This window comes from Anas platyrhynchos, chromosome 14 (assembly GCF_047663525.1).
Source record: "Anas platyrhynchos isolate ZD024472 breed Pekin duck chromosome 14, IASCAAS_PekinDuck_T2T, whole genome shotgun sequence".
In the NCBI taxonomy this organism is placed as follows: Eukaryota; Metazoa; Chordata; class Aves; order Anseriformes; family Anatidae; genus Anas; species Anas platyrhynchos.
This window is the reverse complement of record NC_092600.1, coordinates 10,677,724-10,749,121: the sequence shown is the minus strand read 5'-3', so window position 1 is coordinate 10,749,121 and position 71,398 is coordinate 10,677,724. Positions and strand designations below refer to the sequence as shown.

Sequence of the window (71,398 nt, the reverse complement as noted above, 5' to 3'; positions counted from 1 at the left end):
CTGCTGCTGCCTTGGGTCTTGACTCTGGACCCTCTGCTTCAACAGAAAAATTTCTATTGAAGCTGGTCACATGCAAAAGCAGATGTGCTCCTTAGTGGTAACTTTTTTTTTTCAGATGTGCAGAAGAGGAGAAAATAAATGCTAAGTTTCACTGTGTTACCTGGGCATCAAATTTTCCAGCGTTGTGCAGGAAAGTCATGCAGATCTCATGTAAGCCTCGGATCTCGCAAGAATTGTTTTCAAAGCATTCAAACACGCCGCATCCCACATCGCCGGCATTAACCAGGCAGTGCTGGATTTCAGCTAAAATGAGCATTGATTACAGTTAATTTGAAGAACTGTTCATAGGAGCTGCTGGTGGTGGGTAGGGGGGAAGGGAAAGAGACATTTTGCTAACATCATCAGTTCGAAAGAAAAAACACATGTGACAACGGTTATTGTACCCGCAGCATGCCCACTTTCTGCAGAAATTAGGCCAAAACTTGGGTGCATTATGCTATGAAAGTGATATCCAAGAAGCAAATGCCAAATCCACTACGCTTACGTCAAGCTCTTTCACTTGAGAACTGTCTAATGCTTTCGCATTCCTCAGGAGCAGAGGACAGGCATGATTTTTGCTGTCTGACTTGTACAAAGACCCCATCAAATTCAAGTGCCAAAACGAAAAGCCCATGAGGAGCTGGTCCCAGCCAGCTAGAATTGGATGTTTCTGGTACTTGGAGCTAGTTTCTGGTGCTACAGCACAATGCTCTGTGCAGGCTACCGGGTGTCCCCTGTCCCGATGTCGAGGAAGTTAATGGCAAAACTCCCACTGATAAACAAAGTCCTTTGCACCGATTGTTGCATAAAGCTGAGACTCTGTCCTCACCTATGCAGGAATCAATCTGAAATGGGTATTTTTATATACAGCACATAAAAGAGATACACCGGACCTAGCACACGTGTTTATTCTGCCCGAACAGATGTTATGTAATGCTGTGAAAAAAAAATGCTGTCTAATACCTACGTACAACCCCTCCTTTCCAAGTTCTAACTCTCACTAAGACGGCTTCTGGTCCTTTAAAAAAAAAAAAAAAAAAGGGACATCGTAACACTGCCAGAGGGAAGGTGGTTGCTGAAAAAGCCCGGGGATAAAGTTAAACAGGGGCAGCTTTTAGACCAGGACTGAGGATGCTAAGAACGCCTGCGCTCCGTGCCCTAGTGGTACCTTTAATTAAAGCTCGCTCTTGGGAGCCAGCCTAATCCCCCTGCGGACCGCAGCACATTTCAGCCCCCCCCTTTGCCGTTCGGGGCATTTTGCAAGTCTTTGCAGCAACTTTCCCATTTCAGCCCGCTGCAAGGCAGAGGGGCACGGAGCCGGGATGTTCAGGCTGAGTCCGACAGGGCTCGTGTGACCCCCCTAGGAGGGCAGCAGCTCTCCCCACCACCCCTTCTCCTTCCTACCTGCCCCGGAGGGGGTCCAGGGGAATCCGGGGGGGGTCTGTCCCCGGTGCTGGGGCTGCTCCTGCATTGTGTCGGGCAGGGGTGGGGAGCTGAGCGAAGCCACACGCACCGGGGAGAGGGGGGGGGAAAAATGGAGCTCTTTGTGGAGCGCTGCAGAAGCGAGGAGCCGGGCTTTTTTTGGGGCCGGGAGCTCAGCTGTAGTGCTTGTGTTGGCATCCGGATGCAAACCCTCGCCGGGATCACATGTCCTGGCTCCGAGCGTGCTGAGAACTGCACAGTGCCGTGATTCACATGTGGCAGTCCCTAATGGGGCATTCGTGCATTCCTGCGAGTGTGTGTGTGTGTGAGTGTGTGTGTGTGTGTGTTTAAACACGTCGCGCAGCAGCGAGAGTGTTAAAAGGGAGAAAAAAAAAATAATATAATAAAAGGTGGTGGGGGGGAGAGGAGAAAAGAAGGAGGGGGGGGAAGGGAAGCGCCTGGATCCCGCGCTCTCCGTGCACGGCCGGGCAGCGATCCAGCCAAGTGCACGCCTCGGCTGCCTCTTTCTAGGCAGAGACACCGAGGGGAAGGAGAAAGGGACAGGCGGGGACCCCCCCGAGCCCCCCGCATCACCTCCCGGCTGGAGCAGCTTTTAGACACCCCTCCAAAAAAAAAACAAAAAAACTTTCTCCGTGCTGAGCCCGGGGGCCACGTGCACGGGGCAGAGCCGGCTGCAGGCTGCAAGCAAAGCCCCGAGCTTTGCTTTCCCCCCCCCCCCCCCCTTCTCCCTTCCCCTCCGTACCTGTGTTCTGCAGCGACAGCCGCCCCTTCTGCGGCGGGGTCCTATCGGGCGGCCCCTCCGGAGGGTGCGTGGCTTCAGCACCGGCTGCTGCGGGGCCGGGCAGCACCAACACCACCAGCACCAGCACCAGCAGCAGCAATAGCAGGGCCGGGAGGTGCCCGCGGAGCCCCTCGCACATGGTGGCGCCTTGCCGCCCTCCTCCTCCTCCACCTCCTCCTCCTGGCCTCCACCACCTCCTCCTCCCGGCCCCAGCGCGCTGCCCGCCGCGGCCCCGCGCCCCGCATGTGCCCGGCGCGGCGGCGAGCGCGGAGTGGCGGCTGCGGAGGAGCCCGAGGGTGCCTCAAATATCCCCGCCGAGCCCCGCTGGCGCTCGCATGAGGGAGCCGAGCAGGTGTCGCTCCGCGCCGCGGCCAATGGCAGCCGCCGAGCGCTCCGCCCGCCCGCCGGGGGGCCGGCCCCGGCCCGGCGGCAGGTTGCAGCCTCCCGCCCCCCTATGGCCCCCCCCGGTTCCCCTCAGCCTCCCTCAGCCCCCCCCCGGCCTCCCTCAGTTTCCCTCAGCCCCCCCTCAGCCTCCTTCAGTCCCCCCCGATCCCCTCCCCGCTGTTGGGGAGGTGCCCCCCTACCCCCCCCCCCCCAAACCCACCCGCAGGGGGTGGTGGTGGCATTGAGAGATTATTATTTTTTTTATATTTTTGGGGGTTCTTTTTATGAAGGTGACAAAAAGTCACCGAGTTTGGGGACCCGGGGGTGTGTGTATGTGGGGGGGGGTGACTTGGGTTTGTTGGCACCGAAGGGCCGGAGCCGGCCGTCCTGCGGCGCTTGAGGCCTCAGTTGTAAGAGTTTAAAAAAAAAAAAAAAAGAGGAAAAAAAAATAATAAATGAAATCCCTCTCCAAAGCGGCTGTTGCACGGAGTTTCTTGGAAATCCTCTCCTCCCTTTTTTCCTGGGATTTTTGTACCCTGCGAGCTCTGCGGGGAACTGGGATAAATCCGGCACCTGGGGGGAGGCCAGGGGGGCACACCTATGGGGGGCCGCCTGTCCCAGCACCCCATGTCCCCGACACCCCATGTCCCTGACACCCCATGTCCCTGACACCCTACACACAGTGGGGGGGGACATCTCCCCTGCAGCCTCCCCCCGCTGCATCCCCTCGGCCTCCCCAAGCTGCTGCCTTGGTAGCCGGGGCTGGGGGAGCAGGGCAATGTGGAGCAGGTGATGGGAAGCGTCCCGCTTTTGGGACGGAGGCGTGCAGGCCTCCCCTCGCCCCGCTGTAAGGCTCATCAGATGTTTCATCAGACCCTGCAGGCCCCGAAGGGCCGGGGGTCCCGCCGGGGGGGGGGGGGGCGCAGCCAGGAATGTCTCCAGCTGCCGCTGCCGCTGCCGCCGCTTCCTCACAGCTGTCAAAATGCACTTGAGGAAATCCACTCACACCTCCCCGAGCAAGGGTCTCCTCGGCGGGACGTGACACCGCGCCGCAGGACCATGGCTGAGCACCAGCAGGCACGTTTCGACCCCCCCCAGCCTCCTCCTGGCAGCCCCCAAAGCATCCCCCCCCCCCCAACCCCCGCCAGCACCGCCAGCCCGGGCCTTGGCCGGTTGTGGCCGGGAGGTTTTTTAGCTGGGTCTGAGCTGTGCAGAGTTTGTTTACCCCTCTTTAGGGTCTGGCTTCTAAACATCTTTTTGAGGCTGAAATTACGAAGAGGCGTGCCAAGCGCGCGTGGAAATTCCCTGTTATCAATAGGCGACGCGCAGCTCTCCGGGGAGCTGGCTGTGCCCATGCCCCTGGGACAGGCTCTGCCCTTTTTGTCGGGGCTGTTAATGGAACAGAGAGGGGTTTTGTTGGCTTGTTTCTTTGTTTGTTTTCATTTCTACCTCGCCCGAGTGCCTCTTGGCCCTTCTTTTGTCCTTGCTCTCTTGCTGTTTGTACTGCTGAAGAATTTTGCTCCTTAATTGCCTTTGCTAGGTCCAACTAACTCGGCTTTAACAATTCTCATCTCCAGCTTTCGAAGACCAGGGGCTGAATGAACTCCGGAGCAGCACAGATGGAGTACAGGCAGGAGGATTCGAGGGACAGCAGCTTCTCTCTGCCAGAGGAGGTAACAGCCAATGTCACTGTTCCTACCCGGAAAGTTTGTATTATATAAGATACCACATATTTTTACTTTTTTTTCCTCATGCCTCACAAATTGTGCTCTCTTCTGTCTTCTCACTGATGTGTTAGGTCTGATGCCCTCTTGCAGCCATCCCCCGCAAATCCTTTCTCCCATTTTTAAAGATACAGTTTTGGATGGGCTTTGCCCTTTTGACTCGAAGGAATTCCACACATCCTCCATCCACCAGACCCCGGGTTCCTCCCTCTGGTTGCCTTCTCTAGTCAGGGCTCATCATTTCTCAAAGTCTGTCCTTTGAACCGAGCAGCCCTGCTGCCTGTAGCGCGTCTTGTCCTCCCCTTCAGCCCACGTTGTATTAATTGCTCCATCCAAGGTTATTTTCACATCTCTCCTCCTTACCAAAACCGTGCCTAAAATAGCACCCCCTCGTGTCACTATTTGGTGCAGAAATCTGCCGGCTGTCAGCAAGTTGAGCGTTTCCCATCTCTTTCTGCTCAGCAGACGTTGCTGCTCGGCGGGTGGCACTGGGAGCTGTGCGATTTCTCCCTGCCTTTCTTTCCCGAGGTCACCCCTCGGGGTGCTCCTGGGGTTAGAGGATCTGTTCCCAGCCGGCCCTTCCTTAGCAAGGCGAGGTGCTGTGAGTGCATTTTAAAAGCGAGAGCTGTCAGAAAATTTGCGCGTGCGACACAATTCATGCTCCAGCAATTTTGTCATCTTCTGGAGAGCAGTGCGACTCGCTCCCCGGCAGCACGATCGACTGCCAGTAGGAGTGCCAGATAATTTTATAGGATAGTTATCAATCCCAGCGACGTCAGGGCTGGTTTCCAGGACACTTGGGATGCCCGAATCCTGAGGCACCAAGGCACCGAGCCTGCAGATTTGCACCAGCAGCAGGAAGCTTGTGTGGATGCAGGCATCTGACTGCGGAGCGGTGTCCGGTTGCGAGGCGTTGGATGACGTTTGAGGAGTGACACTTCAGAGAGGATGGCCAGGCATTCCAGCAGTTTTGAACGCCCGTTCGCTTTTGGAAATACACTTGTGAGTTCCCTTTGACTAACGCATGTGGGCATTGCTTTACAATAGCATTTCATGCTTTGATCGAAACATGATGTGACCGAGCACAAGCATTTTGCAACTACCTTTAAATGGGAAGCATTTAATTGTTTGGGGTTTTTAGGGAGAAGAGGTGCTTTCATGATTATTATCAGGGCTGTGTCCCTGCAAGGCCTTCTCAGACCGGCGAAGGTTGAGAAATGCTGTGTGTGAGAGGCCCTGGCACACGGCGAGAGAGTGAGCACACCCTGTTACAAAGGACGGAGAGGCCGATGACTTAAAAAGGGAAGAGGATGCTGTGGGGAAGGTGTGCCGAGGTCTGGATTCTGGGATTTTATCTGTGACTAAAAGCATTTCACAGTAGAGTTAGAGTAAGCTGTGCTGTGCAGCCCAAGCAGCGCAGCGTGATTTCATCAGACTTGAGAAAATAAGCAAGACAGGGAAATTTATTGTTGCCTCTTCTCCTGGGTAATTTCCCCACCTCGGGGCTTAGCGCAAGGTGCTGACTTGCAAATGACACATCATTACGAAGCCAGCCCAGAGCTGCAAAGCATCGCTGGGAAAGTGGTCGGGAGAGCGGAGGAAGCTGCCTTTTAGACCTCGTTCATCCTGGTGCGGGACCTGCTCTGGGAATGTGTTGATTTAATTCCCACAAGCTGGTTCTCGGATGGTGCGAATAAAGCTGCTGACAGTGACTGAAACGGGATTTGACACTGGAGAACCTGTTAGGCTCAGTAAACGTAGGCCTGTTGGGAAGCTTCAAAGGGTTGTACTTTAAGCCACTTTCCCCCCATCTATCACTGATTTAGTATTTTTGAATCTCTGGCAACTGGAGTTTTTATGATGAATGAGCAGAAGTTGACAATAAAGCCACAGAAAATGAAATGCAAGAAAAATCGAGAGCTAAGCATATTAAAAAGTATACAGACTTGTTTTCCCGTTTGTTTGTGTAAAAATCGAGTATTTGAGAAATGGTCTCAGTGAGTTATGCAGCAGGTTTGAAGACGGTCTGGCTTCTTTGATAAAATATGAACTATTTGAAAGATTTATAAGGGTCAGAAATCCTGCCGAACGTTTTAGTATTTAGAGCAGCAGGAAACCACTCTGCGATATTTTTAAAACAGGTATTTACTCAAGTAATTGGTTACTTTTTATGTGGAATAAGAAAACCTGGTGTAGCTATATTGGACTTGACATAAAAGAGAGGTATGTAATTTGTGAGCAAAACAGGGTGGAATGTACACATTGTACCTGGGGAGGTATTTCGAGAAAGACAACTCCTTGAGACAAAAAGCCAAAACAACAGACAAGCTAGGTTGCATGCCAGGATTGTTTATTCCTTAGTTAATCAGCTGTGTAATAGGTGTCCAGAAACAATCCCTTCTGCCCAGGTAGTTTAAGTTTCAACCTTTGCAAGCTTTGTGGCCTTCATAAAATGGATTACATGGAAGCTGGATGAAAAACACGTTTCTGAGAACATTTTGATTCAAATAATAATAATAAAAAAAAAGTGGCAATGTTGGTGCCAACAATTTACTACAGAATATACGAACCAGATGCTGTTAAACTATAATTCCAAACAATTTGCCAGAATTATGTATTTATTTTATTCTTCAAGTCAAACTAAAGATATGCATGTTTTTTATTACTTGTGGATATAAACAAAAATGTGATGTGATTACAGCTAATATGAGGCAGATAATGCCAAACAGTCGTGATTTCTGTGACTACTGCACTAGCTCAAGAAAAATGGGAGCTCTGTTGGTAATTATGTGCGAAAGGGTCATCAAAATGTGGCTGCTCAGACTGACGCGTATCAGGCTGCAGGCTGCTTAGTCACCAGATAAAGAGCATTGGCCAAAAGCATCTATTTCTCCCCTTTTCTCACAGTAGCACTTTTTTTTTCTTTCCTTTTTTTTTTTTTTTTTTCTTTCTTAAGAGAATGGGGAAGAGATCTGTAAGGCATGCTGAGTTACTTATGTTCTTAAGTAATATAATACAGGGAAGGGATTCTTGTTATGTGATTCTTGTAGGCAATCTCGGACTTGCCAGTTCTTACCCAGCTGAGCTGCTTTGTGATGGTTAAAGGGACAGACATTGACGTCAGGACTGCCATCTTGAAAGGACAGAGTGAGTTCTAGGAAGAGTTTTTATGCCATTACATGTCATTCAGGTTATAAAGGGTTCTAGCTGGCACTCCCACAAGCTGAAACAGTCTTTACCTACTGTCAAGAGGCTCTCAGAAAACCTCAAATAATTTCCTCCAGTGAAGTGGCTACCTCAGTCATCTGTGGCTTGACGCAAAGAAGTGCTGAACATCCTGTAACACCCATCTTCTCAGGTCCGACTCCAAGTCGGCTGGGAGAAAAATACACCAGAAACTAGAGAAAACAGTTTCGAGAAGAAGCTTGGATTCAGAGAATTGCTTGGTGAAGTCACCAAAACCGAATTCCCCTGTGTGTTACAAAGAAAAGAAGAGTCTGCAAAAGATTTGTCACGGAGTCCTCGGTCTCATCCAGACAACGGGCTGCTGGGACACAGCGAGCTGTTTCCTGACCGAGTGCTGCAGTGTCAGATCCTGCTCAGAAAAGCATGGAAACTCATCACGTCTTTTCTGCAGAAATCATGTTTGAGTTTGAGGAAAACAACTTCTTTTTTTTTTTTACTTAAATAAAACAAGAAGAGTTCTCTGGGTCCCCATCAGAAGACCACCCGTTATATGAAGTGCATCTTGGTTTTACATCCTCTAAGGTTAACGTGCTTCACTGTGGGCAGGATCAAAACCTAGAGCTGAACCTCCACCTGCAGTACAAGATTTTGCATTTTTGAACCCACCAAGCCCTGAAGCAATAGCTATAGAAGAATTAGCACTGCAATATTAATGCCAAAGCCTAGCGCAATGACTTACTGAAGTGTCACAGCTGATGTATCTACCAGACACACCCAAATTATGTGTGCTTATGATGCAGTTATATGAGGCAGAAGTTAAAGATGAGGGAGATTTGCTCATCCCAGGGTGTCCTTCTCCTTGGCAGTGCCAGATTCTTCCTATTTTTTGGTTCCTTGGGCTTTCTCCACACAATGAAGACCCAGCTTCATCAGTGGCATTTCCACGTTTTTCACTGGATTGAGTGTCCTGATACAGTTTTTCTTGCCCCTTTTCTTCCATTCACCTTCCTGACCCTGCTAACACCTTACCTCCTGAAGGAGCCACAAGTGAGAGTGCCGGGAAACATTCGAACAGCACCACGTAGTTGCAATTGAAGTGGACATTGACCACATTTTTTTTTTTTCTCTGGAAAAAAAACTGTTTTGGCATTTCTGTCCTTCCAACTCATATTACCCCTACCAACTTGCAGCCAGGCCAAAAAAAATAAAGTAAAATGCTGCTGTCCATCGTGTTAGGACTATCAGAAACTCAGGTCAGGTAACGGGACTATAATTCCATGGGGCTCGCCAAGAAGGAAACATGCCAGTGTAATTATAGTGGTAATTATAGCACCGTAGTCACCGCCCACAAAGTACGACTCTCTGCAGAGCACAATGATTCCAGAATCAGAGTCCAAACAATATAATGCTCGTGAATTTCCCGACCCGCCAATCCTGGCTCTCGCTCTGATTGACCTCAGATTGAAAGCGAATCCGCCTCTGCCGTGAATGGCCGTGCGGCTGCCAGCAAACACAAGCTGAATGGATGCTTCGCCTGCCTCCCCTCAGCTTTTTCTCCGCTGATTCCCTTCAGCCAGCAGCTGATGCTGAAGCTAAGGGCCGGTTTTTGTTTTTGTGCTGGACCTGACAAATTGAATTCAATTCTGCAGAGCGAGTGAGCGTACACGGGGCAAAAATGCACCTCCCCAGTCCCACCTTGGGCTCCCAATGGCTTTGCATAACCCCATTTCTCCTTGTACATGTAGGGGGTCTTCCCCCAGCCTGGGGGCTTCCTAGCACAGTTCAGAGAAGAACTAAACCGTATCTTGGTAGCCATTCCTGTGGCCTAACAACCTCTCATGTCCCTCTTACAGGATCTGACACACGGCACACAGCCTGTAAACGTAGTTGGGTTGGAGGTATTGTGTGTGATGGTCCATTTGGGACCACCCTACACGTTTTCTTCCCATCAAATTATAACTACATTGGATTGAAATTCACATTACAATAAGTAATTACATCATGGTTCAGTGAATGTCAAACATGGGCAGCCAGGTCTAAAACCACTCCCCAAATGTTATCAGTTCTGTGCAGGACTTGCTGACAGCCCCCAGTAAAGCCAGGGCTCCCTGCAGTGGGCAGTCATGGTGCTGGTGGCTCTCAGAAGAGCAGTTACTGAAATGGGAGTGGGTGACTTTCAAAGCACAAGGGAAAGTCCTGCTGGGCCATGGGGTCTGCTGCTTCCACCGGGACCTGTTTGAGGCCAGCCTTTCGCAGGGCTGATGCTAGGCATTGATCTTTGAAGCATCTTAAATTATTACTTCCCACAAATAACTTGCAGTTTGCCACCGTGGTGTGCATGTTGCCAGCATCTTCTGTATCTGTATTTATTCTGAGCATCGTTAAATGAGTTTTTATTGTGATTAATTAGCGTTAGATTTTGCTTTCTATGTAAACCTTTTATTTTGCTGGGCTGTGGTGGCAGGAGCTCTGTGCTGTTGTTTATCCATCACCATGTGCAAGCTCCGGGTACATCGTGCCCCGTGTATCCACAAGCACGCACGCCTGCTTCCAGTGGGATCCCACACCAGCGGAAACACGTTCTTCAAAGAGATAGCTAATTACTGAAGACTTTGTCTAAAGTTATAACAGGACCAATAGACTCTTTGAACCGGTTTAGTATTCATAATAATACATGGTTCGGAGCTGAATAAAAGGCTATAATTCTTTTGAGGGGTTCCACTGACATAATCAACCACGAGAGCTCAGCTAGTCAGCAGAAAGCAAAGACTGGATTATAGCTGGGCTCATCGGCGTGGTACCCTACGCGGCGGTTTCTCGTGTCTGCAGAGGAATTATTTCAGAAGGTTTTTAATTCATATTTGAAGTTACTTTAAATCTATACCCCAAAATAGAGGAACTGCCGGATGTTGTTTTCCCTAAGAAAACTCTGAGAGATAATATTTGCTTTCTTCTCTACTTTAGTGTAATCAGATTTTATTCTGGACACGTGTCCGGGAATGGGATTCAGTCCTTTCGCCCATCCAACCCCAAATAAGCCGTGGTGCTGCAGAACAACAGCACCTGCAGGTCCGGCTGGAGCATAGATGCCCCTCAGCGCTGCCCTTCAGGTGGCTCTTCTCCCACCTGCTTAGCAGTTTTGCTGCTCTACGGATGAAGTCTGGAACCTATAATTATTTAAATGCATTCTGTACATATACTGGGTGGGTCCTTTTCTGTGGCTGTTTGAGCTACACCCGTTTTCATAGCCAGTAGAGGGTCCCATGTGCCAAATATGCTTTGACTTTAGGTTGATGTCATATTGCATTTGTAAGTAGTTAGAGACCATGTCAAAATAGAGATGTGTTTATATAAATATTTATATATTTTTTTTGATCGCCTCAGGAAACCAACTCAATGACTGAGGAAATAAATAGGCATGGAAAAAATCATAAGGGTATTGTTTATGAGCAGATTATAGTCAGATGATAATAACAAGCAGAATGAATAAATTGGAGAGACAGAACTGACATGATGGATACTAGCTTTAATACCATGTACTAAGCTTTCAGTACATCTTGTTTTAGGATTCATATTTCTTGAAAATCCACAGGAAATAAATTGGACTCTGGGTAAATGGCTCAGCCAGAGCTGACTGGAGGCTGGAATGTGCAGAATGAGACCACAAACAGCATGTCCATGGTCTTCTGCTGTCTCCCAGGACTCCTCTTTTCTCTGCCTTTTCAAATCCCTGTGTTCAGTCAAGTTTGTGTTGGGATAATTTATGCACACGGGAGGAGGTAAATGCTGTCTGCTCCTTTGTGTCTTCCTCCACCAGCAGCTTTGCAGGGCTCCCTGAGAGCATCTGCTGGGGCTCCTCGGTGCATTTAATGTCCCCAGCTGGCAGGTGGGGGCTGGTCCTCCCCAGCCCCTGTGACACACGGGGTGTTTTGTCCCTGGTGGGAAGGACACAGGCTGCCTCTGGCTGGAACACGGGGTGGCCGTGGAGCAGCCCCCGCTCCTGGGGAGCAGAGCACTAGCAGCCTGGAGGAGGGCACAGCTCCCAGTGCCATGTGCTGGTGACACAGCTCTTTGTCAACCTGTCTCACCCTCGGGCTGGGGAATACGCTGGAGAACGGGCACAGCAGCGTTAATGCTGAGTGCCTCTAGCTGCCAGAGTCTTTTTGGGAAACTGTTTGCTGGGCACAGTTTAGAACAGACTCGAGACTGGTATAAATTGCGCTGAGGTCAGCCTCGGCTTGGATGGCACTAGGATTAGATTGCCAGAAGGTTTTTCAATAATAACAGCAACCATCCTAACTAGTGACACAGTAATACTCATTTATATGATTTATGGGAACACTGTACGTAATGATTCCAGCATATACAAGCAGGACTGAACTTCTTTTTAGCCTCCTGAATAGAGGCAGCCGTGTAATGCACACAGGAGCTTAGTGCTCGTAGGAATATCCAGCACTGCCTGTGGCTGGAGGAGCTGTTTACATCCATCATTTCTACTGGCCCCATTAGGAGTTTTCGAAAACAGTAAGGAAATTTCCCCGGTCTTGAAACCAGGAGACCAGGTAGCCTCCTATCTGCTTTATGTTTCCATGTGTAGCACATCAGGCACAGGGACGTTGTTTGTATTTGGGTCTCGATTATCAGTGAGCATAGAGCTTGTATTGTCTTGGCTGGGCCCCTCATTGTGGGCAGACTGTCTGACTGCAGTGGGTTGAGTCCTGAGATCATACCAGCAATTCTTCCTCCACAGCCAGTCTCCCATTATAGGCTGTTGGAACACACTGGGGTATTTCCAAATTCTTTTCTGCATCTGTCTGGGAGGGTTACGGAGTTCCCTCAGCATTTGCCTTTCTTTCAATGAACGTGTGTGGCAGTCTTGATGTACTGAACAGGCCAAAATCTTGGGTTTTGCGCTTGAAAAAAAAATAAAAAAAAAGGCTGTTCAGCTCCTTCACTGCTGGGTAAGATTCGTTAGGTACAGAAGCCACAGTGTACCCACAGCAGAGCGCTCCTTGCACAGTGCAATCCAGGGCACCCTTGGAGATGCAGGGGGAAACATGGCTATATATACTGTGTGTGTATACATTCCTCACCGTGTGCCTGGAAAGCAACATTCAGTACAGATGTCCTCAGCTGGCTACGGAACAGTGAGAACAGACTCACACTGGCCTTGTGACAGTGTTATGCAAGATCGAGTGCGGGAGCCTGACGTGTGTTTTGTGCATCTACGGCCCGAAAAAAAGCAACTCCGGAGGCTCAACGCAGCTGAGCTCGTGCGTATTAGCCACCCTGCAAGAAATGAGGGGAAAAGAGGAAATGGATCCCATCCCAGGGAACTCCAGACTTCCTCCTGGTCTTGACATAGAGCATCTTGGCATTATAATGTCCCTCACTCATTGCCCCTGCTAGGTATTTTGTGTGGGACGTGTTTATGAGGCGGTGTGTGGCTGCTGAAATCTAGCAGGGCTCCTGTATCTGCACGGCATCCTGCATCTGCATGGACCCAGAAGCGAGCAAGTGAAGAAGTTGGATGCTGTGAAGGGGGGAAATACTGCGGTGACACAGGGAATAGCAGCACAGAAAGGAAAAAAAAAGAAAAAATATGTATACAGATATGCTGCTTGCTGATTAGAGCTTCAGGGACTCACCAGTAACCGCAGGCTCCTGGTGAGCAGTGGAATACTGATTTTGCTCTCAAAAACTGTATAAATTCCTCAAGTGGTACAATCACTGCCTACCAAGTACCTCAACTGGTTCAAATGCAGATCAGCATCATCTTCAAGGTGTTTTAGGGGAGATGAGATGGATTAGTGATTGGAGATCAGCTTGGTTTTAGATTTTTTTTTGGTAATTTTGTCTAAAACGCATTGAGTATTCCCCTTTTTCCAGACAAAATCTCAATTAATTAGCTGACATAATAGTTCTGTGCCTATTTTGTGAAGTTTTGAGCAAATCTGTATGATTTCCTGAAGCCTGCTAACAGCTGCATCACTTTAGTGTGCCAAAGCGTCTCCTAAAATAATCAGATGATTAAATGTCCCACCAGGAGGATATGATTTCTCTCAAATTGATGTCTGCTCCCTGCAAATTTAAACTTTATCCCATGAAAATGATTAGGAGTTCCTTACTCTCCTACCAAATATTCCCTCCGTGTTTTAGGGATCCAAATGACATAATCTAAGTGAAGATATTTCCATTTCTCACATCTTGGGTTAGGTCGTGTATCATTCCCTGCCATCTATCTTGAACATTTATGGGTTTTGAATGACATTCAGCAGGCTAGGGTACCTGGGCACTGCTGATGGTGTTGGAGGCACCATATCTAAACTATGAATGTATTGCACTCTTGGTTGGAATTCCTTTCTGCTATATGGGGATAATGGTAGATTTGTCTGCAAATGAAAGCTTCAATAGCCAATGCATTGTCCAAATCTCTTTTGGCATTTCTTACTGCTGCCGTTGGGTCTTCCGAGGGCAATTTAGGCAGATGCCCCTGGCTGTGCGCCAGGATGTGACTTTGTCTCTCTCTCATTGCCATCTGACCAGTGCTGTGATGACGGAGCTCTTGGAGAGCTCCCTCTGGTTTAAAAGTGCCGTCTGATGTTGGCTGAAGGGCAAGGGTCCTCCCTTCTTCCTCCCTGGAGAGCGGGCTCGTGTTTCTTCTTATCACATTCTTTCCTCCTGTCACGTCTGCCAGCCTTTAATTCACCGAGCTGTTTCGGAGCCAACCTCATCTCTTGTGACACCAGGTACAATGACCTCTGTCCCGGCGATGTGATTTTCCACCAGGCACACCTGCTGCTCACTCGTGTCATTCTCCTGCAGAATCTGGGCTTTGCTCAGTGCAGACTGGTCCAGCTCGGGACAGCTGCTTCCCACCAGCTCGTAGAAATGGGGAATCCTTTGGGACGTCACCGCATCACAAGCTGATTTCATCACAGTTTTTCTCAGAGGCTGTACGGGGAGCACTTCATCTCTGTCACCCTGGAGGAATGGCTGGGGAAGTGTGATTTGCCCCCAGAGGCAGCACTTCTTCCAGTCCCATCCGCTGGATGTGTCTGAAAAATGCCCAGGAGAAAATATATTAGCACAGTTAACAGATGGATGAACTCACCCCAAAACAGCACCTTATGGAGTTAATTCGGCTACATTTCACAGGTAGCACAACACGTAGCTGAAGCGGAGGTCCCTCGAAGCCCAGCAGCACCAGAGATAGCGATCATTTCATCAGAAATCCACTCAAGTTATAAATGTGAACTTCTCTAAGAGCTGGGTTTCTCATGTAGTCTGATGGAGCTGATAATTACAGCTTATTTAATTTTTGCAGTTTCCATGGGCTTCAGCAGCGCCCGTTTTCCATGGCTCAGAAATGTTTCTGGCTTTCAGGCTGTCAGCATCATACCTTCACCGGCAGCTGTGTGGCCAGTGCTTTACATGGGCCTTGGGAAGGGAGGCTGATGGTGACTCTGCTGCTTCAGCAACTTCTGTTTTTCCCTGATGTGGTTTCCCTACACTTGGGCAATCCTGTCACTGGCGACCTTTGCCTCTATTCTGCCTAAAAATTCATCTAGCCTCAAACCCACGTGGGAAACAGACGGTCTCCTCCGAGCCGTGGGACACCTACCACAAGCTCGCACTTGGGCCACCTCCAATTTTTAGCCAGTTCACTAACGATCCTTTTCTGAAGGGCTTCATTCTGTACAGATGATAGGACTGGAAATTACTTACAGATGGGAATTAACAGCTGGTGCCTTAACAAGATCCCTATTTCTGCTTCCCTGGGGGAGTCTGTCTAATTTAGGCTCATTCAGTACCTTCTTTTTCTTCATCAGTGCAGATTTGGAAGTTCCTTCATTGGGTTGTTTATGACCTGACTTTTCACTAGAGCTATTTTATGGAACCCTTGTGAGAACAAGCATCTTTTCACATCACGAGTTCTGCATTCAGCTCAGTACAAGCTGCCTTGCAAATCCACCTCCTGGCTGGAGTGCTCCATCAGGCCCTACCACAGCAGTCTCCTCATTGCCCATGATGTGCCAGGTTCAGCTCCTGCCTCCGTCTGGTATTTCAAAAGGTTCTCATCATAAACTATCTGCAAAACTGGAGCAGGGAGCAATAGTAATAAAAATAAAAAAAAAAACTAACAGCTATTGGTACAGGCTTAAGGACTAAAATCCATCATAAATACTGCAGTGGCTTCTCAGCAGCCCTCCAGCCTGCACAGAGGAGCAGCCTGATGTGCTCTTGCACTCTCCAGTCCATCTGCACCCTTCTGCATCTCTTCAGCCATCAAGTCACTCCTTCCCAGCTGGAAGACCTTGCCGGCTGTGCTAGTTCTCACTTGTGAACTTGCTTACAGAGATTTCACAATCCCAGCAGGCAGGACTTTAATCTTAGCCCCTGCTTCAAGTGCAGGCTGAAATCCTGAGCTTGACCCTTTTGGAGAAGTAATTTCTTTCCCTCTACAGGCACACCACAGTGACTGTGCATTCTCCATTTGGCCAAGTAAACCAGGCAGTCTTCTATGACTTTCAGCTAAAAGATTCATAGATTGTGTTCTTTGCAGGGAAATTAAAAAGAAAAAAGTCCTTCACAACATATTTCCACCTTATTGAAAGATCTTATTTTTGCACCAATTTAAATTTTGGGGTTAAGGCTATGATGTTGGGCAAAGTTTGATAATGGGTGCAGATGTTATATGGGTGACCCTGATGGATCCTCACCAACGAGGTGGCTGTCACTTCCTTAATGTCTTTTCCAACCATTTTCCTTTGAAGGCTCTGTCTGAAACAGAAGATTGGAAACCTCCATTAGGCAAACTTGAGTTACTGCTTGCATGGGCTGTATTCTCAGCGCAACAGCAAGTGCTGCTGAAGTACTGCATTGGGTGAGAAGCTAAGATCTCTGTCAGAAACAGATGCAACACAGCAAGCATCTGTTGAGGGAAGTGTCCTGGAGAGGGTAAGCGTGTTCCTGCTCACTGCACCCACTCCTGGGACAGTCCCCAGGGGTCTTTCAGACCTCGCTGACACCTACAAACTGTCTGTTCTGTCTCTGCCTCTTCAGGGCTAGTACTTTTTCCATATTAATAGGAAAATGTACATTTTTTTTCCCTCTGCTGTTGAAGCCCTGATTTCACAAAAAGGGAAAATGATCTTGGATTTAGGCCCCTGCTTGTGTCTCTGTGAGCATATTCCCAAGATCAGGTTCTCTTGCCCACTCATTCATTTGGATCCTCAGCCCAGCAGGGATCACTGCCATAATGATTAATACCCAGTCTTTCTCTTTCATTATTGTTTACCTTTTTATTTTAAATTGGAAGTTTGGGTATCTCAGTCCATCGTTTGCAGAAGGATTTTGTTGTTGTCAGCTTGATTTTTCAGTTGAGATAGGGTTTATTGCCGTGTTAGTATTGTGACTGTAAAGGCACAGTACGTTTTCATCCATGGTGTTCCTTTCCTAAGCAGATCAATCCCAATGAACTCTTACTCAGCAAATGATGTGAGCCTTACCAAACATTTGCTCAGAAAATACATTCTGTGGTTAGGTATACTGGCATGTTTGCTGATACGGCCATGCTTCAACAGTACACGATTGGAGCTGGCCTGTGATTTATGATCGTGGGGTTGATTGCAAAACAAGGGTTTGTTGCTTCTTTATTTTAAAACGTATTGGGTATAGCATAAGGGTAAAAACCAAATCTTCTCTAAAAGCATCTGAAATTTAAGAAGAAAAGACAAAAATTTTGATTCCAGTTCTGCGAATCGTGACAACATCCTTGTGAGTGCTCTGTGCCAAACAAACAAACCCAAGTGATTCTCAGGGTGTTTAAAAGGAACTGAGACTCAGCCTTTCATGAGGTTCTGCCAAAGCCCCAAGTAGACGCAGACACTGATGTCAGAAGAGGGCTGCTGCAATTGTCTTGTTTGCTGTGTGAATGACAATACGTGTGACCGAATCCCAGTGCCCAGCGCATCTCAGTTGGAGTTTTTCCATTGGCTTTGGTGAGAATTGGCTCAAATCCTACATTTGTGTAATGTGTTAATGTGTTAACTGTGTCAAAAAACTTTGCGACACCATTGACTATTGTGCAGCTGATGATCTATGGGATGATAGCTGTATCTGAAGAGGACAGACGACCACAGGAATTTCCCGCAGCGTCTGTTGCATTGTTATTAAAGACAGAATGATCGTATGGTTCTGACAGTGCAATTTCATTATAAAACCAGTCGATTTTCCAGGAAGTTAAGTTATGGGTTGCCACCTAATCACCAAACCAACAAGCAGCTGTTAGACTGAACTGAGAACAGTTTGCTTTTGACTGGATGATTATTATTTTTAACCATCGCATCGTTCGGTGTTATTATCTTTGGTTAAGAACGAAAAACAAGGCTCTGCTTTGTGTCCAAGCAATAAATAAATAATATCACAGCAGAAAGTATGGGAGAAAAGCCCTGTATGCCCTCCCTGATATTCCTGTTAAGGGTTGTGTGTGTGTAACCGAATGGCTGAAGCACCTATTTTGTAGCTGTAGTATTTAATTGGCACTAAATGATGAATTTGTTCAGCATTTGCATCTGTTCTTGGTACCCCAGCAAGAGAGTACCCTCGGTCAGGTCTGTCTTATCATTCCAGCACATTATTAGGACAAACAGTCTCTGTAAGTTCAAAAATGAAGCAATGCTTCACCCCTCAGCTTTGTTGATTGAGCCTGGAACCTGTGCCTTTTCTTTTCTCTGTGCAAAGCAAAGCATGCTTTTTCCTTTTTTTTTCTTTTCTTTTTTTTTCTTTCTTTCTTTTTTTTTTTCCCTTTCTGTTGGTGGTGGTGATGAACTTTCCCTGCTCACACAATTTGTGCTGTAAAGCGAGAGCTCTTCATATTCAACAGTTGCAGTCTCTCAAACTCCTTGTAGTGGCCATGGCCAAACCCTGAGGTCCTTCCTTTGGTTTGACTCTGCCTCGTGATCCTGCTGAGCTCCAGTTGATTTAAATGGGAGTTTTGATTGAGGAAGAAGAGGGAACTCAGGATTTGGTGCAGCATGTTCTGGGAAAGGACGTTCACCCATAACCTATATTGCCTTGACTTGGCAGTATTGTTTTATCTTGCATATCTGACAATCTCCCTTTCACTGCTTACGTAAGAAAATCGTTTGTACTGTCAACAGCTCTGTTTAACCTTTAATAATAAAATTAGTAACTAAAACCAAGAGGCCCAAGTCCTGAGGCCCACTTTTGGGTAGTGTTTCCATTGAAGCCTATGAGAGTTTTGCCAGGGCCAGCTCTGGGTAAGCCCTGAATATTGAACTCAGCTTTTACCCCAGCAAGTTTTTGCAGTAGTCTCTTGTTTCTGCTCTACAAAGAGCAAGTAGGGCTACAGTGGCAGGGAAGGGAGCGCTAGGAGAACCTTGCTGTACTTTCCATTTAATGACTTTATTGGATGAGACGTCTGATGATACCAGGTTTTTCTAATTCTTATTTTTATAAGCTATCTGTTGCGCAGAAATGTCAGTTCTGGGCATATGTTCCTGTCCCTGGAGTCTTGTTCAGACATTAGAGAAACATTTTCTAACTCAAAAGATAAACACTTCTGCTAGAGTTCAGGGACGGAAATTGTTTTCATCGCAGCAGGTGTTGCCTATTAGTTCTACTAGAACTAAAACCCGAAGCTGGGCTTTAAGCGAGATGCATAATCAAACTCTTACATCATTGTGAGATGTACCGTACTTGAACCTTTTGCTTGCTGAGACTGTATTTCCTCCAAGAAACATCCTGTTTTGCAATCCCCCAAATTCCCCATGTGCCATACAGCATTAGGGATTTCATCACCTCCTGGGCACACAGGCTGTGCTTTCTGCAAAAGACCCGAAGGGAGGGAGAGACAGAAAGCCAGACAAGTCAGAGGTTTCCGTGTTTCCTGGTGGGACCATGTGATCTGTGAAAGATAGCTTTATTTTTATTTCACACCCCCCTTCTTTGCTTCATGCTGTTTCCATTCTAGACCTGAGTCTGCCTAGCAGGCTGCTGAAGACTGCTGGTTGCATCATTTCAGGGCAAGGATCGGGCTCTGCTCACTCCTGCTCAGCTGTTCCAGGTCCTCTCTGACTTTGAACAGCCTCGTCTGCCTTACTTCTGTCCTTCACCTTGCTGCCATGCGAGTGACCAGTGATGCACGGGTGTGCATGCTGTCATGCATGTTAGACCACTAAAAGGCACTCTTTGTAGGTTCGGTTCTTTACCTCTTCAGAGTTTATGCCTAAAGACCGCATTTATTTGCAAGTTCCAGCTTTGTATTTGTGGACATAATAAAGAAATAAATATACAAACAGTTTTTAACTTTGCAAGATTAAGTCCTTAGCTTATTTCTTTTGGACTTAATTCGACTCACCTGAATTCCCTGGGCTTGTTACTCTGGGTTTATAAAGATGTTTGCCAGGCTGCTAATGAGCTCTGATGGGTGCCCTAAGCTGCTTCACCTGAGTCCCTCATCCCCAGAGGTCCCCCTGGGAGCTGTGTCTCCTGCTCTTGGCTTCATTTGGACTTGCCTCGGAAACTGGGCTGTTGCTGACCCTGGCTGTGACTCCCAGACCTGTTCAACATTTGCCCAGGTACTGGGGGCTGCGTTCCTGGCTGGTGGAGGGGTCACCCTTGGTCCTATTTGTCCCCCTCTTGCAGGACAGCTTGCTGTGTCTCTTGCCTGGCAGGGCTGTGGGAAGCCAGAGCTGGCTTTCAGTCGCTGTGAATACTTTCAAGACTGGTTTGTTCCAAGCATGGCTCCCTTGTAATGTTTTGTGCAGTTGACCTGGGTCATGGTTTGTGACTTGTCTGCAGCTCTGCTGCCTTTTTGCAGCTTTTACCACAGCTGCAGCGCTTGTTGGTTAGCAGCAAAAGCCTACATCCCTGGTTCTGCAGTCAAGGATATTTGTCTATCTAACAGATAAAGGAAAGTGGTCTGGATATACTTTTTCTTGAGGGGTGGGCTGGAGGGAGTTTGCTTGTTTGTTGTTCTTGTGTATTTTTTTTCCCTTTGTAGTAAAAGAAATGTATGTTGCTACAGCCACTGGTTCCCTGTGTTAATAAGTCAGCTATGAAATTGTGGTTAAAATGGTGCCAAACTCTGAAGAGTGCAAGGAAGACTAGAAGGAAGAGCTTGTCTCTAAGTTTTTTTGGTGAAATTCATTAGGGCCATAACTGTGTTTTAGAGCTCACGTGTCTTATTAATGCATATCTTGTGTGTGATGTGTGGTGGGTAGAGGCAGGCAAAAAGAGAAAAATCTTAGCATGTCTATCCTATGTACAAGCTCTTTGAGTAATATAACAAATTGTGCTGTGTTGGGAGACAATGTATAAATAGGAGAGCAGCCTGGAGAAGCACTTTTTCCTCATCCCACTAGAGGGTGGGTGCAGTTTGGACAAAGCAAGGCTTTGGCTGCCTGAAGTCTGCCTGCTTGGCAAGGCACACAATGGGAGCGTGAGCAGCAGCTCATCCCCTACCGGGGTGGTGGGGCTGTCAGAGATGCCAGTTCAGAAAATATTGAGCTCAGGGATGGATGCAAGCGTTTTCCCTCAGTAGTTCAAGCTCTGTAATCAGAAGATGCTGTGAGTGCTAATTATATATAAATAATTGAGTGAGACAAATGTTCTGATTTTCAGTAGCTCAAAACAAAAGTGTCTATACACTCTTTTCCACTATGGTTTTAGAAGTCCATCATGTTGACACATTCTGCCAGGCTCACAGACACAGCATTTAAAAACACTTATTTCAAAGAGATAGGAAAAATATAAGAAATAATATTCCAGGCTGTATTTTCTTTTACTTTAATATTTGCAATTTTTTTTTTTTGTTTTGCAATAGAAAACATGCAAGTAAAAGTTCCTGATTGCAATTTCCATTCTGGAAATGAAACAGCTCATGCAGAAAGCAAATAGCTGCAGTTTAGAAAGAACTTCAGTGCATCATCATCGGTATGGTGTTTTCCCTAAACTCTAGTTCATATACAACAGCCTAAAAGATATTGTCTCAGTCTATCTTTACTTTTTTTTCCCCCTTATCTGTTGGTTTGTATAGTGGGGACTGAGAATTCAATGTTGGTTTAGGGTAGAGTAAAGTATTTCTGTAGCTGAACTTAAAAGAACTTGTCCAGAGTAATGTGGAATAAAAGCTTATAAAGTCAGGGGTTAGAGGACCTCAAAAGAGACAGCAAATCGACCACCATTAATTTGGTAAGGGAAGGAAAGGGTTTAGAGCCCTGAAACAGGGTGAGGGTCAAGAGAATGCCATGGAACTTCTCCTACTACAAGAAAAATCATTAACATACTTAAGAAAAATGTCACCCTTTGACACCAAGTTGAACTCGTCTGTAGAGTCTAGTTGTGCAGACTGTAGTGAGAGGCCAAAGATTTGATCCTCTTGCAGAGGACTTGCAGTTACATTAAGTGAAAATGATAAGGAAGAAGAAATGATGGTCCTGTGACTTGACCAGCGGGTGCTGTCATAAAGAAATATATCTGGGGTACTACAGTGTGGCATGCCCCAGTTGTGGGTAAAAGTAGCACAGCCCTGTCCTGGGTTAAGGAGGGATATTGCACAACTGACCCAGGTGCCTTGCAGGCTCTGTGTATCCACTTCTAATTTTCCATTAAAGCATCGGCGTTGGCCTCTGCCGGAGACAGAAGACAAGGAGAAGATGGATCACTGAGTCTGTTCTGGCATGATAGTTCCTATGTTTTGTTCCACAGAAAGGGTTGTGATCAACAAAAACACTGCCAACCTAGGTCACTTGCCAGTTTATGAGCAATGGGATTGCTTTGCTGGTTTGTGCAGCCCCAGTTATTTTTGCTGTTATTGAAATGTGACATTGGCTGACAGCTCTGTGGGATCTCACATATGGAGACGTTGTTCCGCAGGGATGGGAGAAACTGGACAAATTGTAGTGGGTTTTCACATATGGGGCCAATTCATGCCTGACGAACTCCTGTGGAAGATGCTGGCATTGCACCAGCCAAGAGGCTGTTTGTCATGATTAAAGCGCCTGAAATTTTCCCCCTAATGGGGGACCATGCTGGGTTTCAGCGTGTACTGCCCTGCTGCCGCCTGTTTCTGTTGTTGCTAGCTCTTCTGTAGTTGTTTGTGTTTGTTTAAAAGGAGAGCGGTGAGCTAAGCTGGTGGATGAAGCTGCAAGTGGGGTCTAGCTGGCTTTAAAAGTGTCTGACATTGTCACCTTCAACACGTGATGTGAGAAGGGGCAACGTGGATTAAGAAGAATCGGATCATGGACATGAGACCAGAGTGGTGGAAAGCAGAAGAGAATGGAAATACTGTGGTGATTTGCTCAAGGACAGTCTTGGTCCGGCATCCAAGTGGTTTGGGAGAAGACAGTCCTGCTGCAGCTGTGCCACATGTGTCTGCGGAAGATGGAGCCTGAAGATGACCAGGGATGGAGGGGAGAGGAGCGTGGTGGGATTCCTGGAACTGGGAAGGGATTGGGTTGAAGAATGGGTATAGGAGCAGAGCTGGGGGAAGCCTGACTGCAGCCTGCAGTGCCTGATCTGTGCAACGTGCACGGCTGGACTTGGCTGGTGGATGTAATGGGCCACCCTAGCAATATATTAGAGAAGGTGATGAGGGCGTAGAGATGAAGATACAACTGCTGTGCTGTTTCCCAGCAACTTATGGCCATGGTTCAGAAAGCTAAGAAGTGAAGATGTCAGTGTGAGTGATTTTTGGTACAAAACCAAGCTCAAGTCTATTGTTTTAAGAAGTCTCTCAGGGCATACATAATATGGGGCTCACTTCCACTGCTTGCAGTGTGTCGTGGAGGAGGGGGCTGGAGGAAGAGAAGTAAAAACCCAAGAGAAATGAGCGTGAGGCTTGAAAACAGTAGCAGGGCTGTAGTCTTGAAGAGAACCAGAGAGGCATCTTGTCTAAATAATTTAAGATGGTTCAGCTGGCCTGAAAGGGTAAATAATGATCTGGCAAGTGGGAAAAGATTAATTTTAAAGAGCTGACAGTAACACAGCCTACTAGGAAGGGCAGCAGTAGCTAGACTGAGACTGATGTGGGCAGGAAGGAGAGGGTGTCTCAGGCTGGTGGGGAGAACTGGAGGCATCTTCCTTTGTAGGAGGTGGAGGCATGCTGAAACACCGATGCCTAGACCTCGTTTCATGATCTTTCAGAGCACTTGTTCTGTTCTCATATGCAGTTAACTTTGGGCAGTGGAAGTAACATTACAAAAAAAGAAAAAGAGGGAGTAACTGTGGCCTCTGAGCTGTTGCTGTGTTGCTAAACCACCGCCATCCAGTGCTGGCTTAAACCGGAGCAGGAGGCTGTGACTGGACAGGGACAAATATGAAGATAAGTTAAGGAGATCAAATAATGTGTCCCGTAAGATGCCAAGGGTGTTCTCTTACGCAAAAGTGCTTAAATTCTAGCAAGCTGTAGTCAATAGTCATTGCTCTTGCAATATGCTTAAACTCGTGTGTAAGCTCTGCTTTAAATTAAGTTGTTAGCATGGGAATTGTGTATAAATGAGCACAGCAGTCATAGAAAAATCAAGCGTGGTAATGGAGAACCCTGAAGTTCCAGAATAAATTCTGATTTATTTGTGTATTTTCTGAAAGCCAGCAAAACTTGTGAGCATTGTATGTGAAAGCAATGAAAGCACTGTCTAATACGAAAAATTTCTGCTTTAGAGGAACTCTATTTTGCATGTTTTAGGGGAGGGACTTTGAGAGGTAACAGGTCTTTCTCCATTCAGATTTTGAGGCAGTGGCTGGTGAGGTTTCTGGAATCCGAAGGACATGAGGGTGAGCCAGGGAGGTCATACAGGTGTCTGTGGATGGTCCATGAGAAAAGAGAAGAGGTATTTGAGTAAGGGTGAGGACAAGTGGAGCCAGAGGATACAGCTGTGAGATAAAGGTACAAGGAGGGTGCAAATACTTGTTATACCTAGGGATGGATATTTTGGGCATGTACTTAAGAGTATATGCATTCATTGTGTAAGCTGGGAGTAGTAAAAAATACTGTTATTGCCTCCTGCATGCATGCAGAATCTCAGGCAAGTCCTCTCCCAGTCTGGAGGTAGCTTTGGTTTCACATGTATGGTTTTCGAAGGGCCACCTCTGTCAACCACAATGTGGTATTGCTGTAAAATACGAAATAATAATCTTGCTCCCTGAAAGCCAAATCAAACCACAGGACAGATCTGACAGCTGTCCAAGCAACTGAAAACAATCAGTCATAAAACAAATGCCTAAGTCAACAAATAGAGAACCAAAGAAATATCGAGTGAGATTAATCACTATCAGTTGTTCCAAGATTTTATAACAAAGGGGGCAGGAGGAGGGATTAGTCTTGCAGACTTCACACACTTTTTTTTTCTTAAGGGCAGCAGTTATCCAAGTCAGTAAAAATGAGGTAATTATATTGCAAAATTCTTTGGATGAGAATGAGACTTATGTTCTAAAATCCGAAGCTACACTTACCCACAGCAGAAAATTGCTGGAAATCAGGAGAATAGCAGCTTGCATGTTTATTTTTCCTAGAAGAAAACAATTGACTCTTCAGAACTCATTTTGGAGTGACTGAAAACAGATGGTGGTGGAGATGCTTTGCAACCCAGAAGCATCAGGGTGGTTATGGATTCCTGGGGGCTCGTCGTGCTTGCCTGCCTCAGGCTTAAACTAATTCAGACTGGACTGGGAAGCAAAAGCCTTTTCAGGAGGCAGGAATTCTCAATTGCTGATTTCTCATAGTGAAAGAGCAGGAACGCAGCTTTGTTCTTTCTTCTGCTGTGACTGTTAATTAGACTGTAACGTGCTAGGTGCTGGCAGAGCTGACCTTGCCTTTCCCAAGTCCTGCAAAATTCTTATTTAAATTCTGTAGCAGGAAAAAAAGGGGGGGCGTAAAAGCTCTGGACAGAAGCTTGAAAAAGCAGGGTTCCCAAAGACCTGTTGATACAGTTCAGTGGCAGCAGATCGTGCTGGGAAATGTATGCCAAAGTTAAATGTATGTCAAAGTTAACCTGTGACGCAGTAATTCTAGGTGTACGTATACTTGTAATAGCTCTACACAAACAATGAGAAATCCCTCCGTACGCAAAGGCTCTGTGGGGCTCCAGTGTTTCTGGGGCTCCCCTGCTCAGGAGGGGTACAATGAGGAAAGACAGGCTTGTGCTGTGGAGATGGCTTTCTTCATCAGAATAAAGGTGGTTGTTCTGTGTTTGAGGAAAGCACCTTTTCCTGTGATGCTTTTTCGATGTTAGTACACCAAGAACTTGAATTCTGTCCAAGCCAACAAGTATATGCATTAAACGACGGTCGCCCTGTGTTTCTACTTGCCAGAACATCCAAACGAGGCTTGCTATTTTTATATCAACCAGTCAGGACAGACACCCATACAATATCTCTTCCCGTACACTGTAGTCCAAAGACATGGGGATCCAGTTTTGTGTATTAGTCCTCAGAGTTCCTACATCTGTGCCTTGCTGCACGACTTCTACCTTTGTCAGTATTATTTCATTGCCCTTTCCAGAACTGGGTGCTGCTGCAGCTAGTTGTGCAGCTAGAGGATACTCATGACATGCTCTGATCAAGGTTAGTATTTAAATAAATGCTTAATAATTTCAGGCTGTGAGTAGTCACGCTGGGTTAACAGGAGCTCCTGTATTTTGAGCCCAGCTTGTGCATCTGTGCTTTGTGTCAGGGAGCAGGTGCACATTTTCAGTGCTCTCTTACAAAAATTAAAGCGATGCTGTGGAGAGATTCCAGATCAAACTTGGTTTTCAGGCTAGACCTATAGCATAGCAAACTCTGCCTGGGATCTGGAGGTGGAACTGTCGCTCTTCTGTTGCTTTCTTCATCCTTCAAAGGACGGAGATGGGTCAGACCTGCCTGTCACTTGCAGCTTTGCCCATGCTGCAATCACTTGGGGCTGTTGCAGACATCTGGGGTTTGAGGCAAGGCTAATTAGTGTAAAATCTGACCCTTCCCCCATCCCTTTCGCTCTCTGAAGTCACAGCTAAGCCCTCACCCCTTTTTATTTACCTTGCACTTTATCTTTTTGTTCTCCTCTCCCCAGGAGTCTAGTTCTCTTCATGGCTTCAGTCTCCCTCCTTTTTCTCTTGTCCTATTGTCATGCAGAGCCTGTGGGGTTCTTACTGAGGAAAGGTTAGAATGAGAAGTCCCTGCAGCCCAGATCTCACATAATCTCACTTGAGCTTAATCCAATTTGTTTTTTTGCAGGGAGTTTTACAGCTGGGCTGGGGCAGCCCCAGAGCCTCTGAAGAGCAAACCTGGGCTGGCTGCACTGCAGCACGCTCCTGCCTTGTCATCACTGGCTTGGTCCTAGCCAGGAAGGCTAACCTTTGTGGGTTAAGGTCTTTAAATGATCTAAAAGGTATGGAAAGCCTGTGGAGAAAGGGCGTTACGTTAGTCTTCAGTAGAGGAAGAAGTGAGGGCCAGGCAACTAGAGGCAGAGCAGCACATGTACATCCTCAGTGGTACTGAGGGAGCAAACAATTCCTGTGCAAGCTATGGTCCTTGGATGTTTCTTCAGAGCTCCTCATCCTCTTCTTAGTGCCACCATTTAAATGGGCTCCTGCTGGCTCTTGGGCAAGCTGGCTGCTCCCCTGCTCTGAGGGGTCAGAGGCAGTGACTTGGTATCATCAGCTGATATTTCAGGGTTTTGAATACTGGTGGGAATGGAGGCTGAAGAAATGGGAGAAGCAGTATAAAACTTCATGCTGCCTGATCCTGGTAGTATTGGAAACCACAATTTATGAGCTTTGAGGTCTCAGATTTTTTTTTTCTGAAAGAGTAGTGAAAGCACAGGGGCTGGACTCAAACCCTGCTCACACAAGAGTCTGGACTTGTGGTGGTGGAAACTGAGGTTTGTAATGCAGTTGGGGCCCATCTCTCAACAAATAGCTCTTCAGGCACTTGCTAATTTAAAAACATGGCTAGAATGCTTTGGATATGAGGAGTACGCTATCCGTGTTTACAGAGCCTTGCAAAGGCATGAAATAGTGTTCCCTGCGTTAATGTTCCATTTAATAATAGCAGCCTGCCCCTCTAGGTAGTCCATTTCAAGACATTAATTGAACTTCTTGGGTGCTCAGGGTCATTAACCTTTGACTGTAGCTCGCACCAGAGGCAAAGTAATAACTCAGATGTTCTCCCCGGTGTGCCTTATTGCTTAAGCACACTGTAGGAATGCACGATATCACTGGATAAATCATTCACCACGATATCATCAGAACGGCTGGTTTGCCATTTAATTCTACTGGGGTACAGAATGTTTCAAAGCATGGCAATTAACATTTTCATTGACTGGAAAACTTAATTGAATGATGTACATGTGTTTAAAAAAAAAAGCGGGGAAGGAGAACAAAAGGAACAGTGAGCTGCATGTTGGCAGGTAAGTCTGCATCCTCCCCCAGGCAGGTGCCTTATCTATGTGGTGTGCTTACTGTTATCTCTGCTGGCCTGGACCATCTGCCAGGTCTTAGCTCTTACCATGCTGGAGGCTTGCAGCATGGTGTTATAAGGGAGAGAACTAGCATGTAGCTGTGTATATATCCAGAAAATCCAAAGATATCCAGAAAAAATAGGGACACCTTAGACACTAGGGAGCTTATTTTCCTCTACATTTCTCCTGCTGTCTGGAAAATTTCTCTAGGGGCTGTTAGGTTTGAGTATTTTTAGAAGTGATTTTAAGCTGAAAATGCTAGTGGATTTGCCAGCTTGGACCAAAGCTGGTAGTACTTCCTAGGGTAAAACTTGCTCTCAGCCTTGTGAGAGCTGAGTGTTCAAGATTTCCCTGCAGGTACTTTCTGGACTGCTGTGGTGAGCTATAGTTCGTGAAATCACCAAGAAAATTAGCTAAAAGACGTATTCACAACTGCTCATTCTCACCACAGCTTTTTTTTTTTTTTTAAATCCCTTCTTCAACAGCCCTCCACCTCCCAGCCCCGCTGTTCTTTTTGGCTCCCTAATCCCTGCCCTAAGCAGGGGGCTTCCTCTGCAGCCCACCTGGCTGCTCTGAGCACCCCGTGTCCTTTCCTCTCCTGCAGGCTGAGCCCCAGCTGGGGCTGTTTGGAGGTTCTCCGACCACTGCATCCCGACACAATTCCGGGACTTTCCAGGCTGAAATGCCTGCAGAGACTGTTCTGGGAAGACAAGGGTTCAGCCTGTCCAAAGCCAGAGGCAGGGAAATGTCCTCGTCTTTGACGCCTGCTGATTCCAAGAAGTAGCTTTGGCCCATCCTCGTGCAGAAGCTGTCTCTGCTGGGGCCCTGGTGGATGGCCACACGAGCGGTAGGCCCCAGTTCCTGGTAATGCTTCCCAAAGAGAGGGACTTGGGTACCAAATAAGATCAAAATATTCTGCATTTTTCTGTGTTGGTGTGACCTTAGAGCAATGGGACCAGAGGGTGGAGTTTCCAAAGTACGTGACCGGTAGCTACAGTCCTGAAGGAATCCAGAAACCTCCAGCGTGCATATGAGCAGGATAAGGAGGAATGTGTAGCTACTGGCTTTATTCTAGGACACTGCCGTCCCTTAGTCTAGCCTAAACCCAGTGCCAGAGCAATGAAAGAGTAGAGATGAGTCTGAGGGAGCATGGAAGAACATGAGCTCACCCTGGAGGTCTTAAGCTGCCAAGGTTTTCCTGAAAAGGGAGCTGATTTCATGCAGGCAGAATACAAGGACTCGAATGTCCCCAATAGGAAAGTTTCTATTAAAAAAAACAAACCCAGACGAACACTTTCATATTAATGTAAAAATTCTTCTGTTTATGAAATCAACTCTTTAAGGGGGGTGGAGGGGTGGGGGCAGAAAAAGAAAAGCTGTTTGTTAGCATAATGAAATCCAGACAAATATTTATAGCTACTTTCAAGTGGCTTGTTCTAACATGAGTCGACTATCCTTAATACCTTCCCTTTAACACCATTAAGCATCTCACTGGCACTCAGAACAAATTTATGAATGTCTTATAAAAGTCAACAAGCCGCAGGAAAAAAATAAATAAAAAAGAGCCTTGTGCAAACAGTGCTTCATCACAAGAACTCAAACAAAGAAGGTCATATTCGTCATTTGTTCAGAGAGAGGGAAGCCAAGACGACTGATGAAAGATGACACAAGACCTGGCTGACTTTAAATCTCCACCTAAGAGCAGTTTCTGTAGGTGCTGCCAGGGTGGCCACACTCTTTGCAGGCTGCTCCCCTGCCACGTCTCGTGGTCTGGTGGCTGCTTTTCTCCTATCAAGTGTTGTCCTCTCCGCAGATGCGGAGGTTGGGGGGAACTGCAGGAATCTGGCCTACGAGGCCCTGTGAGGAGGGGGACTCCTGTCTAACGAGGAGTATGGTTTGATGGGTTTAATAGAAATAGGCAATGGATTTTATATTGTTGGAGCCCATGAAGCAGATGGGGAGGTCTCAAAACAGAGGAGCTGGTGGTAAATCAGGTGGGCAAATGTGCTGGTATGAGGTGGTCGTGAGGGTGGCCTGAGGTAATGTAACTCTTCTCAGTGACAGCTCAAGAGTTGATCAGAGGGGATTTGAGTTTGTAGTTGGTGGTTCCCTGTCATATTTGAGCACTCTGATACACACAACAGCAATTAATTAGGAGCTTATTGTGACCAGTAAGCCTTTTTTTTAATCAATTCTAGGAAGTTCTGAAGCTGGAAGGGAAGCTTCCTGGAAGTGTCATCCTGTCAGTGACAAACACACAGCAGGAGAGGGAAGAAGCCTGCATGTGGAGGCTAGAGCAGGGCCGTAGGAGTAGGAAGGGCTGGGGCCTCATCCAAGGCAGTGAGGTTCAGCTCTGAGCATCAGCAGGAGCCAAGTCACCCCCGGCAGTGGGGAGAGGCTTGGCATGGGGCTCCAGCATGGTGCACAGGGGGAGTTTGCCTTGGGCTCGTTGTTTGCTGGCTTAGGGGAGTGTTAAAACCTGTGGAGGGATGGGGACTGTGGGAGGGATATGCCTTGCAGGATACGAGGTGGGAAGTGTTTAGACTATATTGCAGTAGGGTCATAAGCCTAGGTTAAATCTGGAGCTGGAGAGACTTTTTTTTTTAACATCATAGAATCGTTTAGGTTGGAAAAGACCTCTAAGGTCATCACCCTGGCTGGGTTTTTGGAGAAACAGATACTTACTGGAGAAAGTTCCTTTCTTGTGGCAGTTTTTGTTTCTGATGAATCACTGAATTGTTCTGCCAGCTTTCAAACCTGCCCTCTATTTTCACTTTCCCCAGCTTTTGGAAATCTGTTCAGCATTAAGAGCAGGGATTGTATTCTTTCCTTCCCGTGGTGAAGGAGCACGTGTGCATGCGGTCACATCGTACAAGTTGCCAGCACAATGCAAGCAGTGCTGTATTGCACTGACATGAGTCAGGCTCTGCCCCCATAGCAAAGCAGGTGTCCTGCAAGGTGCCTACACTTTCAGGAGACATCATCTCTGTAGATCCCAGAGCTGTGCCATGCTTTGAAACTGGAAAAATACACCTCGTCAGTACTGCACACCGACTGGATAAATACACATCTTCAATTTTTATTGTCATCTTCCAGTGTTGAAGCTACCTGGCGAAAGGACTGCTACCACCAGGCATCTCTTGGCTCTTTCTTGGCCACTGGCTGATGTCAAACAGAAGGGGACCTGAAGGTGCTTCCTACCAGGACCTCAGTTTCTGAGCGCTGCGGATGCTGGATGTGGGGCAATCCAAGCTCTGGCTGCTTTGTAATGTGGTGCCTGTGGGATATAAGCTGCAGCCCACCATTTCCCTCCTCCAGGACAACATAAGCCTGATTTCTCTTGGTTTTGCTATCCCTATTATTATTCTTATGCCAGGTGAACTCAGAGGCTCTGCCACCAACCATGCATTAGAAATGGTCGCTGTTCCTTGTCAGGGTCTGACGCTGCCATCGAGGGCAGGTCACTTAAACGTCAGTGGGTTTGGGAGGGGGGGGACAACGTGTGTGTATATTCTCTAGCTCACAGAGCTTAATAATCCTGTGGAAAGGAAGCTGTTACAGGATGCTTATCATTTTTTACCTACTAACTCATTTTCAAGCAAAACTGGAAGATTTATGCCCATGAGATAGCCTGCAAAGTTCAAGTGAAGGGGAGTGGAAAGAGCAACCCTCAAACTTTTCATAAGTCACACAGAAAAGACCTGAAAAAATCCTCTGGCAAGGGATGATGAAAGAGCCTCATGGTTTTGAAAAGTTTTTTTTCCTAGGGTTAAAGTCTGCCTGCTGCAGAGTTAGACTTTCTCCTGCTCGGAAACCATGTAAAAGTTAAACAGTTCAAGAGTATTTGCTGCTGTAAATTGTTATCCAGAATCCTGGTGCTCTTGGCTGTCTATGTTTTATCTCTTATTCATGTCTTTTCCTTCAATATTTAAGGTCATTTTCTGTTTTATGGCATGACATAAACTGATAACAAAACCCTACAGCCTCAATAGTTACTTTAACCACTTATTTTCTTTTAAACATTTTGTCTTGCCAAATTATTGAGTCAGCTGTAATGACCTTGATGTAAACATGTACTTTTGAACTTATATGAGGATCAAAGGCAAAGCAATGTTAAATGGAGGCTGGAATCTGGAAATGACCCATGCAAAGTTGGCATCCGTCTTCCCTCTCCTTTCATTCATTTTTGCAGTGTGGAGCCCAGAATAAATTTGCTCATTTCAAAAGTGAAGAAAATTTATTTATTTTTTTTTACATTTGCTGGTGCTGCAAACACTGTGGTGTCTGAGCAATGGTCTGCCTCCTTTCTTGCTCTAGCATGGTCATCATCAAGATAAATCTTTCACAAGTGACACAGGCGAAAAGAGCTGTGCTGTTTATTTTCTGACCACTCTTTGCTTGGATTCTCTGACCAGAGTAAAATGCTAGCCAGGGAAAGTAGTAGATAGCTCTCAACTGCAGGTTGCAGTATTTCAGGAAGAACGCTTTGTCTGTAGTGATTCTTTTGAGAAAGAAGTAGGGGGTTCATCACAGGCTTTTTATTCATTTCTAGATGAACAGAAGAACAGATCAGCTGTTTATCCCTTCTAAGAAGGCAGCCAAACCTGAACAGCCAAGTTAGAACTTTGCTGTGCTGCTCTGAAGAAATGAGGGATGAGTTGTGCTGGCAATGGAGGCTTTGATTCTAGTTTGTTCCAACTGTTGATGCTGGAATTGAGAAGGTTTTGGTAATTTATTAAAAGTGACACTTAGCTTTGCTTAAGATGACTTAGAATTCTAAACCAAATCTCTAGAAATCTTACCTGCTGCTGTGAGAACGTGCGGAGAAATAGAAGTCCTTTTCAGAAGTGGCCTCTGTTTTCATGGACCTCCCTTTAAGTGACCAGAGCGTCTGCAGCTTCATCTGGAAAGGAAAGATGTCAGGGAAAACCAGGCCTGCTTTGTCCCTTAGGCTGCACACTTGGAAGGCGGAGATGCATGAAAGCATCCTGACGTACTCTCTGGTGATGTGAGGGCAGTCAGGGCTGAAGCAGCACTAACAGTTTCCTGGGTCTCCTCCACTTTGTCTTGCAGCCTGCTCTTGTCTGGTGGTAATAACAGAAGCTATCTGGGGTCAAGGACAAGAGTGCTTTTCTCTTTCCAAAGAGAAACAAGTTGTTTCCCCCCCACCCTCCTCAAACACCCTATGTTGAAATGAATAAAATCCCTGCTGTAGCTATCACATCTCCTTTACAGAGTTGTTGGGTTTCCAGTGAGTAAGTACCTATAAATGCTAAATATTTAAGAAGTTAATTTTCCAGGCTCTTAGTGGCATTAAACCGTAGATAGAGTTTATGGAAACCTGATTCTCCAGCGGCTATAAATCCCTAACAGTGACGAAAAAGTTGCTGCCTTTTTTTTTCCAGCCACACGGTCTTTAAAATATTAACAGGATTTTTTAAACTTTATTTGGACCAGCAGTCATTTTTCCAGCTGTTGAGCTGATCAACACTTCAGTTTTTTCTTCACTCCCAGCCCATCAGACACTTACATTTTTATTTTAGTTTTTAACAAGGAGGAAGTTTCGCTGACTACTTGGTCTTATTCCTAAAAATACATAGGAGTGTATTTAAAGGAGGCTTGTCACCATTGCCTGGATTGTACAGAGGTCCTCTCTTATCCCATGGGGCAATGCTTTGCAGGCATAAATACAGAAAAGAGGCTGCTGCCACTGTGACATAGCAATAAAATGCTTCATATTGTACGTGCAGTTCTGACATCAATGAGATCTGGCAGTGAAGATCAGATCTAAATCTTCTCAGGACGCTGCAGTCAGTCCATGCTGTGGCATACTGATGGGACAGAGAAGGCTTTGGATATCTTTCTGTTTGCCTTATCAGACCCTCTGCTTGTGGAACTCTTCCCTGGAAATGTTTTCCCCTCCTGGTGTTTTCTGCCATGTGGCTGCTTTCCTGCCTCTGTCAGGAAGGGTGATGTGTCAGTGTTGGTCAGAGTAGGGGAAAAGGACACTCCTGGGATCCTTGCCCCAGGGTGTTCTCCAGCTTGTTAGACCCAGTGCAAGGAACAGCTTCACTTTACATACAGCTCCTGGTCAAGAAAGCTGCTTGGTGTTGAAGGGAGGTGTTTGTGTAGGGAAAAGAAACCCTTGGGACTGGCTGGGATCCTGGAATTTCATGGTGCAAAGGAATTGTGTGGTGTCCATGCTTCAGGAACACCAAAATTTTTCGAATTGGGTCTGTGTTGATGTTGATGTGCCTTTTGTAACAGCCACTGAGAGCTCTGCACACACTGCTAGTGCTAGAGGAGGTGAAGGAGTAAAGGACTTGAGGTGAAGGGTGAGCTCAGACTGCATGGTGCTCCCTGGTGCTTGGCTGCTGTTGGCTCTGCAGCGTTAATGGTCCCATCATTTGCCTGTGAACGTTTTATAGATCTATATTGATTTGGTTGTATAAAAACAATTATCAAAGAGCATTGGTTATGTTCTCAGCTGGGGAGATTGCAAGGAGCAGACGAGGAAACCGGTGTCTGTAGTTCTCGCAGTGTTCAGCTCCTTTCTGGTTTATAAAAGGAGGTGTGTCAGGGAAATTGCACAATCTGGGACTTGAATTTAAAATGAATAGGGCTTACAGAACCAGATAATTCTCCTAAGGGAAAAATAAATACCCAAGGAAGTTAATGGCTCAGTGTTTTGAGCACATGTTACCAAAAAATGAGAGCTTGACAGCCATGGTTGGGTATGGCCCTTCTCTCCCCTGCCCAGCTCGGGGGTTAGAACATCTGATCATGGCCAGGGGGGTTTCTTGGAGCACTAAGCATACAGAGATGAAGGATGTGTATCTTCTGGCTTGTTGGTAGGAAGGAAATAATGCATGAAGACAGTCACAGCCGGTGACCCAAGCCCCAGAGCTACCTGTGCCTGCTGGGTGCATTTCAGCTTTCAGTTATTGTAGAACAGGTTTAAAAATAAGCTGGCATTTACTGATGTGTATCTGTTAACTTTCTCCTTTCATCTCCAAGTGGATTCTTGGGCAGAACTCCCAAATTTCTTGGAGGAGGCCCTTCTTCACACCCTCCGATACTGAACGCTTTGGGACCACAGTTCTGCATATTCTCACTCCTCTGGAGCCTGATGCAGGACAAGACCCTGCTCTCCTTTGTTTAGTTGTTCTAAAATCGGGCCATTTGTTTGGACTGTTGCCCAAGTATTTTTTACAAGTCCAGACTTCCACTCTGCCCTTGAGAGCTGCTGGTCGTCTCCCTCCCCTCAGGCTTTTGTTTATGTATGGCTTTCCCTAGCCTGGCTTTTGGGGGAGGGAGAAAAACACAAGAAGAGCTGAAAGATCGTGACACAGATGATCGCTTGGTGTTTGTAAATGAAAAAAATCAGGTGGTCACCTTGGCCTAATGTCCAAGGTGTGTTTAACTAAAGGGCAGAACAGCTGACAATCAAAGTTCTTGTACAATAATGGAACATCAATCATTGTTTCATTCATGTTTTTTTTTTTTTTTGCTGCTTCAGTAGAACTAGGTCAGGATGAAATCTAATCTGCCTATCACAAAGGCAGTGCTATCACAAGGTCGTTCCTTTCATCCCAGCTGGAAGGCAGGGTTACATCAGACAAGGTGAAATCTCTGAAGTCCATCTTCCACTATGCAGGGGTCACGTTCCAGATGGGCGAGTGGTCTGATTTGCTGCCCTGCCCTCTCTTCCCCGTGGGGGCATCCTCTTCCCTTAAACCAGGGTGCAGAATTGCAGGCATTGCCCCTGCTAACAGAGAAGGGGATGGCTCAGGGATGTGACCGCAGCCGGGAGGCAGTTGGCCTGCTGCCTGTCTCGTGAGGTCGGTCAAAGCCAGCTGCTGCTGTGCTCTGCCAGGTGCCAGCAGACTTGGGCAGGAGCTGCTGCAGTTTTCTCAGCCCCTTGGAGCCCTCTCCAGAAGTCATGCTGTACCACCAGACCGCTGTCCTTTAGCTGTTGGGGATGCAGTGGCTGTGGACATGACATGGGGTAGAACAGAGGAAACAGTTTAGAAAAAGCAGTTAGATCTTCATCTTCCAAGTTCATCGACTCCCAGATTCCCTCTCAGGAGGGAACACGTTGCTATTTTCTTTCTAATAAGATTCTGGATGACTTCTTTTTTTCCTAAAGTGTCATGAGTAAAATGTGGTGTTGCAATGAGGATTTGCTGTGCACAGTGTCCTCCTGAAGACAGATCTATCTGGACTCAGACAGGAGTTCCTGTAGAATTGCACTGTACATAGGGCAATATAGGCTTATGAACTGGCATTATTATTGCTGCCATGATATTTGTATGTCATATTTGCAAAATGCTGCCTACTCCTATTTTAGATAGAACACACAGAATAAACATGGAAAAAGAGGTTGCAATTTACTTTCAGACTTGGATGCACAAATAATGCTGAAATGATTCTTGACAAGTTTTGGGGTTGTGCCCTTTGTATAATACTTCCATATCTTACTGGTGTGATTTCTACCTACCATAATTACAATTCCATGGTCCACTCCAGGACTGATGCCTGTAAATTGTTTTGAATGAATGTATGTCTGAGTGTAAGCATGAGGACCCAAGGAGAGGTCCATGGTAGTTAAGCTGTCTGACAAGCAGCTGTTGAAGAGTACCAGGCAGATATTCAGGACTCTTTTGCTGCTGAAGTTGGGCAGCAGATTCAGAAACGAGGAAGAGGTCTGAAACTGAGCTTGAAGACTGTAATGAACCCAAATGAAACCATAGTAAGATAGTAAGAAGCAATACAAACTTTGACATTTTTTATTTTTCTAGAACACACCCAAGGCACAAATGGCAGATGCATTCCACATTTGCTGTCCTCAAAATGAAGCAAGGAGTTCCATGTGGAAGTTAAGGTAAGCTGTATTTCCTTAATTAAAACTGTGTAGTGAAATTCCTGATGGCATAAATGAAAGGACATGGGCAAGGAAGTTATGTTCTCTCTGACATGAAGAATAGGGCAAATGAAACAAGTCTGAGACCTCTCTTTACAAATCTCTGCACATTGTTCTTCTGCTTTGCTGGTTCTAGTGACAGTGGAATGGTGCCAGCCACGTGTCCGTTACATTTTCTCCTCAGCTATGTCTACTGAAGTTCTTGGCACTGGGGATGTGGTCCTGGCATTTGAATGCTGTGGAGTATCAAACCAATGGCCTTCTGCATTTTTGGTGATCAGACTGGGATGCTGTGCAGAACATCAGTCTAACTGGACAGAACTGGGCTGGATGGCTTTCAGAGAATAGTCTTTCATTTATATGAGAATTTGCTTAGCTTCTCTCTGGTAAACTTTCTAAGCCTGCATGATGATGAGAGCAGTTATCAGTGTACTGCAGTGCTTTTGTGATGACTTGCAATCCTTAGGACTTCAGTCTGTGGGAAAGAACAGACGAAGAGCTGTACTGAGTCATCCCAGAAGTGCAAGTAGTCCTAGCTTGTGTCTGGTTTGGGTCACAGCAGCTGTGTAAGGAGGAATCTATAACACGTGGTACTTCCCTTGATGTTACCTTCCTAGCCTGCAATAGTCTGCAACTGAGGAACATTTTGAACCGGAGATTTGTTCTTCGCTTCCCCCCTCTGAGATCAGTGACAGCTGTGGGCTCAGTAACCTCTGAAACCAAGGCATTTCTATATTTAAATGCCTAAATATAGACGTGTAGAGGCCTATGAGCCCGTGGGCACCATTGAAGTGGACTGGAAATTTCACATTTGCCTTTCTGGTGATTGGATCAGGCCCTATTTCAGGTAACCAGCTTGAAAAAAAAAATAAAAATGGATTAAGTGGCTTCTGCAAGATGGTTGAACAAATGGGACAAATGGTTGGCAAAGCTCAGGAGTTCTGGATTCCATTCCCGTGCCCTGACTGCTGAATTAAATTTGTTCTTGCATAGAAGGAGCTCATGCATGCAGCAGAGATTCAAAAGCATCTCAACTGCATCTACTCAAAGCACAGTGCTGCAGAGTTATTTCTTGTTCACTGTTCTTTATGGTGGTGTCTAGAAAGCTTGTAGGATGTTTTAGTATGACTCCTGCTTGCTTAACAATACGGGCAGAGCCTCCACCTTTCGTGTTGATCCAGAGAAGGTTCATAATCTTCAGTCCATCTGTTCCTCCTAAGTGTGTATGTGTGTAACCAGTAGTAGAGATCAATACCTCTCTTTCAAACAGTAGCATTTAGAGTGGGGGAAGCAGAGAACTGTCAGAATGTGCTGCAGCAAGAAGGAGGTATAGCTTGGAGGTGTTTTCTGTGCAGAACACAGCTCCTAAACTCATCTCAGGGAGATCAGCCAGTCTAGCAGTGAGCTGTGCTGCAAGTATGCACCAAAATCCCTTTCCCTTTGAAGCAGGGAGAGTTAAACCATTGACTTTATTGCAGTTGGGTTAAGCCTGTAAATAGTTTGTAATACTTGCATATTATTAGTTACTCTCATGGCTAGATCTAAGCATACTTGATCTCCAGAGGAATTTGACTTTGCATACAGTCAGGCATTCCTCATTTCACATTAGCTGGATAAATGCATGTGCAAAGAAGTGTGGGTTTGTCTTAGCCCAGTTGCTTCTTCCTGAGAGGGTGACGAATGCTCTTTTAGGAACTGGGTGAAATGCAGCATTTCTGAAAAAGCAATCTATAGTTCATCTCAGAACAAACTACGGCTGTGACAGCTGAGCAGGGAACGCTCAGGCTCTGCATAGGTTGAAATCTTTTATGATGTGGGACCGTTGGCATCTGCTGTGCATGTCACAGTCAGAACATAAGGACAGCAAGTGGGCGGTTCAACAGCTGGGATGGGAATTGGGGGTGGGGGGCATGGAGCGAGCTGTCATCTGATGGCTCAGAGCAAAGGGAACAATAGGGTTTGGAATACTGTAACTTAGCACGACTTGCTTCACAGCATATTGAGCTTATTTCAACACCATCTCATTTTTTCTTCATCGCCTCCTATTCCCCGGTATAATTGCACACTTTGCTTACTTCTGTCCTTCCACAGTCATGCATAGAAACTTCCTTGTGGATTTATCATCCAGAAAAGCAGTCAGCAGGTGCACTTGGCACATCACGTGCAAATGAGGGTGCTACAATGCTAGTGCAGGAGTAACAGCCACAAGGTGAGGAGCTGGATGCTAACAAAAGGAGTATGCCAAGGCCTGGGGTACTTTGTGTATCCCTCAGTCTTCGTGGGGAGAGACCACAAAGTTCAGCATTGGGTGGTTCAGCATGGTCCTGAAGTTGGAGCTGGTTCAATACGCTGGAAAAGTTGTCCTGCTGTGACTTGACGGGAGAATGGCTTGGATAAGCAGACTGGAGATTTTCTTAGAAATGCTTTTAATGCTTGCAGTTGAGTTTTATCGCTCATTAAGCTGTTAGCCTGTTTTGATCTTTATTTCAACAAGGCCAGCTTGCTCTATCTTTATTATACGCGTGTCAATGTGTACATAGTCTGTGTTCCTCTTCTAAGAAATGAGTGAGCTGCATCTTGTCTGGGTGATATCTCTGGGCAAATTCCACACAGAAGGCATTGGGCAGCCACGCCCAGGGTCAGAATTGTCTCAAAATCACCAGGAGTGGGTTTTTCCAGGGATGTATACGTGCAAATGTAAAATCTGAAGCTAGCCATCTTTATTCGCAGTTTCCAAGTACAAAGACTTAGTCGTGTGGGTAGAAAATTGGACTAAAAATAGACTTACCTTACCTGACCTTGCAAGTAAGCTTGATATCTAAGAATCCGTGGGAATGATCCCTGGGTCTGAATTTATTGCCTGTTGTGAGCTGAGCTGTTTCCCTGTCTGAGGGTAGTGCTGTATTGTTCTCTTAAGGGCTGCATGAGTCACGTCTTACGTGGGCTGTTTTATCACTCTAATTAGTCTACAGATTGAGAAAAGGAAAAGTGTACACAAAAGGACAAAGGCAAAACATATTAGTGGCCCTTGTAAACTTGTGAGGCACTCCATATGATTTTCTGGTTGAGAAATAAAACACTCTGAACTCCTTTCATCTAGGCTACAACGCTGAAATGTCTCTTCCATATGTCAGTGGTATAATCTACATAATGAACAAAGCTTCACAGATGGGCTGGCTGATGCAATGGACATTCTTTTCATAAGTTGCCCTCACTTTTATCATTTTTCTTTGGTTTCCCACAAGATGGGCTGAATATTGACAATTACTGAGCTATTACTTCCTAAGTTGCATAACTTATAAAACTGCTGCAATTCAGCGAGGTGGAATTTTGTTCCAGAATAATCAGTGGCACAAAATAGCCAGAGGAAAAGAAGGTAGACATTAAAAAGAGGGGGAAGAAGAAAAAACACTTTAGAATGAGTGTCTTTAATAAATAAATCCACCCCGATTTTCTGCTTTCTTTTTTAACCAATGTCATTAAGTTAATGTTTTTTTTCTCCCTACGGTTTATGCAATGATACAGCTCTTCTGACTGCCTTGGAACTTCTTTGTGCCCTTGGCTTCTGAAGTTTTTAGAACTTGTTTTAGTTTTTATTACAAATGCTTTTTTTAAACTGAAGGCCTTTTAGGAATGCAGGAAAATATTTGTTTTGAAGTCCTGCTTTCACCTTCATTGCTTTCCTTGGCCAAAGATCACCACTTATTCAAATTCACAAAGTTCTAGGACTTCAGATTTTATTTCCGTAAGCCTCCTTGGTAGGTTGGAGATCAAATCCTTTCTGGTTCCTCTCTTAGCCTTTCTCCAAAGATGGTTGGTGGTGACGTGGTTTTAAACTCAGGCTCAGTCTAGCCTCCCAGTTATTGCTGGATCAGAGAAGGTAGAGTCAGAGGCTGAATTTACTATGACCATGCATTCAGGGCTTGGATGAGCTTTGTGGAAAACAAAAGTCTCGTTTATATGAAAGAAGGCATTTTCTTTTGCTGTGTTACGAGGATGCATCATCCCGGCCAAGAACCTGGAAGACATTAAGGTAGATGGGATTGTCAAACATTGAGCTTTTCATTTCTGTAAGGGCCCAGCTGAGCTTGTAGTGTATGAGGTGGAACTGCAACCCACGAGTAGGTATGGAGGTGACATTTTGGTTATCCAGGAACAACAGTAAAGTGCAAGAGTTCTCATTTCACATTAGCTACGTGCATGGGGAGAATATAAAACTTTATGTAGCGGTGGCTTCCAATAAAAGGAAAGATATCTCATTCTTGGAGTGAAACTCAGACACTCACCAGTCCAAAGAGTTTGCCTAAGGCCTCCCCAAACTCACAGTCTCCTTTTGTCTTTCACAGTTGCCTGATTGCTGGTTCTCCAGCTCTTACTCTGTCTCTCGGAGTACGTGTGCCACCCAGCTGAAGGTGTGACTGCTCCACCTCGTGTACCCGTACCAACAACCGAGTAACCACACTGGCAGAGGTCTAGGTGCCAAATATCTTCCCAATGTCTCAGGCAAACATGCTGAACCTCCCACTGCTGTCAGACATACTTTTATGCTGACTACTTTGGAGATGTCTAAAATAGTGGCATTAGTACCAAATTGTACTGTAAATGCGTCCTCAGAAGTTCCTGCAGCTAGGATCAAAGCTGCACTGCTTCCAGTAACAGGGAAGTATGCAGAAAGTGTACTCTCTTCTCCAGAGATTATAAATATCCTTCTATATTTTTTCTTGATTTAAAAGAAATGCCAGTGCCTCAGCTTTATGCTGAAGCCATCCGTAAGGGTTTCTGTTCTATCTCTTGCTAGATTCTTTTCAGGTGTTGCGTTAGATAACATCTCCCCTCCTATCCACCTCTCTGGGACCATCACCCGAGTGCCTCTCTCACTATTTTAGGCGTATTGTCCTGATACTTCTTTGGTGCAGAGCATGGAGTCTGTTTTTACAGGCTGACTGAAACAACTAGCCCAGGGACTCACGGGCAGCTGTGGGTTGAGCTAGGAACCAAGCCCAGGTCTCTTGAATCCCAGTGAAGTGCTCTGACCATGGTTGTTTCCTTCTCACTTCTAGCGAGACCTTAATTTTCTTTCAGAACAACATTCTGCTGAAACAGTAGCTCAAACCCAGCTTTTAAAAACCTGGGTGCCAGCAGTGAGATGCACCCACTTCTGTTGTCATATTAAGGAGAATAATTTGGAAATGCTGTCTGCCCTCAGCTTCCAGAGTTGTACCTACCCATTCTCTCTGCAAACCAGGCCCTCTGTTTTGAAGTCTAGTAGATGTGCTATGCCTTTACAGCTCATGAGGATTTGTAAATTTTGAGCCAGACTGAGGTCTGTAAGGGCTGCTGATGTCTTCTTGAACTTAAGCAAAAATGTCATTGTCAAAATTAATCACGTGCTTCATTCAGTATCTATGCTTTTGACCAATTTGAGATTTCCATGTGGAAGGAAAGAGAAGGGAGGTTGTCTTGGACCCACCTCAGATAATCCATAGCTGGGGGTGGAAATGAGCTCCTGATTTATTTTTGGTTCTGTAACATGATGCAACTGCTGCACATGGAAAATAAGGCTGCATGTGTAGACTGAATGATTCCCAGTGAATATCCGTACAGTACTGTCCTTTTTTTGCTTGCTCACCACTGGTACACTGACCATAATTTCCTGTAATGTGTTTAAGTCCAGGTTAGCAACTGATTTAACAGCTGTGAGTCTTTGGGCTTTTTTTCACCTTTCTGGGCTTACTGAATACCAAATAATGAAATCAATACCTAGATTATATCAGTTACCTGAATTAGTGAGAGAATACACACAATATTTTTATTGTCTCCCCAGCTGGATGAGTGTGTAAGCACTTCCAAAGCAAACACAACAGTAAACTTTGCTTTCCATAGGTGCTTGTGCCAGTAAAATCTGTTCTTTCCAAAGCTCATGGCAAGCTAATGCAAGAGGTGTGAGTGTGGAAGGGATAAATCTGTAAAAACTATTCAAACGAACATTCCCATTATCTCTGTTTAGCTCTCCTGGATTTCTGCATTTCTCTTGATTAGGATGATAACTGAGCATCCGATCTAGATGCCCGTTGTAGCCTGGCTTTATGCTTGTGTGCTTTCATGGAGGCAGCTGACCTGGGCAGGTTGTGCCGACACGGGGGTCATCCCCCTTACTGCTGTTTTCAGTTCTAGTGCAGTGTCCTGGGCACACAGAATGGAGGGAGTGCTCCCCAAAGCCCCAGCACTGCTGAGGTTGGCAGGGACCTCTGAAGGTCACCCACTCCAGTCCCTTCTCCTCACCCAGCTCAAAGAAGGGATGACTAACGCAGGTTGTTCAGGGCTGCATCAAATATCTGCATGGACAGAGACTCCACGACCTCTTTGCAAAACTTGTTGCAGTGTTTGATCATTCTCATGGTAAAATAGATTTGTTTCTTATGGTTAAATGCAGTTTCCTGTCTTTTAATGTGTCCATTGCTCTTTGCCCTTTCTTGGGATACCACTGAGGAAAATCTGACTATCCTCTGGACTCCCTCCATCCATGAAGGATGTGTTCCTACACGTGTTCTGCGTTCCTACAGTTGTGCAGTTTCCCAAGTGCTTCAACATTCATTTTAAAACAGGGATTTTTGCTTTCTCAGTTGGGGGACCATTTCAATTTTTTTTTACTCTAAAGGCACAGGAACCAGAAGGCTGATGAGGTATAGATCAAAGTGACTTCCAGACTTGTGCTCTCCCCTGCAGAACATGCTGCCTCCCACACTGACAGCTCTCCTCTGTGCAGAGATGCACACCTATGGCACCGTGTCATTATCACACCATAGCATTAAGCAAATGGTTTTTGTTCTACTTGCCCATGTGTACCAAATCCTCAGCATGACGGAACGTCACGTGCTGCAGGGGAGAAAAAGGTGAGTTTGCTTTTCTAGCTCATGCTGAGACACTGGTTTCATCTACCCCCTTCCTTTTTGTCTTTATGTCCTATGCATTATTATAACTCTGCGAGGAACAGAAAAATGTTGGCTTTCCTGGTTGGTTGGTGCAGTGGCAACTAAGAGAAAATAATAAAAAAATAATCCTAATTAAGGAGTTATCCTCATGATTTGTGGTTTTGTATACTGGAAAGCAGGCCAAGGCTGTCTGATTTCATTTCTGTAAAAGAATGTAACTCCAGTTCCTTGCCAGTTTATACCATTCCCCATGCCGGGCAGTAGATAATTTCTCATGGTCCCAAAGCTTTCAACAATACTCCATTATGTTTCATGACTCATAAATGGGCTGGTGCCCATGGAAAGCCATGTGTCTCAGCGCAGGCAGCACAGCTCCCCGCAGTATGTTTGAACTGATTTCATAGCCTCCAGACCTAGCATGGTTTATTATTTTCATGACTCGCTCCCTGTTCTCATTGTTGCTAGGACCGTGTTGCATCAGTAGCAGGAATAATATTAAAGGCTCTGATGCGTTTCGATACGAAATTAAAAGCACAATATGCGGAGCTTCAAATGAATGCAGAAGAAACAAGATCAAACAAAAGACTGAACTAAAGTTCAGACCTAATAGCTCTTGGAGATAAGCAGCTCGTATAAACTGCAGAGGCGGCTGATAGATAAGCCGATATTATCAGGACTGATAGAGCTGCGGTGATTATTGCTGGATTACCTGTGTACTCAGGGCTCCGCTGATGGATGGAGCACACATCCTCTGTTAGACTGGCATAAAGCTGAAGGATTAGAAAGATATCGTGCATAATCTTGCGTCTGCTCCTGCAACCTTTATTTGAAGGAGCTGAATCAATGAAGGCAACTGTTCCTTGCCTAATTATTATTACTTGCTGCTTTCAGCCGGTTCTGTGCTGTGCAAGCGTGTGCGAAGCCAGGGTCCGTACCTTTATACCTGAGTAAAGGTTGGGAGATTATGGTGGTGTGTTTACAGCTTTACATTTTATTAATGTCTGTGGATAAACTGCTGGTTGGCGTCTTTCCTCCGTATTTTTTAATCCTGTTGTGCTTTCCCGGGGTTTCGATTCTGTTGGCGTGGTCTCGGGAGCCCCGTGATATGGGGAGGGCTGTTTGGGGGGGGCGATTCAGAGCAGAAGCCAAAAGCAGCTCGGTTGAGGAGGGCTGAATGGAGTGGTTCTGTCTGCCGTCGTGAAGGCGTTTTGTAATAACTCGGCTCACTTAGTGAGGCTGCTGCCAGGTACTGTCGCAAGCATCTGACTGTGGAAATAGCTGCTTGAGTAACAGGAACAATAGAATCTGGAGGAAAAAAAGCAGCAACAACAACAAAAAAGATTTATAGTATTTCGTTTTGGTTTTGGTGGTTTTTGTTTGTTTTTAGCGAACAAGTTAGTATTGCTCTGTTTAGTTTGATTCATTTTCATATACTTATATTTCAGTATAAGGCAAAGTTTAGGTTATAAATATTAAAAATTGAAGGCTTTAAAAAAATCCTTTTCCTTCACGTGTTTTGTTTCTGTCTCTAATGGAAGCATTTATTAAGTCATTAAATTTTTGATTTAAAAAAGCCCAGATTTAACCTTGAAAGAGCATGAATAAAGTATTTTAAATGCATGTTCTCATTGAACTCGCTCTTAGTTACATAATTTCCCATTTGCTATTCCATTTTTTTCCGATTTAGCCAGTTATCAAGTTTTTAACGTACATATTTATTTGAGAGGGCTGAATATATTTGGTCTAGTGAAAGAAAAGTATGTTCTATAAACAGATCTGTTCCTTCAGCAGAGCTTCATCTGTTTAGCTATTTTTTTGGAAGGAGCTGCAGCACTAACACTGGAAATGTGCTTGGTTTCTTGAAACAATCACTGGGCATTTGTACAGAAAACAGAGGCAAGTCAGGAAGCTTTAAGAAGCAAAGCATGTGTGGATCTGTTGTGATGCTTAATGATTCATTTAGTGCTCTGTGGTTAATGATTATAATGACTATATGTGGTAATCCCGCTACCACCCTCGCCTCCCCCTTTCTTTCTCACTCTTTCCCCCCTCCGAAATGGGCAAGCAGATAAAAATCCTGCAGCGTGCAGCGTCGAGGATGGGGTTACGCCGAGTGGCTGGCAGCAGGTGTGGCGCTGGAAGGGTTTGTGCCATTAGCACCCTCAGCAAGACTCAGCATCAATTTAGGAGCTGAGGCTTCCCGCAGCCTGGCCCACGCTTGTGGCTCCCGTTGGTTTTCTGCAAGCTGCAACAGGGAAAATTCCCTGCTGGGGACCGGGCTTGATGGCTGCAAACTACAGAGGATGCAGTCCCTAACTGTAATTAAAAGGGCCTTCCTATTAGTTCATGCAGTTGGAGCCGAAGGACCTGGCTTGGTTCTCTGATGCTGAGGGAGGCAGGAGCAGTAATTAATTAGCTAGATGAACTTTCCCAGTGTGCAGAGTCTGGTCCCATGACCCTAGACGGGTTTCGTAGCAGAGCTGAGGGAAGCTTTGTTTATTAAAGCTTAAGGCAAAGGTACAGATAGATAGGTAAACGTTTGGGAAACAACCTAAAATCCTCGTGGAGTGCAGCAGCCTGGGGAACTGTTTACCCAGCTTTCATGAAGAATGCCCTCCTTCCATCCCACCTCTGACCAACTCCAGACTAGCCACCTGCCTAGACTTGCTCCTTGGGGATTTTTCTCTCGGTTCAAATGCAAATGCTGTGCCGATAGCTTGCTCGGGAGGTTGGCAGCTGCTTTACCCAGGGTGCAGTTTCATGAACGTTTTCCCCAGCAGCAGAGGCAATTTAAAAGCTCTGCCCCACCTTTGGCCACTTGCTGCTGGCGCTAAACCGCACGCTTCATTGCCCCCTCAGCTGTGCTGAGATAGCTCTTTGCAGAGACATGAGATGAACCAAAATTAAAAATAAAAAAAAAGACCACCAAAACCCACAAAACCAAATCACCCTGCTCTCCAAAAGAACTGCCTGACCCAGTTTAGCTCATAGCCCCGCCACCAGTTGCATCAGCATGACCAAGCAGGAGGTAAATTGAGGTGCAGGGGTGGGAACAGGAAACCTGGGTCAGGAGGAAAGTGAGAACTTCTCCAACTCCATTTCTTCCTGGAGAAAATGGTTGTGTAATTACTGGCTGTGGTTGTACCGTACCGGATTGGTGCATCCAGAGGAACTAAACCGATGTAGGTCAGCGATGGGAACACAGTTACCTTCACTTCAAGCACAAGATGCAGGATTCACACCAGCTTTGCTGTTTTATTTCAGCTTTACGCTGGTGGCAAGAGGACGGGGGAATACTTGAACCAGCATACAGCTAGCGTGGTGCAGGCAGGTGATATTTGACCTGGCAGAAAGCCTGCTGGTACAAAGTTAACATGTTGAAATGTTTTGAACAAATTTGAGCCAACACAGCTCGTAGCCATTCAGCATTGTGCCCATGTGGCTGTGGTGCTCTTGGTCAGGCAACGAAACAGATCCAGTGTGTTGTCAAACTGTGGCCTGGAGGTCTCGCTTCTCTTCCCCCATCCCAGCTCTTTGCAGGAAGCTGCCAAGCTTCTGAACAAGACATTTCTTCCCTACCTTCGTGTTCCCCATGGGCACCCTCTGTTTGAAGTCGGTGCTGTTCCATGCCTCTCTGTCATCAAAATCTGAACTAAGAGTGTGAACACTCTGGTACAGCCCACTCAGCTTCCAGCAGAGATCCCATGAGACCTTCAGGCACTTAACTGAAGCAGCAAGCAGACTTACAGACAAGGTGCTTCTCCCTGGATACAAGCTCCGAGGACAGATTTGCCCTGGTTTGTGCTAGCAGGGTTTGGGATTCCTAGGTCACAGAGGGAAGGGAAAAAGCAAGCTGCTTGCCCAAAAGCTGAGGAAGGTGAGAGATGCAGCTGCTTCTGTCCCTGTGGTAAAGCTCAGAGAGAGCAGGTAGGCTGAAAATGGGAGTATGTACTGCAGGTAATGTAGAGTTAATGCTCTCGACCAGTAGATTGTGCACAAGTAGTTCATTCATTTATCCAGAACACAGGCTTTGCATCCTCTTTGAAAAGTGTTCAAGGAAGTCTGGTTGCTTCTGATATTCCACGCGAGGCTGTAGTTCCTGGCCTAGCTCTGAGCTGGCAGATGTGAATGAAAGCTACTTCTTGGCAGGAAAGGGAGGCTTGGTTCTGATGTCCATCAGGACCAGAGCCTCTCCCACGAGGCTGCTGCCGAGGAGATGTAGAGCCGAGGGTGGCCAGACAGTGGCTGTTAGAGCAATTACTGCCATGGATCAGATTTGTTCATGTAATGAGTTAATGCCTAAATAAAATTAGACAGAACCTAGTTAAAATTGCGTGCTGTGTCTGAGAAGTGATATAAGCCGATGCCTTCAGATCCTCATTGAAAGCTGACTTCTGTCTGCAGAGGCTGTGGAAATGTGAAGTGCTGGCTGCCTGCGAGTTCCTGGGTTATTGAATAAATGTCAAACCCAGTGAAAATGCAGGCCCAGACATTCAAACGGTCTGGGGTGCACAACTGGCAGAATTATTTCTGAGCACGTAATGAGGAGATATGTGCAAAAAGTTAATTAGGTGCATTTTCCTGAACATTACCTGGTATATACCCATAGTCCCAGTGCTTGAATAGGCAAGTCTAATGTGTGAGTGTGAGCATCGGGCCTGGCAAAGTATCTTTATGATGATATTTGGACATGCAAGTCAACACACAACTACTTTTGTTTCCCTTTTCCTCTACTTTTTCATGATTAGCTAAATGTACCTAGAGGATGCTTTGTTTCCCTATGGCTCCCTTCGCCTCATTCAAACAAACTTAATATGCTTTTCTGGACAGCAACCAAGTTTATATTTGTGCCAGCACCCCAAGCTTGTGCTGACTTGTTCCGTTGTGGCAATAACTGCTAATGAGTGCAAATGTGTTCCTGGAAAACCCTTGACGCTGGAGAGGCATCTCTGACTGGAATGATGCTCCTGGCTATGGAATAGCTGAACACCTGTTCCTTGCTCAGTGCAAAAAAAATTATACAAGAGACCCTCAGGAGCTCTGCTCCTTTTTTTTTAATTTTCAAGTGTCCCCTGACTGCAAGGCCTGCTGTTGAATCTCAATTTTTTTTTCTTAATTGCCACATTCCTTTATCAGCTCAGCAACAATCCCTGCTCTTCTGTTCTTGCATGCAAAGGGTCGTCACGATGCAACAGATGGAGCTGAGGGTTGACCATCAAGAAACAATTCCTGCAAAACCCAGAAGGCGGTGGGAGGAGGAGTGATATTTGGAAGGCTGTTTGGCTCGATGACAGGATCGTTTTTATGTTCCAGGGCTGACCTGTAGTTGTGCGAGTCCTGCCTGATCAAAACTGAGAGTTGGGCTATATTTATGGCTTAAGCATATTTATTACTTGCTTGTAGTAGTTTTTTTTTTCCAAAGTTTTTCATCACTGCTGTCACTGATGGTGCTGTGCTAATAAATATATTCATGTAGAGAGACTGGATGTCATTGTTTTTCTATCAAGTCTCACAGTTCCTTCTTTGAATAATTCTCTTCCTTGTCTTGGCCAATGTACCAACCTGACCAAGTCATTTAAAACCTGATTTAAAGCAATGTGGTTTTGCTTCATTCCTTTCCCTGTAGCTATGTTGAAATATCAAATCACCATAAGCCAATATTGGCCGACTGAAGAGTGCACTTAGGATGGGTTCAGCCTGTAGTAGTTTTCCCTAGGTACTGTTGATGTTAACCAGGACAAAACCAACCTAGGAGTCCACTCAGGGGCACAGACTGCTGTGGCTGAACCCATCAGGGTTTTGTTGTGGCAAAATAATTAGGAGAGCTTAGCCCTTTCACCATCTTCCTCCAACACTTAGAAAAGCAATAGGGAGATCTTTCAAAAAACCAAAGATGCCCCCACCTGCTGAAGAGTCTTGTGTGTAGTGCTCGGCTCAGTGTGGCCCGCTGGGAGTAGTGGTGGCTGATAGATGCTCATCTTCTGTCACCTCAGAAACTCGTACAGGAGCTCATCAGGAATGGATTACCTGCAACAGAGGATTTGGGTCAGATGTGCCCTATCTCAGTGTTCCCAGGTTGAATCTCTTCTCGATGTTATTGCCCCAGGCTTTCCTCCAAGTGATGTTCCTTCTCTATTGCCATGGTGATGAGGCTGCTGAAGACCATGGAGGGGCAGACTTGTGGTCCTGCTGCCATAACCTGCTCCTCACCACAGAATTCAGCTGCCACCAACAGGTGTAATGCCCCATCTCTTCTGCTGAGGCCATGGGGGTCTGTTCAGCTTTTTGGGAGCTGGATCTGGGGGAAGATGAGAATGGAAATGGGGGAGAAAAATACTCCCGAACAGCTTTATTATCGTCTTTAGGAGACAAACAGAACTCACCAAAACAACAGGGCACAAACCCAAGGAATCAGGCTGCCAGCTAGTGTAAACTGGGCTTGTTCCTAGCAGCTGAGGAGCTTGCCTGTCTGCATAGAAGTTCACACTTGGCTCTTCCTTTCTGCATTTATTTTGCCATCTCTGTGGTGACTTTTTTTAAACAGTGTACCAGTCGCATCACCTTCAGCTTTGAAGGTTTTATGAACACAACATAATGGGCTTCCATCCCTCCCCCCTGAAACCTTGAAGGGGATGAATGTTAAAGGCCCTTATCTCTAGATTCCTTTGGCAGCTATGGTCCATCTCAGGGATCCGTAACTCCTCCAGGGCTGGGAACAAACAGTTCTTGACTGTTTTCAAAACCTATTTGTACCAGGCACTTCATCATTCTGACTTTATGATACATTTGTTCACAGAAATATATAGAACCATTTTAATAGCTTCAAGCTGTTCTAGGTTGACCTACCCTAGCAGGTACTGGCAAAATCTGAACCTATTGCTTCATTAGCTGTTCATGAGACCTGGATGGGACAGAGGAGTGGAAATGAAAAATAGATTTTCCTTTCTTGGGTACTGATGTAACTTAGAGTACGGAGAAATCTTAATTGATGGCTTACACAGGAAGAATTTAAGGTGTCTCAGCCCAATTTCTAGGGAGCTGAAGGTTTTTATCAAATAGCTGCCTTTACCTTTTTCAGCTGCATGGAGGGATATATAGATTTTTTTTGCTTCCTATTCTGTCTTCCTTTGCCAGAAACAGTTGATCAGAATAATATTTAAAAAAAAAAAAAAAAGAACAGCTGTTTTCAGTGATTAGTAATGGGGTGGAAGGGAGGCAACAGTTCAGGACATTTTCCAAGCCTGGAAAAGGTGCATTTATTTATTTATTTATCTCTCTATTGTCAGAAAAACGTGTTTCCAAATGCATGGGAGTGGGTGGATTGAGGCTGGGGCTGGCCCCACTGGCTGTGCCATAGCAAGGACTGGCCTTTGCTACGGGTGGTTGGTGACAGGGACCCGAGCGCCAGCCCTGCATGCCCTGCTTTGCAGCCATGTAACTCGGGAGGAGAACAGGTTATTTATGTAGGGTCCCTCATTTCTAATTAGGGAGGTCTTCTACTTGAACTTCAAAGCTGAGGGCTGCTTTGGGACAGGGTCTGCACTGAAACTTTCAGTCCAGGTTTCTGTCAGCCAATATTCCTGTGTGAACTTAGCAAATAGGCTGCAATTTCTGTGTGAAACGAGATTGATGCAGCTATGTTTGAAGGAGATTTTGAGAGTGATCCTTGAGCACAAGCAGTCAATATTTGTACACTGCATAATTAAGCTGTTCTCAGTAGAAGAATTATCTAATAGCTAACACACTACAGCTTGGAAGTGGGAAGTCAAATACTTTTTGCCTACTGTTACCTTAGTTACTCTGTCTATACATTAGGGATAATTTGAGAAACCCCTACAACAGACCTGGGGAGTTGTTCAAGTGTTAATAAATGTTTGCAGAGCTCTTCAAAGTTTTGATTAAAGTGATTGTGAAAATGTGAAGTGTTAAAATCTATTTCTAGATTTGGCTGCTGTGAAAAGGACTGGAATAGACGAAGCTGAATCTTGGTGCTGAGAAACTACTGAAAGCAGAATTTAAAAGAGAATGGTTATATGTTAAACTGTAACCACGAGAGATTTTATATATTTAAAGAAAGGCAGATCCTGTGATATTGACACAATATGTCAGGCTTTTTTTCCAGTCTGCCAAGCCAAACTACCCAATTTTCTGGCAGGGATTCTGAGAAATTTACTCTTATCTTCTATTTAAAATTTGCTTAATTAGTATTAACCACAGTGGACCAGCAGAAGCACAGACATAGATATCTCCCATAGCAGCTATTCAAAAGTAACATTCATGGGGAAAGGGAGTTCACAAACAGAAGACATCATCTCAGAATTAGAGCCGGAACACCCCTTCTCCTGCCCTGTGTGTGTTTTGTTTTTGGTTTTGTTTGCTTGCTTTGTTTTTGTTTGCTTTTCTCTTCTCTAAATTACAAGCCAGGCAGTGACTGTCTACCTCCTTGTAGCTGTATAGTGCCCAAAGAGCCCTGTTCTTGGCCTTTTGACAGTGCTGTTTTAAAAACATTTCATAATAATAAAGCTTCCAGTGTTAATGGTAAGGCAAGAAGACTTGACTTTTCTCAGCTATAGCTGGCTTGCATACTCCTCTGCAGTAGCCAGTGGTAACAGAGACCCTGCGCCAAGTTGTAGCATCGGTTCCACCCAGACAGCCTTTGGACTGGAAGGGATGGTAGGCAGGCTGGTGTAGCTCTAATACCACCAAACTGGAAAAGAAAAAAATATGATTTATTATTTTTTAAATAATACCATCTATATTCTTTTTGAGAGGCTAGACTTAATAAATCTTTAATAATCTGCATAGAAATCTCCAAGCCAAGTCACAAACTTAAGAGGACAGGTGGGGGCAGAGATGTTAGCAGAACAAAGTGGCTGAGTTGACCAAATAAACGTATGCAATTATATCTAAGAGTGGAGCTATCTACGTAAGTGAAAAATGAAGAGTATTTCTGTCACCCATGGCTTGGTGCAGAAATCAAAGCGAGGAAACTCAATTACCATTACAAGCAAGAAACCCCAAAGTCTGGCATGTTCCAAGAAGTTCAAATACACTCTGTCCTGGCTGCTGGGAATTGAAGCAAACATCTTAGGTGGTTTGCATGTCATGCCAGACAGCCCTCCCAACTGAAAACAGGACTACTCCCTACCATGTGGAGAGGCAAACTCTCAAGGAATGATCTGTAATCAAGTGGAAAGTGTTTTTAGCCAGAAGGATGGTGATATGAATGGTGCTGTCAAACTGGAGGAGACTTTAGGAAGGCAAATCCCAAGCTGTGATGAGGGAAGTCAGCCTTAACTCATGCTGGCAGAAATTTGCCCTTGAAGAAGGTGACCCTCCTGTTAGGGCTTTCCACAATAAGCTTCTGTACTGCAGAAGTCTCAAAGTTACAGCTCAGTTGCCTTTCACTAGTTCATTTCTGAAAGTATGTCCTCTTCTATTAAATGCAGGATTGGTACAAAAGTGATGTCTTTGTGTCGGTATCATGCAGATCAGGTTAATGACATGTAAAAAGAATCCCACTGAGAGTTGCCTAAGGATTGCCTGCACATATACTTCTAATGATTTACAAAGCTATGTTTTTATTTTTATTTTTCTTAGACCATTTTTAACATTCCTAAATATTTGGACAGTGGCTCAAAAGCTGTAGTTCTAGTCAGCTCCCTCCTGACATCAATTAATCAAGGAGGCTCAGTTGAAAAATATGGCATAAGACAACTGAGTAATGAGATTCTAAATTGATTTAAATGAATGGATAAAGTATATAAGCATAAATGGTGATTATGTAGCAAATATCTTTAAATGCAAGCTCAACTTCAGGAAATATCCAAGTTACACCAGGATGAGCAAGAATAACTCCAAGACTTACTAGTTTGTGGAAAGTGGGGAATCTTCTCATGAAAGTGGGGAACTTCCCCATGGTATTAAAATAAAATGAAGAAAAAAAATGCTGTGACATACCTAGGTGGAATACACATGCAGTGACAAATAGGTAAGTCAGAGATTCCTAAGATATCTGTAGATAGTTTTCATCATTAATATCGTTAGTACAGCAACTTTTAAGCTTGGGTGAAGGGTAAAGTTTTGAAACTTTAAGTCTACGGGGGTGTGATTCACCTGAGCAAATACTGAGATCTCCATCTGTGCTCACTGTCTAGACTGCCGTTACAGTCAGCGAAGAGAAAACAGGCGTTTCTAGGGCATGATTTGTCGTCTTCTAAAATAGACATCTGGGATATGTCAGGCAACTGCTTGGAGATGGTAGTCCAGAGATGACTTAGCAGTATGGAAACTTGTGAGCCAGAAATTTGTCTTCTGTAACTCAGAACTTGGTTATGAAAAGTAGTTCTTTTCAGTGCCTATCTTGAGAGCCATAAAGCATGAGGCTTCAGAAGCACAAGCTGGTCTGAAGTGAAAACCCTTACTGAGGAATTCATCAGAGGGTAAGAGTTGTTTCCTGAGCATTGACTGTCATGGAAGTCATGGTGCAGTTAGCCCATCTCTCATACCATTTTGAAAAACCTCCTCCTGCAGGGTAAATTGCCCTTCAGTGGTCGCTTTACAGCTGGCTTTTAATCATTGCTTCCCACAGAAAGTGTTATCCATGTAATTATAGATGATTCTGTCAAAATCAGCCAGAGGAGGGCACTTTTGAGCTATGGGAGACCTTCTCCAGGCCACTGGGGCCGAAGGTGCTGCTTGTCCCATTAGTTCTGTTTGTTGGACATTTCCTCCAAATCCTCTGGTAGTAGGCTTGGATCAGTGTCAGCCCTTGACACAGGTGTTGGTGGGCTTCTGTCCGTTTCAGACCTTTTATCCTGTTGGTTTGTCAGTTGTCGTTGTGTCTGTTAGGATGTAAGAAGACCCAGTGCTTTGTCTATGGAGGACGATGGACCTGTGCTGCAGAGTTTGGGTGCAGATGAAGGCCTTGGTGCCTCAGTGTCAGGCCCTGGGTGCCAGGAGCTGGTCCTTTAGGAGGTGTCTGGCCTAGCCAGTGTCCTGGGATGGCTCTGTAACAATGGGATAAGACCAGGGTACAAGCTTGAGGGCTGCCATACAACCAGCTGTTACGGTGTTAGTACCCTGGTGGCAAGCTTATGGCCTGGCCCAGTTGTTGCTCCATCAGACGATGCCCAAATGTGCTTGGAGCTGGTATGGACAAAGGCTGTTTTAATTTTTTGCCATGATGCACTTTTTTCTTGTGGAACGACATCTAGCTCTGGGGACAAGTCACTCAGCCCCAGCACCAGAAAGCAGGTCCTAGCCTTTACAGATTCACAATTTAAGCATTGCCTTGAAATTCATCAACTTGTGGTGTTTGGGAAGCGAGGGCCCTGTCACGTCAAGTGCTTGGCTTCGTTTGGAAAACTCTTTCCTTGAAAAGGTCGGGTCGCTACATTGCAGAGCAGCGAATTCGGAGATCTGCTTAGCAGCCGTTCTTACAGAGAACTATTTTCAGGGAAAGTATTTAAAACATTAGCAGAGGGGGGTGGGGTGAAAATCTCAGGGAAAGTAAAATCCGTACGTATTGTACATATGTTTGCTCTAAAGAGTGGGTGACCCCTGCTGAGTTTCTTGGCAGTGAAAGCCAGGCCAATGAGGACATCACCAGATGGGTTCATTACCAAGGCATTTTCATTATCACCCCTTGGGGCCAGCCCCTCGTCGTCCTCCTGGTCGGAGCATGGGAAGGAACACTCTGTTCCCAGTCCATGGAGGTATGAGAACACAGGGGGAAGTGCTTGTTTCTGGGACAAAAGCTGTGGTGACTGATCACGCCACACAAGTTCACGTGAGCCGCTGAAGGCCAGTTTGTTGGTCCTGCAGCCCCCCTCTCTCAGCCTATATATGTAAGTACACACGAGTTCAAATGTGCTATTAAGACCCAGTAAGTGCCAGTGAAAATCTGGTTCATCTCAGATGAGGCTACCCTGGCATGACCCTATCAGTACGTTAATTCCAGAGGAGCTCACTGGAACTTATACAAAGACAACACGAGCAGACAGAACATAAGAACATAAGCAAACCAAGTAAATCTTGGTTAATCCAATCTGCAGGAATTCCCTACTGAAAATGGGCTAATGCCTTGAATTTGTTCTGACTTATCTTACAATGGCAGTTCTCTAAGAGCAGGAAAATGATAATTTTCAACACTAGGGCTCCTTTAAAAACTGCATTTGCTGAAGCAAAGACATGAAGTTAAATTGATAGTGTTTTAGCTCTTTCCCAGAGAATTGTTATGCATTATGCAGACTCTTATTTTTCCTGAAATTTGTCACTTGCAAACATTAGTTTAAGGTTTTGCCTCCCTTGGTCAGGCTGTAAAGGCTACTTCGGTGCAAAAGATTGTTTTTTTTTTTCAGCTAGTATAGTTTTTTGTTTGTTTGTTTGTTTTTTCTTTTTTTCTTTTTCTTTTTCTTTTTTTCTCCCCATCTAAGTGTACGTGATTCTGAAATTCTGGAATAGTTGCTCTGAATTGGAGCAAGTGAAGGACCATAGATGTGTCGAAGACCTATTCATGATTGTGAGTTAAGATTTAGTGAAGTGGGTAACCTCTCTCTGCCTCAAGCAACCTCGTACACTGTGGAGGACTTGTGTGCTAGACTTGGAATTGTGCAGAGTGGAATTTCTATCACCTCTTTCCCAATTATCATTGTTTACGCATGAAGCCACCTGTCTTCTTGGTACCTTGCCATAGTGAAAAGAAGTTTCTTTCCATGTTCCCAAGAGAAGAAGGCTGGTGAAAAAAGGAAGGCATTTTGACATTTATGAAGAAAAAGCAAATACATATTGCAACAGACCCGGAAGGGTCAGAATGGACTGAATGTTCCTAAACCTTTATGGTAATTTGCTTCAGTAATTTCCATCATAATTAAGAAGCTGATACTGAAGCCATTACTGCTATGAGTCAGGCTTGCAAGATCTGCTTCTACAGCACACATAGCTGCAGGCTGCCCATATTCAGCCTTTAAATGTTATTAATTTAGAAACGGTTACTAGAAGTATGTCTGTTAAATGCTAGATTTAGAGCAATACAGATATACAAAGCTGATAACAAACCCCAGCTGTGGGGAAATATAGGATTTTTTATGCACACCTTAAGTCTCCACAGCCACCTTTGCCCCCAGGAATATGTTAGAAAAATCTTGAGGGATTTTTTTAGGATGCTGTGTTCTGTTTTTTTCCCCTCCTGCTGGCTTTGCCTTTCCTGTAGTGTGGATGTGAGGGAGCGAATCAGTGTTCAGACTGGTGAAGGCAGATGTAGCAAGGGTCACCTCGTTCCCATGCTTATTATCTGTCCAAACCAGTGTTGCTATCTGCAGCCCATGTCCTCTTCCATGAGGGCCGTTGGATACTGAGTGCTTCTGAAAGCAAGCTGTTTTACTGAGGTGCCAAAACAGGGATGCGGGCTGTGTTTTCCCTTTGAGTATCATGGAACTGCAATTGGACAGATGGTTGATACAAACAGATTTCAGCCTCAGAACTGTTCACAAGTTGTCCCCTTGAAAATTTGCTAGTCATTGTTTCTGCTCCAAGACAAGATGACTTATTTATTTATTTATTATTATTATTTAAGCAGGAGAGTAGGAAATAGTGAATAATAGGGATTCTGTTTCAACTGTCAACTCCCTTCATGACCCACAGATCAAGTTGTTGGTAAGAAGAATGGCAATTACTCTGAAAAACATCCGTTAGAGTGAGTATTCACAAACAGCAGGGTAACAGGGTGTGTGGAAATGTCTGGAATTTGGATAGTTCTCAGTACTTGCCATGTTGGATCATCCTTCTCTGCAAGACACTGCTTTGATTCCTCCTCCTCAAAACAGGTGTTTGCCAGGCTTGTTGCGTGATGTGCACTGCTGTGAGCAGTGACACTCCCTGCCTTTGTGTGACTCTTTCTTTTCCAGAATGGTCACCAGGCCATGACTGAATGAGCAGCGTGGGTGCTGATGCCTTCCAAAACAACAGATGTGTTTCACCAGTCTCACTTGCACAAAAGGGTCTGGCTTTCTGCTAAGTCATTTTACATTCTTTTTCAAAATAATCCATGTTCTCAATATCGAAAGGGGATGAAAAATGACTCAAGAAAAGGTCAGTCCTTTGTTCCTGACCATTAAGATCTACATACAGTTACTTTCAGTAAAATCCGTGAAGGTTCTGTGCAGTCACTGTATGGGATTTCTAGTGCAAAGTGTCTGGTGAGGTGTCTGGGATGGATGTTCTTGTGGCTAATACGAAGGACAAAGAGTTCAAGATCTGTCTTCTGCTTTACATATCCAAACATACAATGAACTGGAAAAATCTGTGATGCTTTTTTGCCTTACATATTGTAGAAAGATTTAATACGTGCAGTGCACTTATAGCTTGCTGATAGAACTCAACTGCAAACACGATTAGGTGAGCACTTTCTGCTGTAGTGTCAAACGTGACACTACTGGATCATTTTAGTACCAACTAGATGCGATGGGAGCGCAAGTAGTTCTGCTTATGACCTGGGTCACATTTAAAAATGGAACTTCAATAGTAACAGCATGGTACATTTTGAATATATCTGTGAGTGAGATTGCTTTGATAGGTCCTCTCTTGGGAAAGATGTTCCTTCGTCAGCTACAAGTCAGTTCTGCTTGCCCTTGGCAGACTGTGCTGGGAACACAGAAGCTCAGTGGATGCTTTTTGAATCATATCCCTGATGTCAATGGTATATGTACCCTAAAAGGTAACACAATGCATTCCTACATCCACACTGAGTAAGGCATGTAATGATATTTCTTCCCTGGACACAGCATGTATTGATGTAAATAGTTCTCGTGCACTTCAGGGTTTGCAGTTCCAACACATGCTGCCTGTGAGAGTGTTCCCTGCAGCACATTCATTTCTCACTGCACTGAGAATCTCAGATTCTTTTTGGATAGCCAGGGAAGAGCACAGAAGTGTAATCATTTTCTCTGAGAGCAAACACAAGATATTATAAAAAGCTATTGCAGTATGACTCAGAAACAAGAATTACAGTGTGCTGTCTAGTAAGAATTCTAAAGTTCCTATAACTGAGTTTTTCCATTTTATGACTTACCAAAAGCCAAGGTTGACCTATTAGCCTGCATCATGGCTAAGGAAATGGCCACAGAATTATGCAGCAACACAGTTTAATATTAGTCTTGAAGCTAAGCCCAAGCAGAAGTTGACAATACAATCTGAGTTAGTGATGACTGTATATTAGGGAGACATAACCTGTGAATTGTTGCTTTCAGAGCTCTAGGTTGGTTCCCATGGACATGAATGAATTGCAAACCTCAACCTTCCCTTTCCTTGTGTATAGAAACTCTGGGGGAAGAAGAAGTCCAAATAGCTGAGAAAGCTTCTCACACAAGGATCTCAGATAATTCATGAATAGACTTGTGCTGCTAGTCCATTTTTCATATCTTGCTTAGCTGATCTGAAAATTCAGAAGAAAAAAGTCTCGATTGTGAGTCAAACAAGCAGGATATTTAAAAACACACAACAACAACAAAACTAACTGCAGAATGGAAATGATTTCACTTCAGGTCAAACAGAACATGTTGTTTAACTCAGATGGTCTATTTTGTTCAAACTGTAGAATGTTTTAAAAACATAGTGAAGTAATTTTTAAAAATTACCAGTAGTATTGATTTACAAAATCTAAATGCTTTGATCCCCCATGCCCTCTTTGGGATGTATGTTTTTCAGTTGAAACAATTTGCTAGAATCAGTATACGTCCAGCCAGCCTGCCACCACGTTTTCTTTTACTTCACCAAATGATTTTGTTTGGTTCCATCTCCCAGCCTCTTTCCCTAGGCAGTGGCAGAAACCCTCAGACAACTTTTTGGATTTGGCAGGGGGGTTAGACCCAGTGATCTGTGGAGGTCCTTTCCAACCCCTACAATTCTGTGATTCTGTGATCACTTTGTTATTCTGGTACCAGAGGCTGGATAATTTCACTTGACTGAGATGCACAAATGAAGACCATGGAGAACCACTCCAATTTGGAGGGATCACCCCCAGAAATGGCTGGTTTTGGTAGGACTGTATGAGGAGGCTTGTGACTGCTGCTGGGGAACCACTGCAGCAATAGGAGTTCTGGCTTCAAGGAGCCACTAATGGAACAAAATGTTCCCTCTGTCCCTGGCGTGGGTTGAGATATGGCCGGGCAGTGAGCTATTGACCCAGCACAGCATGTCTGTGGGATGGGAGGGAGATTTTTTTGGACAAGAACTTTGAGAAATTCTGCAGGAAAAAGTTCTACAAACAACTGGATTTAATCTCTGTTTCTGCTCAGATGTGGATACTCGTGGTTTCTAAAGTTTGTTCAAGAAAGGGTCAGTCATGTAACTCAATCATGATGGACACTGGAGGCATTTTTCTCCTTTATGTAAAAGAGATTTTAGGAGGGCAAAATAACTATCAGCCGCCAGTAGGAGTGAACTCTGAACATTGGCTGGCCTCAGTTTGTGGTAGGTTCAATAGCGATAAACGTGTGTATTTTATGCTCCCAGTAATAACCTGGTTAGAGGCACTTTGAAAGGAGATAGTGCTTGATCTTTTTGTTGAGAAGTTGTGCAGAACACAGGAACCAAGGGGAGAAAGAAAAGAACAAATTATTTGGAATTCATATCATTAGTAATGTTTGGACTGAGCAAACAGACCTTGGTTCAATGGGTTCTCACTCTCTACACCAGTTAAGGAAGGAGGAGAGAAATACAACTAAGAAATTCTGTGCACGCAACCTTTTTGATTTTCTTTTATTCCCCATCTTGCCACAGCAGTATAGAAAACATTTGTTAAAAACCTGCTAAGCTGTTAGGACACCTCTGGCTAAAATCACTATTGCGAAAAGAAGTCTTGCAGCATTGAGAGCTTCCCCAAACTGTCATGGTCTAAGCTTGGAGATGCTGTTTATGCATTACTCATTCATGTGGGCTTAAATTTTTAAATCTTACTTTTCTTTGTGTGCATATTTCCAAAAAGGATCCTACTTATCAGATTGGACGTGTGAGTATTAGAGGCTTCGCTATCCTGAATTAGGCCCACATGTACCAAAGCTGAACGTGATTTGCTCGAAAAATAATATAAAGGTGGCTTTGCAGTGTTAGAAAATATTTTTTAGTATAGGCAGAAGTGTGGTATTAAGATTGAGTAAGAAACTGTAGTAGTTATTGAAAATCTTGAGGTAAGTCCCTCGGTTTGTTGAGCCCAGAGCAGAGCAGGCCGAGGGGAGGCCTCATGGCGGCCTGCAGCTCCCTCACCAGGGGAGCGGAGGGGCAGGCACTGAGCTCTGCTGCCCTGTGACAGTGATAGGACTCAAGGGAATGGCATGGAGCTGGGACAGGAGAGGGTTAGGCTGAGTATTAGGGAAAGGTTCTGCACCTAGAGGGTGGTCAGGCACTGGGACAGGCTCCCCAGGGCAGTGGGTACGGCCCTGAGCCCGCTGGAGTTCAAGAAGTGTTTGGATGTCACTCTTAGACATGGGGTCTGATTGTGGGGTGGTCCTGTGCGGAGCCAGGAGTGGGACTTAATGTTCCTTGTGGGTCCCTTCCAACTCAGGATATTCTATGATTCCAAGAGCTGAAATTGGAAGGATTTTAAAGACAGTGGAGTATTCAAGGGAACCATTAAGATACATCTATACTGCACTTGTATGAACTGACTGAGTGAACTATGATTTAGCTACATAATTTCTGTATTTGCTTTGAATGGTAGGTAAAGGAGTTCTGATCTCTGAACCTATGTTTTCCCCTCTAAAGGCTGGTATGACAGACTTGCAGTCTGACCTGTGTGTACTCTTAATTTCCTTGACAAGGCTTATAGTTAAAACCTGGCCATTTCTGGTACAAAAGAAATTGCAAGGACAGGAATGAGAGAAAGGTTATTTGTCGTGTTCACTTTCATTAAACAAAAACAAAACAAAGAAACAACAAAACACTAAAGAAAGTAGCTTCTACTTGGGCTACTGGTATCTATCTGCAAGTTCCAGAGGTGCTCTAGTAGGTGCTATTTGCTTTACTTGTAATGGAGTGGGAAAAAGATAATGGAAGAGAAAAATCCATACAGTGTGATAGAAAGAAAAAGCAGCCCTCAGCGTGAAAGAGCCATGCTGGGAAAAATGCGAACAACTCATAAAGATGTTGCTGTTATTTGTTCCAGTACTTAATATTCTAGACAAAGGGCTGTTCTCTGTACTTCTTTGTGTGACCTTATTGTGTATTTGGATGTATTTGCTGATGACCTGGAGTTTTGGATGGGCATTGGCTGGAAAATTTTTCCTTACAGACATTGTTTTCCTGTTTCATAATAGGAGAAATTTAACTCTTCTAAGAAAGGACAACTGGAGCCTTAGTTCTGTGATAATGCCAATAATAATAGTTACTACTTTCTTGTCCAAACATTCTTTCGACACAAATGACATTTTGTACAAAATATATATTTTTTCAAAAAAATATAAATTCTTTTCTAAATGCAGTGGGAGTTTTGACATTGATTTAATGGTTGGAGTATCAGACCCTTGAGGGAAAAAAGCAGTATGTTCTCCTTTGATCTTCTATTCATCTTCTTGCTTTTGTTATCTTCATTTCAGTTCATCTTTTCTGCACAAGGATGAAGTTGCTGTCCTCTGCTGGCCCTCTCTCGTTTTGATGCACATGATCATCACTGCAGTTACGTTTTTGGCACAAGCACGCAAGTAGTTGAAGGAACTTCCTCTGTCCTAGTGGAAAATAGAGATGAGGATCTATCTTCTAACAGACATAGCTGATGAAGTGGCAGATGCCAGGTCAGTGTACAAATTGTAAACAATTCTGGTTAATGTTCGCTTTTCTGCTTGTTTATACCTGAACTGTTGAGATAAGCTTGCACCACACATCCAAATTCTCATTTTCTGGCTGCCGGACGTGGCCACTGGAAACAATTCAGGTTCACAAGAGGAGTATGGGAGGAGAACAGAAGAGTGGAATTGCAAAAGCATATTAGATATTATTTGGCCTTGAGGATAAACTTAAAAGCCTCTCCAGGATCTGGGGAAGATGGAGATGAAAAATTACGTATTTAAGGCAGCAAATCAGTGGGCTGTTTACTGTTTAAATTCCATAATCAGTATGGTCTGGGGCTTCAATTATGTACTGTGGTTGAAATGGCCCTGCATGTCTTCCATTTATACAGTTTCCTCTCAGCAGAATTCAGCTGATACGTGGTTCATAGGTCTGAAATGCCAATATAGCACAAGTTCTGTTGCTGTCCAGTAGAGAGAAGCTGAAAGATTAGAAATACTTACATAAATATGACCAAAAGTGCTAAAGAAAAATGAGTTTTCCTACTGGGTCTCTAACAAACACTGATGTCATGTAGCCAGCTAGATGCTGGCTGAACAAACAAACCTTGCAATATTGCACTCTTGAGCTGGTATACTACAGAGGGAGTGAGGGCCAGAACTGGGGACCATTCTTGGAGAGGACCCGGCCTTTCCTAGGAATTCGGCCTTTCCTAGGAATTCCTCCTCCAGCGCATCACAGACAGTTCCAAGTGCTGCAGTAAGAGAGTCGTGCCTCAGACCTTCCCAGATTCTATAGGAAACAGCTAGTACCATGAACCAGATCCATATGTTGTTGGGGTTGGCTAACCATTTTGTAGTCAAAACTGCAAACTGAATAACTGAAACCTTGCATCAGATCTGGAAAACAAACTATTCTGTTCCGTACCCCATCACCATCCCCAGTACGGATAACAGGGATAACACTTCAGCTGGCAGCATAGGCCATGAGGTTTAACAGAATGCAGCTTATTCTTCCATGACTCTCAGTCCTGGAGTGCTGACAGCAAGAGACTAGAAGTGGGCCAAGGAAATTGATGCTGGATGTGAGTCAGGTACAAGGCTGAATTCAGCTTGGATTTAATATTATTGAAATACCACAGGTGGTTTCTGTTAGGATTTGGCCTCATATAGCAAGGCTGAAGTCAGGTCAGCTGTTCAGTGAGATCCAGCCTTGAATTCTCATGAGCATGGTGAGTTGAGTGAGATTTCAGTCACACCTGAAGCAAAAAATAGTCCCTTTCCTGTCTGGGTGTGAGCTTGTGACCAGAAATCACACGGGCTCATGTGAAATGTACATAGAAGAGTGGGTTTGGGCGTACACACTTTAGTTTCCTTTAGCTTAAGTGGGATTTGTACCAATGAGCTGTAGCACAGGTCTGACACTGGGTCTTGTGGCTGAAAGTTGACCCTTTGCCTTGTTAATCCAAAATTGGTTGTTTTATCTACGTCCAATTGGTTGCAAAGAAACCTCAAGGTGTATTTTAAGAAAAGCCGTGAGAATTAAGACGTGTGAGTAAGAAACCGCAGCAGCTCATCAGGTTATGAATTATGTCCATAAATATGTTGAGGCTGAGCCACGTGGGTGCTAAGATGCCTTTCTTGCAGTTGGCTCCGGTTTATCCCATGCTTTTTGGACCTTACTTTTCTTGTGGCTGTTCTAACACATTGTGAAAGACCCACTAATATAAAAAGAGGGACTTTCCAAGCTGCTCAGGGCTCCGCTTTGCTGCTTGTCAATCAGGGTTGGCTTTTGCTGACCTGGTTTGGTTAGAAATGTTCTGGAGAAGTTCCAGAGAATGGAGCAATATGGACTTGTAACCAAGGTTAGGTATGAACAGAATAGGGTCATGCTCCCATACTTCCAATGTTGCACCACAAAACAAGGATGACTTTTGGGCTTTCCAAGACAGCACATGTAAAAGGAGGAAAAACATGTCTGTTCTGGGTCAAACTGATCAATCAGGAGTGCAGAGAAACTTCTTGATGTGAGATATAGATTAGAAGTGACATCACCAAACTCTGATGCCATTACGCTCTAGTGTGTCATGTCAAGCTTGTCTCTATTGTTTGTCATGAAATCATGTTATTCCCTTTTTTCCCCTATTTTGTCACTGTAGAAAGTACACTGGTTGGCAGTTCCATTGCATATTTTTCACCTATACCTCCGAAGTGTTAAAGTGAAAGTAAGAGTTGGAATTCATAGCCTTTTTTTACAGATAGATGCATTAGAATTGCACTGTTTGTCTGTTCCTAACCCCATTTCTCAGCAATCCTTCCTCAAATCCAGCAGACCTTACAGTTACTGACTGTTAAATATCAAAGGTAGGTACACTGGGAGGGAATGAAGCATTTCCTTGCCTATTTGGACCCTGGAGGAATCAGTAATGGCTTCAGGGGCTGAGAGGTGACACCAACCACATGCTCAATTTTCCAGGCTCGGTGTTTATAGTAACTGACCCTGCTCTAAGCCTCACGTCTGCTGTATTTTTGGCTGACTCAGTCACTGGAGATTTGATCCAGTATGGTTGTTAATTAGCTGCATTTACTAGCTCATTTGCATTTTTATCCGTGATTTAATAACTGTATTCTGTTAGCCTTGATTAGTTCAACAGCAGAAAAGTGTCAGTTATTTCAGGGAGAAGTCAGCTGGCTGGCTCATTCACTGCTAATCAGTAAGGAGCATAGAGGGCTGGTTTTTTTGTTTGACTTTCAGTAGGGTCAGTCACAAAGGTGCAGAGTTGTTGACTCTTTCTAAAAGACTTTTCTCCTTCACACTAGTTTGATCTCACATATTCACTCTGCCTTCTCTCCTCCCCATGCACACAGGGTTTGGAGGAGTCTGAATCTCAGCATCTGGTTTTTGCAATCCTTAGCCAGTAAAATGATGATTGAATATGGCTTCCAAAATACACAAAATGTGCATGAGCTGGTTTTTACCAAAAGGCTGTTTTTTTGCAGAGTCATTTTTTGCTTATAACTACGTACTAGCAAAGCCCGGGGGAACTGTAAGGTGGGTTTGTGGAGCCAGAGAGGTGGTGTGTTTTTTTTTTCCCCTAACCCCTTGAATTTCTCCTGTGTTTCTGAGGGTGAGCCATGAACAAAAGAGTTTCTATTAAAGAAAAATGAGAAGTGCAAATCCTTCTTCTCCAGCTCTGGGTTTACCCAGGTATGCAATACCGTTGTATCACTGAAGCATCCATTGTATTAGAAAACCTTGTTTCTTAGCTCCTGGCTAAGAAATGAGCCTAAGCCCCTGGCTGACGGATAGAGATGTTTCAATTTCCCTCAGTCATTCTCACTGAGGATTGTATATTCAAGGGAAAATCCTCACCGCAATACTGGACATGCCATGCTCTTAGCAGACTGACGTTTATTAACTAATACAAAGTTGCAAATGATGTACAAACACAGCTAAACAAAAGAGCCCAGTGTTGAGCCTAAATCAAGGTCCTAAATCATAAGCCGTGGTGTGACAAACTGCACAATGTTTGCCAGTACTTTTAAAATGGGGCTTTCTTGCCAGGCTGAGAATCCATAGAGCCCGGCCAAAGAAAACAATGGGAGGGAGCCAGGGTTCTCCCAAGCCTTGGCATGAAATCCACAATAGTAGCTTTGGCCGAGGTCCACGGACTCGAGCACATGCTCCAGAAGGTCACTTCAGAACACCATAATTGCTTGGTATTTACTTCAACGGGTTTTGCAGACAAAAATAATAATAAAGACAAAAAAGTGCCACCAACACAGCTTAGGGACTGCGTTCCAAGCCCAGGTCCTTGCTGTCTCTCTGCCCCTCTCTTTGGTACCACGGGGACGAGGGTGGAAGTGTGGTCCCTGCTGCCGAAGGGTGGCCGTGGGGATAAGTAGCGCGGCACGCTGCTGCTTGGGCACTGCGAGTGGACTTTTTGTCCTGGCTTGTCCCCGAAGTCCTCGGCAGTGTTTGTCACTGCCATTCAGCGCCTGTTTACTGACCTTTGGGGGCTGAATTGGGGGGTCACTGCCGAGTTCATGTAAGGCGAGCATTTGCTTTTTCAAACATCCTCTCTGCATCCTCTCCCTCCTGGCAGTCCTGCCAGAGAGGTCAAGATCCGAGCAGATTGTTAGGGCTGGAAAGCAGCCCCGAATCCAAAGCCTGGTTCTGAAACAAATGGGAGCATTAAAGGGGCGACCAAAAGGCCAAGTTTATTCTAAATCTCAGAGTCTGGATTGGATGGTACAAAAAATCTGGGATCCAAATATATCCGGTCCAGAAGCTGACAACGGAGGATGCTCACTACCGACCCTGCATGTCCCTTACCCCCAGAAATGATCCCTCCACAGGGCACTGCTGCATCGGGGCTGAGGAGCCGCATCCTGCCTCTGTCCAGGGCTGGGTCTGCTCACAGGCGTGTGGTCTCCAGGACTCAGCCTCAGCTCCCTAATGCTCAGCCTCTACTATTTACATTCAGAAAAAGAAACCACATTTGATTATTCAGCATTCTTCTTTTACATTTTTATTGCTGTTTGCAGAACTCTTCCGAAGGCCAGAGGAAACCTTTTTGCTTGACATCTTTAATATTTTAGCACTTCATAGTGTCTTTAGACAAAAACGTCCAACAAGCACATGTGTTTTGGCAACTCTGCTTGTGGCCTCTGTTCCGTCTCTGGCCTTGAAAAGCGAAAGAATGAAAGAAAAAAAAATCAAAACCTAAAGTGGGTCAGCACTGTTCTCTGTATTTTTGTTGATAGTTCCATTTGGGATTTATGCATTGATAGAGGACAAGTAGGGAAAAACATATGCCCCAAGCACATGCCCTTGAAAAGCAATGTCACATCTTAATTTTCTTGGGCTGGCAATGCGTACATTCCACGCTCTCTGTGATGTAGAACTAATGAAGATAGAAGTGCAAGAAAACCTATAATCAAATCCAGTACATACCAGGCATAGCACACCAAGAAGCACACCCGTCTGAAATCTCATGGTGCTGGAAGAAAAATCCAGGCCGCGCGGCCACGACAGTCAAGTATTTCTCGCTGGGGATTTTTTTAGGCAGCGCTCTGCATCCACAGAAAAACAAAACCCAGCAAAAGTGCTTCCTGGCATCGCCTCGTGTCAAATACTTGTAACCAGTGATATTCGGAGAGTGGCTCAAGTACGCAGAAGTGCAGTTGTTAGAAAAGACGAAAGGCGTGAATTGAACATTTTCTTCTGGTGGTTTAGGATCTGGTTCCCTGTGCTTTAATCCCCCGTGTGCATCCCAGGAGCTTTGTGCACATAAACTGTGTATTGCTGGTGCCATGGTGATGATTAGTAACCCGAAAAGAGACCGGCCCTTTCAGCCAAGACACTCTGCAAAGCCCGCAGTGACGGGGGCAGCGCTGCCTCCCTGGAGCTAATGCTCTCCTATCTGGCTGTTTCCACCTGTTTCTGTGTTTTAGGGCATAAATTTCCCCCAGGAGATGAGGTTTGAGGTTTCTTTTTTTCTTTATTTCTTAAAGAGAATTGCGTGCACAGAGCGATTTGCACAATGAGGTCCTGGTACCTGATGGGGGTTCCTGTGGTAGTGCCTATAGCAGCAGCAGCAATAATAATAGTAATAAGAATAATAACCTAAACCAACAGCTGGTGGGGGAAGGAGCAGAAATGTGATGTGACTTTTCAGGAGTCACGTAACAGCTCAGTGTCAGAGTCCTGAAAATAACCCCCCCGTGTCCTGAGCGCCTGTCTGGTGCTCTGGGCTGGGGAGGATAGCACGCGCTGGTGATGTTTCCTGATCTGGGTTGATTTACAGTCTGTGCAGATCCAGGGAGAAAGCCTGGAACGATACAGATTGTTCCTCCTGACTGTGGATTTCCATTTTCACTGTTTTATTTTAAACCCTAATCTTCAAATCCTGTTAACCTTCAATCCTGTTAAACCTAGCCCTATAAATCCTGTTATCTTTTACCCCATACTATTATAACTCAGCCAGTGTCTTAGCTGCCTTGTGCTTTAAGAAGTTGAGGTTTTAGCCCAGGAGCTGGGAAAACTTTCTTTTTCTTTTTTCTTTTTTTTTTTTTTTTCTCCTTTTTTCCTTTTCCAAGTCCACCTTGTTTCCAGAGATCTCCTGAAAGTCACTTTGCTTTTGTGTCTTAGGTACCAGTATGTAAAACAGGAATTTTTCTGACAAGTGTTTGGTAAATGCATAGAAATACGGGGATGCCCCAAATTTCTTAGCTTGTTGGTTTTATTATTATTATTAATTTAATTTAATTTTATTTTAACCATCGTGTTTTGCATATGCTGTCCATCACGTATGGCTGGTCCCTGCCAGCCCCCTGCCAGGCAGCTGGGACCCGCTCTGGCTTCATGGCCGTTGAACTGTTCAGTCTTCCCTAGCGAGCTTTTTTGTCCTTGAGCATCGTGATCCCCCTCTTCTCAAAAATGGGCTGATGTGCTGCACGACTGTCAGACCATCTTCTAAAGACCAATGCTTCAAAGGGAAAGCGAGGTGCTCGCCTTGTCCCAGCTCCTCTCACTGTGCTACACCCTGCTCTGTGGTCGCCTGGGTCCTGCTCCCTCCCTCCCTCCCCAGCACGCTTGGTGAGCTCCTGCAGAGGTGGAGGCTTCTTCGTCTTCCCTAGGGCTCAGCTCTGAAGGGAGCCACTCTGGGGAATATCACAGCACTGTGTCACTACTGCTTTGCAAGAGTGCTAAAGTCAACACACCGTTAATGTTAGCTTTGGCGGGGATGGGATCGTGCCTGTTGGTACTGCCCCAAGCTGGGGGAGAGCCTCCAGAGTCTCCAGTTATTTACCTACCACTCACCAGCGCGACTTTCCCAGGTTTGCCCAGGGGAAAGCATGGAAGTGGTTAATCTGAGCTGGCTGGCAGGCATCCCCCTGCCTGTCAGCTTTATATCCCTCCCAGATGGGACAACTGATAGGGAAGCCGCTGGTGGGAACTGACAAAAGGATACAGAAGAGGCAGATAAGGAGTAGCATGAAATTGTCTTTTGCTTCCCTGTGAGTGCAAGGGAAGAAAGCAGCAGGTGTTTTCAAGGAGCAAATGGCTTGAATTGAACAGCAGAAACCCAATTCTCATCTCTCAGGATAGTCTTCCTAAGCCTCTTGTGAACCTCACTTCTTGGCTCTGGCCGGCAGCGCAGTATGGTTGTTGAGTAGATTCAGATATCTGCACATCTGTAAATAATGAACGATAGCAATTACATGTTCTTTCTGAAAGACAAAGCAGTACATTGAATGCTGTTGGCAGGGAGCAAAGCCCAGCAGGATCAAGCTTAGGGCTGCTGATTTGAACCGTCCCCTCCACTAAAGGGGCACAATTGTCGTGGTGGGCTTGTGTGAAACCCAGGGCTTCCAGCCTTCATCGTTCCTTCTACTTCTGCCTCTCCCATGGTTCTTACTCAGGCATAGGACGGGCTGACTGACACTGCAAGGATGTACCTTTCCATTCCTTCCTCCCCTACTTCATTTTTCCTTTCAGCACTCCTTTCTTTATAAAATACACGCAGCAGCTTTGATCTGCAGACCTGCAGAAGACGGATGGGGAAACTGAGGCAGGGGGAGATGTTCAGTGTTGAAAGCGGCAGCGTGTCGGCATGTGAAGGAGCAAAAAAAAACAGGCAGAGAGCCAATCTCTCCCGATTCCTCGTCCTGTGCCCAAGTATTGGAGGTGTGTGCCATTTCACTTCTGGCAAAATTAATAAATCCCTGCATGTGCTGTACCTGGCACATTTCGTGTTCATTTTCAGCGTGCGAAGAGCCACAGCCTGCTGCAGTACAGCGGATTTCAGGGTCTGGCTTACCTTTTGCACGTTTGGATCCCTTGTGCTTGCCTGTCCCAGGCCTTGTTTGTGTTGTACATTTAAACCCAGCAGCGTGGAGTAAGTCTGTTTTGGTGCAATGAGTTCATACATGGAACCATGCCAAAGCTTAATGAGCAATCAGAAAGGTGAAGGAACATTCACCATGCTTATTTGTCGCTGCTGCTGCTCCCAGGGGTGTCCTTTAACCCTCTGAATTCAGCACGACATTATGCAAGTTTTGTTTTTGTGCTTAGTGGAGTGTGTAATTGTCCCTTCGGTGACTTGAAGAGCTCTAAATGTTCAAAGACCTTTTGGAGCTCTGGGGAGGAGGGGGAAACCCAAGCAGATAAGTGACTTATTTAGGCAAGGTTAACGCTGATTTCACTTTCTGTTTGGTTTGCCTGCCTGCTGCTGGTACGGGCACCTCTTCCTCCTGCACCAAACTCCAGAAGTGCCAGCAGGAGGTTACCTTACCTCTTGGTCGCTGCTCATCTCTGTGTTACGTAGCGAAGCCTTCCAGGCACCGAGTCTGATACAGTTGGAGCTAGGTTCCAGCTAAAGGAAGCTAATAAGTAAGAATAATTGGCTCTTTTATCTGGAGCTGGAATAAAACTCCCAGTTTCTCATTCAGTATTCTGGAATATGAAGTGACAAATTCAGAAGGCAGCTAGCTGGGGACTAACTAAAAGGATAAAATGGGAGGAGCTCTAGAAATGAGTGTGTGCTGTGAGCTACCTGGCATCATTTCCTTGCCCCCACATGGAGCTCAAAGCTGTTCAGGTAGCTCCCAAGGCTGGGATTTGCCCCTGTATAAAGGAAAGGAGCAGAGTTTGATGGGGGACAAGTGAATAACATTTTTGCCATGCATGACAAGCTCCTGGGTTGCTTCTGCCATGTGGATGGGTGATCTGAGCTGG

At 45.2% G+C, this 71,398-nt stretch overlaps 1 protein-coding gene and 1 long non-coding RNA gene across 2 annotated transcripts in view; one reads left to right on the top strand and one right to left on the bottom strand.

Annotated features, from left to right (window-relative positions):
* Window positions 1-2,599, bottom strand: part of STC2 (stanniocalcin 2) — a 12,030-nt gene extending 9,431 nt beyond the window's left edge. Inside the window, exons 1-2 of the mRNA XM_038186409.2 lie at window positions 2,225-2,599; window positions 161-303 (exon numbers count right to left, since the gene is read on the bottom strand). Of these exons, the coding sequence (XP_038042337.2) occupies window positions 161-303; window positions 2,225-2,402 (321 nt within the window). The 5' untranslated portion in view covers window positions 2,403-2,599. The remainder of the gene's footprint in view (window positions 1-160; window positions 304-2,224) is intronic.
* A 17,415-nt stretch (window positions 2,600-20,014) lies between these two features.
* LOC113845141 (uncharacterized) lies at window positions 20,015-49,358 on the top strand. Its single transcript, XR_003500467.3, has 3 exons — window positions 20,015-20,162; window positions 36,823-36,905; window positions 49,053-49,358. It is a non-coding gene; the product is annotated as an uncharacterized lncRNA (long non-coding RNA).
* The last annotated feature ends 22,040 nt before the right edge of the window (window positions 49,359-71,398 follow it).